This window comes from Arachis ipaensis, chromosome B1 (assembly GCF_059453495.1).
Source record: "Arachis ipaensis isolate K30076 ecotype BB chromosome B1, ASM5945349v1, whole genome shotgun sequence".
NCBI lineage: Eukaryota > Viridiplantae > Streptophyta > Magnoliopsida > Fabales > Fabaceae > Arachis > Arachis ipaensis.
The window spans coordinates 115,091,432-115,163,520 of NC_142436.1; the positions used below are offsets into that span (position 1 = coordinate 115,091,432).

The window sequence follows — 72,089 nt, forward strand, 5'->3', positions numbered from 1 at the left end:
ATTGTAGGTAGATTTTCATTTCATATTGATTTGTTTGTAAAGATTGGTTGTTAGTATGTTGTATTCATTAGTAGTAGATGAATAAATCCTAAAATCAAATTGCATTTTTGTGAATTGTTTGATATTTGATTGAATAAAGAAGAGTTTTGGACATTATAGGGAGCTCTTGGGCATTTTTTCTGCTTTTTGGGCAAAAAAAAAAAAAAAAGGGCATCGGCGCGCTAGCACGCTGTGCGCGCGCGCGCGGATTGCACTTCTGCAACTTCTAGTACAAAAACCAGAGAGTTGTGCGCGCTTTGTGCCAGCGTTATGCTGGGAGCACAAGCCCATCGACGCGTAAGCGCACTGTGCGCGCGCGCGCGGATCGTCCCTGCTGCATCCACGCGTGAGCGCGCTGTGCGCGCGCGCGCGGATTTGCACCCTGCTTTTCTCCTTCCTCCTTTCTCCTTCTTTCCTCTTTTCTTCTTCTTTCTTTCTCATTTTTTTTTCTTCCTCTCTTGAAAGATTTTTTTTCTTTTCTCTTTTAATAAAAAAAAAATTTTTTTTAATAATAAAAAAATATAATAATAAATACATAAATAAATAAAATACAAAAAAAAAATAAAAAAATAAAAATAGTTTGAAAAACAGAGCACCATCCACGCGTACGCGCACTACGTGCGTACGCGTGCATCAAGCGTTTTGGACCATCCACGCGAGCGCGGCATGCGCGCGTACACGCGGATTTCCTTCCTTCACCACATTTCTTTTCTTCTCCTCTTTCTATTTCTTTCCTTCTCCTTCCTCCTACCCCTCATCCAACACTTCCAAACACCATTGACAACCATTTATTTTAGTTAACAAATTAGTTAGTTAGTTAGTTGATTAGTTAGTTTTAGTTTAGTTTTCATTTTATTTTCTCTCTTTTCATCATAAGTGTTGGAGTATTGACTTTGTTTACTATACATTGCTATATCCCTTATTGCCTAAATGCTATTTTAGCATGAATGTTTTTAGATAAACTTTGTTGGATCCTATGATTGAGGTTATATTTTGTTACTTGGTTTTGAGTTCTTCATGCTTACCTTTTGAAAAAATACCAAGTGATGAGAATTGTCTTCGAGCTTATAACTCTTTTGAATTGCATGTTGTAGCTAGCCACCATGTGATTTGGATCCTTTTGCCTCGATTAGGCAACCTCTTGATGGATGATGTTGTGCATTTACCTTAATGCATTGTATTTCATGATTATATCCATCCATATGTTTGACTTGAATGCTTTCATGCTTCTCTAATGCTTGTCTTACCTTACAAGCTTACTTAAAGCATCTCAAGCACACTAGGATAAATGAAGTGCATGCTTCTTTTGTGACATAGCTTTTATGCTAATGTGTATTCTAAACCACGCAATTTAGAATTCACACACCTAATATTTCTTAATGTCACACTAATTCACTCACCTCATTCTAGTGATTTACCTCATTCCAACAATGTATGCTTCCTTGCTTTTATATCTTCTCATCTTATGGTGTTACATTTTTGTTTTCATAACGAATGCACCACAAGCAACCATGGAAGCGGAAGAAAGAACACATAGCAATCCGGAGAGTCGCCGTACCCCCTTGCTCATCTTTGAGTGCACCGAGGACGGTGCAAACTTTTAAGTGTGGGGAGGTCGTCCGACCGGTCGGCGATTTTGGGTGACAAATTTCTAATCCCAACACTTTTGCATTTCATTTTAGGTTTTTTGGATTTTTGTTGCATTTTCTTATTTTTGCATATATATACACAATAAGCTTAGTCAAAATAATGAAATTTTCCAAGGATTTCTATCTATAGGGCACCAATTGATTTGAGTGAAAACTTTTCATAGAACTTGCTTGAATTATATATTTTGTGGAACATGATTTATGAGCTAAGAACACAAGCTTGTGAGATTTGAGCCTAACGGTGTGGTTACATCTTATAACCACTTATTTTTCCTTCTTGTGTGCATTATTCTCTTTCTATGATTGTAATCTTTGATTTGTTTGATTCTTTATGTCCATTATTTTGTGTATTCATGCATTTATGTGATTGAGGCCATCATTTCATTTAGCTCACTTACCCAAATAGCCTACCTTTTATCTTCCTTTGTTAGCCAAATTTGAGCCTACGCTTAACCCATTTATTCTTTAATTTAGCACATTACTAGCCTTAAAGCGAAAAACAATAAATGTCCTTAATTTGGATCTTTGATTAGCTTAGGCTAGTGTGTGAGTATCATTCAAGTGTGGGAACCTTGGGACATTGGGTGAATAAAAGGGTAGTTTTGTAATGTTATTGGAAATATTGGGAATTGGGTACATACTCATGTATTGATCAAATGTAAAACCTTATGCATTGAGGTTCTTGTATATAAAAAGAAAAAAATAAGAAAAACAAAAGAAAAAGAAATAAAAGTGAAAAAGAAAAACAATATGGAAAAAAGAAAAAAAAATAGAAAAAGAAAGAAAAAAAAGAATAAAAATAATAAAAAGGGGACAAAATGCCCCAAGGTGAAGCTCAATAAGATCAATGCATAAGTGCTGTGAAATGAAAAGAAAAGGCATGAGTATGTGAAAAAGTGAGAAAATGGGTAGTTAGGTTAGAACTTAATTGTATAGGATGTCATAGGTTAGGTGGGAAGTTTAAGCTTATCAAAGATTCAAATTTCAAGCTCACTTGACCAAATATGCATCCTACCTTGACCCTAGCCCCATTACAACCAATGAAAAGACCTCATGATACTTGTATGCATGCATGAAATAAATGTTGATTGTTAGAAGAAAAACAAATCTTGGAAAGCATGAAATAGAGGAGAATTGAGTGAATCAACCCTAAACACTTGAGCGAATAGAGTGCAAACACATCCGGTGAGGGTTTGATGCTCAATTACATGTTTTCACCTATGATCATCATTCTTCATGCAAGTTTATAAAAATATTTAATAACTCAATTCAATTGTGAATTAGACTTGCTAGTCCTTAGCCCTTGTGCATATATGTTTCTTGGGAATTGATTTATTTTGACCAAGCACTTGCATTCATTTAGATAGTTGCATATAGGTAGATTGCATTTAGTTAGTTTCCATTGAATAAATGCCATACCCTTACTTCATTCTTGGTTTAAGCATGAGGACATGCTTGGTTTAAGTGTGGGGAGGTTGACAAACCCCAATTTGACGGTTTGTTTTGTATTGATTTTTGGGGATTTTATCACCTTTTACCCATATTTATTCAAGAAATAGCATGGTTTTGTATATTCTCCTTTAATTGTGCTTGAATGTGAAAACATGCTTTTTAGGACTCAAAATAGCTAAATTTAATTCACTTTGATTCTATTAGATGCCTTGATATGTTTGTTAAGTGATTTAAGGTTTAGGAGGCAAAGATTGGATCAAGGGAATGAAGAAAGAAAGCATGAAAAGTTGGAGAACTCATGAAGAAATGGAAGAACCGGAAAGCTGTCAAGCCGACCTCTTCGCACTTAATCGGCCATAACTTGAGCTACAGAGGTCCAAATGATGCGGTTCCAGTTGGGTTGGAAAGCTAACATCCGGGGCTTCGAAACTATATAAGATTTGCTATGGTTGAACCGCTCATGATGACGCGTACGCGCATAGTACGCGCACGCGCCGTTGCTGCCACTTGGTTCACTTAAAGCAAAACGTGGCCAGCGAATTCTGAAGCCTTGTGGGCCCAATCCAACTCATTTCTAATGCTATTTAAGCCAAGGATTGAAGGGGAATCAAGATAACTTTTAGATACTTTTCATACTTTAGAAGTTAGTTACCATTAGTTTAGTTTTAGCTTAGTTTTAGTAGTGAGAGTTAGTTTCTAGAGAGAGAGAAGCTCTCACTTCTCTCTAGAATTAGGATTAGGTTTAGTTCAATAATCTTAGATCTAGATTTTAATTCATGCTTTCATCTCCTTCTATCTCTCAATTCTTTGTTGCTACATTCATCTTCTTCTATTCTTTTGTTGTAATTTCCTTTATGTTGTTCTTATATTTTGTTGTAGATCTAGTATTGTTCCTTCTACTTTCTTCCAATTCAATAAGAGGTAATTCATAATAATTGTTCTTCTTTACTTTTCTATTGTTGATCTCTTGCCTTTGTAGTTGTAGATTCCTTTAATTCTTGCAATTAATAATGTTTACTTCTATTGCACTCTATGTGTTTGTTGAAATGCATCTTTTAGTTTTAGTGTAGATTTTGTTCCTCTTGGCCTAGGTAGAGTAATTAGTGACACTTGAGTTATCTAATTCCTTTGTTGATTGATAATTGGAGAGATTGCTAATTGGTTTGGAGTGCACTAAAGCTAGTCCTTCCCTTGGGAGTTGGCTAGGACTTGTGGCTAAAGTCAATTCATCCACTTGACTTTCCTTTAATTAGTAAGGGTTAACTAAGTGGTAGTAATGAACAATTCTCATCACAATTGAGAAGGATAACTAGGATAGGACTTCTAATTTTCATACCTTGCCAAGAGCCTTTTATAGTTGTTAGTTTATTTTCATTGCCATTTACTTTTCATGCTTCTTATCCAAAACCCCAAAATAACTCATAACCAGTAACAAGACACTTTATTGTAATTCCTAGGGAGAACGACCCGAGGTCCAATACTTCGGTTTATAAATTTTAGGGGTTTGTACTAGTGACAAACAACTTTTTGTATGAAAGGATTAGTGATTGGTTTAGAAACTATACTTGCAACGAGAATTCATTTGTGAAATTCTATACCATCAAAAATCCATTCATCACTATGGACAAAACCAATGGACATAAATCGAAGCACCCATATTTGATTTACCATGGGTATTATTCATACTACTAGTAAATCGATCCAGCCTCGTTCGATTTACCAGTAACATGGCTAAATCGATCTAACCTAATTCGATTTACATTAAGTTGTGTATGAAGACTTTCACGTAACATTTTTTATTTTAGGAGATTTACGTAAATTTCATTTTCATTTCATTTCTTTAGGTTATTTACCCCCAATTTTATTTTAGTAACAAAGAGAATAAATTACACATTTAAATAAAGTAAAAGCCAAAATTATTCAAATACAATATTTTCAAAAGTTATATTTTGGTTCTATAATCATTCTATATAAACTGCTATGGTCGGTAATGTTTTCAAAATTTAGATCTGGATATAAAATTTAAATATTCTCGTAAACTGTTATGATAGTATAGTAATTTACATATTACAGTTATTTTTTTTTATAAATTGTTACTGTCTGTAGTGATATATAATCTTAGTCAATTTTTTTTATTAATCTTATAGAATCAAAATATAACTATTTTAAAAATATTATATAAATTTTAAAAACATTACAGATTGATTGCAATCCCGTTTATATAAATTGATTACAGAAGCAAAATATAACTATTTTAAAATATTATATTTGTATAATTTTATCTTTTAGTTTATTTAAATGTACAATTTACCCTAACAAAGAAGACGTTTCCTGCATCAATATTAATGGATAATATGCACCTATTTTCTTTCATTATTTCTATATCCTAACTCGTAACCAACTGCTGTCGTATTTATTAGGAAATTAGAAACAATTCAGTTGTGCTAATTAAGATCAGGGTTTTGTTTTTTAAAATCTAATTTAAAAATTAAACTAAGTTAGGAGGTGGGAGCAGGGACTTTTTTTCACGGCGGAAGGATCCGTGGATTTGGACTAAGGAAGAATATCATCGCTTAGAAAGGGATTCTTTCACTGTCTTTGTGGATAATTTGCCGGAGGATATTTCTAGGAGGGAATTGTATCAGATGTTTTGCTGGACCGGGAGAATCAACGATATCTATTTCTGTAGAAAGCAGAAAACTGAAAAGGCGTACATATTCGCATTTGTTAGATATACGACGAAAGGTGGTGCCCTCAAAGCTATTATCGAAATGAACCAATACAGGCTACGCGGTAAAACTGTTGCTGTGGGGGAGGCTAAGTTTCGGAGGAATATGCAGGAGGAGGACCGGAGGGGGCTGGTGGGGACAAGAGGTCAGATGGAAGCGAGGCCAGAGAGAATTATTGTGCAGAATGAAGTGGTTCAGAATCCTGGGGAAGGAAACGTGCTAGCAGGGGACCAAGTTCATGTTCAGCAGGGCAATGGGTGTGCGAAAAGGATTGAAGTACCAGTTGTAGCAGCAAATATGGAATGGTTGGCTAGGAGCTTAGTAGGGTCCACACTGAAACCTATGGACGCCAGATCCTTGAAGAGGGTCATTCACACAAACGTGTCTCATGTGGAAGATGTTCGGGAGATCGGGGAGAATAAAGTATTATTGACGTTTGATACGGCGGAGCATTCTGCTGAGGCGTACACGTTTAAAATGGATTCTTTGCTACAAGTTTTTCATCGAGTCCGGCGATGGGAGGAAACAGAACGTGGTGGGTCTCGCAGAGTATGGCTGGAGTGTTACGGAATGCCGCTTCATGTATGGTCGTCAGACACATTCAAAATGGTTGGAAGCCTATGGGGAGACGTTCTCCACAGTGCTATTCCAACAGGAGCAGGGGCGTCACTTCGGGTAGGAAGGATTCAAGTAGATACGTACGTGTTTGATGAAATTAGGGAATGGGTACGGCTTGCTGTTGGGACGAAGGAGGTTACAATATTTGTGAAAGAGATGGGGTGGACGGATGGTGGGCCTGGGAAGTCCGAGGAGGAGAAGCAGGTCTACGAAGGGAGAGCTGTCGACAAGGATGGTGACCATAGCCTGAGGAAGGAGGAGGTGATGCGGGACCCGGCGGACCTAATTACCGGCAATGAACAGAGGGGGGACCAAGAGAAGGGCAGGATAGTAAATTCAGAAGTACTTTTGAATGATATAAACGTTGAATTTTTAAATTTCAAAAAGATTGGAGAAGCAACAGATTCGGTGAGTAGTACCCAAAATAATGGGGAGGGGGTTATGCAGAGATTTGGTGGAAGTGAGGAAGGAGATTCTGACAGAACGGTTACACAGGGGTTTAGTTATGGGGAAGAAAGGGTTAGTGGTGCTAACGGGCCATGTGCTGGACTAGTACAGAAGGACAAGCCATTTAGGGCTAAAGCTGGACGTTGCTTAGAGAGTTGTGGGTTGGGCCATGAAATCACAAGCCCAACATTAACTAAGCAAGGGAGTGGAGGATGGGAGGATGAGGGGCTGCAGGTAGAATGGGGGACACGGGGTGGGCCTATATTGGGCTGGACAGCAGCGGACCGGGTTGCCATAACCCGTTTGGAACCGGGGCGGACAGAGGATAGGGTTCAGCATGCTTCTGCGGCTGAGGATAGGCGTCTAGGGCGAACAGCAGAGACCACTCTTGTGTGTGTGGCGAGGGACGCAGTCCGGGACGGGCAACCTTTGCAGGGATGGGGGCCGGATGCTGTTGAGGAAGGCGCGATTGATTTGTTGGGTTATGTACACGAGAAGGCGGTGTGTGTAGAGGATAGGAGGGTGGCGCGAGGTTCTGTGACTGCGCCTGGCTGCGAAGGGCGAGATGTGGGGATGACAATCCATAGAGGGGCGGGGGACGACGGACGGGCCAAGCCGTTGGAGCAGAGACGGTGGCCGGCTATCCTGGAGGCAGGTGCGAATGCTTGGCAATGATGTGAGAAGGAAGCGCGACTGGGAGTGGGTGCGGAGGTCAGAGGAGAGACGGTGGGGAGGGTGGAGACTAGTGTCTGTTCTGAGGGCATGGTGTAGGTTCGTCCGGACAGGGAGGGGCTTCTCGATGGCAGTAGGGTGGAGGAGGATACACGGCTGCTCATGACAAAGGAAAATGTTGGAAATGTTGCATATGAAAACAGAGAAGATGTGGACGAACAAGGTTTGGGTGAGAATGCAGAAAACGCTGGAAACATGGATGCAAACATTGATGAAACTGGCAAAGAGCGACTCACAGAGGGAGAGGATGGCAGGATGTCTATGGAAGCACAGACCAAAGAGAATGAGGTTACATGGGCGCTGGCGGTGGAATCTGGCGCTGAGTTATATGATGAGGACGTGGATATCATGAGTATATTGCAAGTTCAGAATGAAGAAATAGCGAAAAAGTGGAAGTTGGCGAAACAAAAAGAAAAGGCAAGAAGGAGTCGTCCAAAGAACAAACATAAGGTGAGCAATAAATTGGTTAAATGATTGTGAGCTGTTGGAATATTAGGGGTTTAAGGGGGGATGGTAAGTTGAGCATGGTCAGAACGTTGAAGAAAAAATATAACTTAAACATGTTAGGTTTGCTAGAAACAAAAAGAGAGGGTATTTCAAAATATGATGTTAGCAGGATTTGGGAAAATAGTACTGTTGGTTGGGAGTTTGTGGAATCTGTTGGGGCTGCCGGGGGGCTTTTGTTGATGTGGGATGATAACATGTTTCAGAAAAGGAACTGTTATAAAGGGGAGAGGTGGTTGTGTATTGAAGGAGTGATAACACAGAATAATTTTCAGTGTGCTTACTGTTTGGTATACGGGGCACATGGGAGGGAGGCAAAGTGGGTGGTGTGGGAGGAGTTGAGTTATATTGCAGGCTTGTGCCAGGTTCCTTTCTGTTTGTTGGGGGACTTTAATGAGATTTTGCAAGTTGATGATCGAAAAGGGTTACAGAGTTTGCCGGGTTCAGCGGAAGACTTCAAGAGTTGGGTGCAAGATATGCAGCTGGTGGATCTCCCCCTCACGGATAGGAAGTACACTTGGTTCAGGGGTCAATCTTGTAGCAGAATTGACAGGGTGCTGGTTAGTGTTGAATGGGTGGAGGAATTTCCTGACATTAGGCTGAAAGGTGGTCCAAGGGGCTTGTCAGATCATTGCCCATTGATTGTGGAGGATACAAAAGTGAGAGGGGAGCCTAGACCGTTCAGGAGTCTGGATTCCTGGTTTACCCATGAGGGTTTTCTAAGGACGGTCAAAAATGAATGGCGGGCTTTAGGCGGAGGGCCGTTCCTTGGTAAACTGAAGGCCTTGACGACACCATTGAGGCAATGGCACAAGGATAACTTCAGTGATATGGATAACAGACTGCAAAAGTTTGAGGATGAGATCAGGAAGCTGGACGAGGAGGTTAGTGAAGGGATTTATGATGGTACAACGGAGGCTAGAAGGAAGGCGTTGGTGAGATTTTGTGAAAGGTGGTACATTAGGAAGGAAACTCATTGGAAGCAGATGTCTTGGTCTAAACATGTGAAGGACATGGACAGAAATACTCGGTACTTTCACTCTATTGCATCGGCTAGAAGGAGGAACAACAGGATTGATGCTCTGATGATCCATGGCCGGCTTGTGAGGAATCAGGCAAGAATAACGCATGCAATTAGGGGATTCTATAAGGAGTTGTATCATCAGGAGTATGCACCAAGTATAGGTATTCGGGATGGGTTGTTGAAGCAAATTGATAGAGCTGAGGCAGAAGCATTGGAGGTTTTTCCGTCTGCAGAGGAAATTAGGGAGGCAGTTTGGGATTGTGACTCGTCGAAGGCCCCAGGTAGTGATGGATACAATATGAATTTTATTAAGAAATGCTGGGACGAGATTGGTCAGGAGTTCACGGCAGCAGTAATGGATTTCTTTCAAAGGGTAACGTTACCAGCAGATGTGAATACAACATGGGTGACACTGGCCCCAAAATTCCTGGGTGCTAAGGAGATTAAAGATTTTCGGCCGATTAGCTTGGTAGGATGTGTGTACAAGGTGATCTCAAAGGTGCTGGTGAGAAGAATGAGGTCGGTTATGCCGAGATTGGTGGGTGAGACTCAGACTGCATTTGTGAAAGGTAGAAAAATTCATGATGGTGCTCTCATAGCTTGTGAGACAGTTCATTGGCTCAAGGCACGGAGGAGGAAAGAGGCGATCATTAAGCTGGATTTTCATAAAGCGTATGATAGAGTCAGATGGAGTTTTGTGGATATAGTGTTACAGAAAATGGGATTTGGACAGCGTTGGAGGAATTGGGTGAAGGAGTGTGTCAGCACGGCTACCATGTCTATTCTGGTAAATGGGTCACAATCTAAGCCATTCAAAATGGAAAGAGGTCTCAGGCAAGGGGATCCCCTTTCTCCATTTCTGTTTGTGTTAGTCGTAGATGTGTTAAATCGGATGGTGGGAGAAGCTGTCAGGAACGGGCACATTGAATCGCTATTGGTCGGGGGAGAGCATATCGAATTGTCGCACTTACAATTTGCGGATGATACGATATTGTTTTGCCCCCCGGTGACAGAGACAATAGTCAGTTATAGGAGACTGTTGAGGTGTTTTGAGTTGATGTCAGGGCTGAGCATTAATTTTGAGAAGTCAAGTTTGATATCGGTAAATTGTGAGCAGGAATGGATAAATCAAGCATGTGGGGAGCTGGGATGCAAGCAAGCGGTACTACCCGTGAGGTATCTCGGGATCTCTTTGGGTGCAAATCCTCGTTTGGTGAAGACTTGGAAACCAATAATTGACAAGGTGGAAGAGAAACTCAGTCTATGGAAAGCAAAGGTTCTAACCAAAGCGGGTAAGATTGTGCTTATTAAATCGGTGCTGAATAGCCTTCCTATTTACTACCTCAGTCTGTATAAGATGCCAAAAGCGGTTGCGGATAAGCTGATTGCCCTGCAAAGGCGATTTATGTGGTGTAAGGGAGATGGTAATGATGGTATTCCGTTAGTTAAGTGGGAGTTGGTTCAAGCACCGAAAAAGGCTGGGGGTTTGGGGGTGGGGAATGCGGTGATCCGGAACACAGCGCTCTTGTTCAAGTGGTGGTGGCGTTTTTCTAAAGAGGAATGCCCCTTTTGGAAAAGGATAGTATGCTCATGCAACAACCTGAATCCTGTTGTAATGCTAGTAAATCAGCAGTTACCGGTTAAAGGAGGACCTTGGAAAGACATATGTCAGTTGAACATTAGAGAGCAGAGGATAAAGGACAAAATGATTACGGGTATGGCGATGGAAGTAGGGAATGGGAGGAGTACCCGGTTTTGGAAAGATAACTGGCTGCAAGGTGGCCCATTGAAGGTGGCATTTCCAAGACTATACTCTATTTCGAATCAGCAAGGTTCGATGGTAAGGGATTGTGGATTTTGGTATGGGCTTGAGTGGATATGGAACTTCCAATGGCGGAGAGAGTTATTCCAATGGGAGCTGGAACTTGTCCACCAACTCCATGAGCGGCTAAGACAGGTGAAATTGACAGATGGAAAAGATGATAATATGGTATGGAAGTTTGATAGTAAAGGAGTATTCTCTACCAAGTCTGTTGTGCAGGTCCTACAGTTGGAGAATCTGTCAGATGAGATAACGAGTTACAGTTTCACAAGTTCTGTTTGGAGAGGAGTGGTACCGCCGAAGATCGAGCTGTTTGGGTGGTTTGTACTTATTGGCAGAGTGAGTACCAAAGAGAGATTGAGTAGAATAGGAATTATTAGGTCCAGTGATAATCTTTGTGTACTGTGCAAAAAGGAGATAGAGTCGGTGGAGCATTTATTTCTTCTATGTGAGATAACATGGCAGGTGTGGGATAGTTGGTTGAGGTCGTTTGGAGAGGTGTGGCCTATCTCTGGAACCATAAGGGAATTGTTTGAGAGATGGACCGGTAGGCATAAGCGGAAACAAGATCAGAAGAAATGGTTGCCGGATTTCTTTGCAGTTATTTGGAACATTTGGATGGAACGCAATGCTAGGATTTTTAATAATAAGGAAACAGGTGTGGACTTCGTAATAAGGAAGGCGAGTCTGAGTTACAACGAATGGACTAAGAGTGATCCTTTAGGTGGTTGAGGCATTGCAGAAAGCTTCAAAATTTATGTATTTTCTAAGTCTTTGTTGTTTCTTTCGTTGCTCCACATTAGTGTGTTGAGCTTATGTTGACTCAAAAAAAATATTATAAATTGACTCAATTTTTTTAATGATACTATATGTACAAGTTTTTTTTTAACTAAGTTTAATTAAGTTTGTATAAAATTTAGCACAAATATATATATATATATATATATATATATATATATATATATCACTTTTTTTTTTTGGATTTCCTGCAGTATACAAATTTTTATTTGAGAGCACAAAAAATTATTAATATAATACACAAATTTTCGAAGTATAGCACAATAAATTTCGCATATAACACAAATTTATCGATATAGTACAAATATTTTTACGCATAGTACACATATTTTTGTACATAGCACACAAATCTTTGTATGTAGCATAAATTTTTGCTACGAATATATTTTGCTAGTGAGTGAGTCAGTATTCTAGACATGTAGTTCTCCAAAAATTTCTATCGTGCACATAAAAAATTGTATGTTATTTAACAAGATTTTTGTGCTGTTCTCACAAATTCATGTGTTATACTATTTTATTAGTTGGATATCAATATTTTAGATATGTAATTTTAAAAACTTTTTGTACTGTATACTAAAATTTATGTGCTGTGTACTAAAATTTACGTGTTGTGCATCAAAATTTTTGTACTCTAATTTTTTGAATATTTATAAGAGAATAAAAAGATGAAGACTATGAGAATGATGATAATGATAATAAAAAAAGATTATGAGAGAAAAAAATTAACAATAACATTAAGAAAAAGAAAAAGCGAGAATGGTTAAAAAAGAGAAAATAATACTAATTTTTATTTTAAACAATTTAATTAAACTTAATTTTTTTAGTAACTGATTAAACTTAATTATGAAAAAACTTTAGGCACCTAGCATTTTTAATAAATATACTATTAAAAAATTCTCTTTTTTCAGCTAATAAGAGTTTTCTGAGATGAGTGTTGAGAGTGAGAACTCAAAAATTATGAAAAAGGACAAAATACGATGTAACTGAGAAAGAAATCTGGAAATTGAAAATTTCTTAGATTGGATATAACATATCCTATTGTATGATATGGTTCTCATATCTACGGTAAGTACTTTAGAGTAATTAGAACTTCACATTAACATGGGACTATGTCACCCTTATCCAAATATATTATAATTATAAATAAATTAAGAATTTAATTTAATGTACTCAAATAGTAAATTATTGTAGTCATTTAATTATATATATTCTTTTAAATAATTATTTATATCAATATTTGTTTTTATTAATATAATAATATACATGTAAATTTTTTTATTAAAATTAAATTTATAAATCAATACACATTTCACTTCTAAATTTTGATGAAATTATTATTTTGTTCGATTTGGCGAAAAATGTCTATCCTCAAATGATAGCTATAATTATTTCTTTGAAAAAAAATATATAAAACAACGGGTAAAAGTCAAAAGATGACAAATGAAAATTAATTATTGGATAAACTATTAAAAATACATTCTTAATAATTTTATTGTTAATAAAAATACATTTAAATTTTTTATTAATAAAAATATTTATAAATAATTTAAAAATACGATAAAAATATCCAATATTAAATATGTATTCTCAAAAAATATTTTAAAAATTAAATTTTGATACGAGTTTTTGCAAACATAATTAAAAAATAAAATATTTTTATTTTTAAAATTTAGTAATTTTTTGCTAAGTATATATTTTTTGTGATTTTTTTGTCAACAACCAATAATATTTTTAAAAAAATTCACAAAAAAAATATACTTAACAAAAACACCAAATTTTAAGAATAATAATATATCATTTTTTAATCATATTTGTAAAAAATTACGTCAAAATTCAATCTCTAAAATATTTTTTTAGAAATATATATTTAATATTAAATATTTTCATCACAATTTTAAATTATTTAAAAATATTTTTATCGATAACAAAATTTGAATACATTTTTATCAATAAAATTATTCAAATACATTTTTAATAATTTACCCTAAAAATTATCATTATCATCATTTTTTGTATATACCTTGATATTTTGCACTCCCTATTCTACTTTCCTTTAAAACTAGTAAAAATAAATTAAGAGAGCCAAAAACACCAGCACCACGACTTGGTTTGGTAAAGCTTTTCGAAGAGGTGCTTGTACTTTTTAAAAGCTTAAACTTCTCATTTTGTGTTTGGTAAATAAAAAAGATCATGTGCTTGTGCTTGCAGCTTTTAAAAGATCGGGGTACTTTTGAAAGCACCTAAGATAGAGCTTTTCAAAATTGGCTTATGCTTTTCAAAATTTAAAAGTCTAATATAACCTCATATGTTAACTAATTTTCAAATTTAATGCTTGTATTTATGTCTATTATAGTATTTTTAAATTTTAAAAGCTATTTTACCAAATGCAATTGTTGTTGCTTGTGATTATTAAAAGCAATTTTTAATTTGATTTACCAAACATAAATGTTACAACTTTTAAAAAGTCATCTTTTAAACATTAGCTTTTATAAACTACTTTTGAAAAGTAAAAGCTTTACCAAACTAAGACTACACATCTCACAATCCAATTCTCCATATAAGAGATATTGATTTTACTAGAAGAATAGACAAAAATACATATAAATTTTCATAAGCTAAGCAAATATATTTTTTAATTTTTTTATTGTTATATGTACACATGAATATCATACTCCATTGTTATTTATACTTTTTCATTGTTTGAGTAATTTTTCCAACAATAATTGTTAGATGCCTCTGTACATTGTATGACATGGCCCGTTTAATGACACAATAAAAAATAAAAATTAAATAATTAAATTTGTTAAATTAAAAAAAAAGAAATTTATAAGTGACAATGTATGTTTATTCTCTTTCCTTTTTTTTTTTAAATTTATTTCGAACAGAATTCTAGCATAAAGGAAACGAAAAATTTTTCGTTCTCTTCATTTTCTTTCTTCCAAGTGTTTGTTCTATGAGATTAAACAGAAATTTCCTTCCTAAACTTTCTTCACGTCTCTCTCGTAATAAAAATTTGCAAACCCTAAAATATTAAAATGTCACAATCTCAACGAAAAAAGAATATATTTTATGTTTGTGTGAATAGTTGTGGTGGCTCCTCTTCTACACTAAAAAATAAGAAGAAGAAATTCGACTACAAATACTTGTTTCTATTTTTTTTCTAGTAAAGTCCAGTTTAATAACGATTGATTGCTAATTCATAATAACCAACACTTGATTAACAATGAGATGAAAAGATGTTATAATTTGTAAAATTTTTTCTTTTTTTTCTCATTTAACAAATTCAATAATTTAACTCTTATTTTTTACTGTCATTAAAATGGCCATGGCACACAATAAAATACTACCTAGTAGTTACTATTGTCAAAAAAAATTATTCAGGTGACAAAAGAATAGAAATAACAACGAAACATAATATTATTATGTATATTTAATTCATTAAAAAATTAGAGTATACATCTGTTTACCTAATAAAAGTTTATATACACTTTTATCTATTTTTCTAATTTTATTATTTGTACATGTTCTCTTTATTACTCAAAAGCTTATATGTTCGCACGCTACTAAAAGAATTTGTAAGACTTAGAATATATATATAACAAATAATACAAAACATTATTTATTTTTGTTTTTTTGTATAAGTTTCAACATCCACACGGACCCGCTTAACCACCTATTTTAAATTGTGTCACCAATGCAATAAAACAGCATGTATAAAAGTTGCTAGATTTGGTTGAATTTGTAGGCAAATGACTTTGGATGATTAATTAGATAGATTTTAATTGGAAAAGGAGAAGCATGCAGTTGCAGGGGTCCATGACTCCATGGTGCCATGAATTTTGAAGGAAAATTCGTGACTTAGCCATAATCACTTGCGTGTTCTACCACCTAAGCAGTATTCATGTAGCCCTTGTCAGAGATGTAACTTGTTACCAGTCAAGGGGAACTGAAATATATCAATAAAAACTAAAAAAACCATCTGACCTTTTATTTTTATTTTTTAATACATTTAAAAAGCCAAGAATAAGGATGAAAAAAATAAAAAAGCCACAAAATAATGTTGGGAATAATACACCATTCCCCCTTGAGAAAACACCTTTGACAGAGAAATAAAATAGACACAATCACAACACAAGAATTTAACGTGGAAACTCCAATTACCGGAGAAAAAACCACGGCCGTTGTCAAATGACAACCAGAGAATATCACTATGTGAAAATTGTTACAACACATAGACTTCTTTCTCTCACCGGCACCCCAGTACACCCACACTCTCTCAAAGCAAATATCTAACTACACCTCACAACACTCTCTAATAAAGAGTACAGAGGAAAAGAAAAATCAGATACAAGCTTAAAGTGTTTCTGACTGGTGCAAAAATAAATGGAGAACTTAGCCTCATATTTATAGCCTAGGCCACCCACTCCATTTGCTATCCTGAGCAATGTGGGACTAATTCAACCAAATCCTAACAATCTCCACCTTGATTGAAATAGTCACACATCTTCAGCTTCCATTGTCAACACCGACAATTCTTTGCTGCCATTGTCTATACCGACAATCATAGTTCAGAGAACTATCATACTCCACCATGAAAGTATACTCACTTGGAATTAGACCACTCCAAGCATTTCACCTTGGTACAGATCGAAACCTTGCTGAAAATTCATGGTGCAACTTCCAAATTGGCTTTTCCTGGAAGTTCTTCAGCCATCGACCTAACTCCGCCACACACCTTGCATCTCAATGCCAACCAATGCCCGTGTGCAATTGTGGACCCGATTGCCACAACTCATCCTTATCCATGGCAGTGCGGTAATACCATGAGGATACTTCTTGTCTTCTAGAGAACATCATCTTCTCTCATAGAGAGAGCAACCAGAGATCTTCTCCTTCAACGCCTTGTGCAAACCTGATTGTATCAACACATCCTTGACTTGTATTTGCCACAAGCCAAAATTGATTCTTCCATCAAATTTCTCTATTTCAAGCTTCACAGCACTTGAATATCCTGACATTGTTGCAACCGTATACTGGAATAGTATAACTCAACCGTGCACTAGGAAGGGTCCCCAGGAAAGAGAGGTGGGTCACAATGGACACACTTAAATACCAAGTCTTTCCTTAGCCAGAACCTTTCCAAACAGCACTCTCACAGTGTCACACTGCCTTCCAGCAACAACAATAGCAACCAAAGATCAACCTCAAGCCACAGGACAAAATTCTTTTCTGATGTGGAAGGTCAGACTAGGCTGCAACCACAGAGCATACTAAGAATAAATCCCACCGAACCAAAGCTCTGATACCACTTGTTGGGAATAATACACCATTCCCCCTTGAGAAAACACCTTTGACAGAGAAATAAAATAGACACAATCACAACACAAGAATTTAACGTGGAAACTCCAATTACCGGAGAAAAAACCACGGCCGTTGTCAAATGACAACCAGAGAATATCACTATGTGAAAATTGTTACAACACATAGACTTCTTTCTCTCACCGGCACCCCAGTACACCCACACTCTCTCAAAGCAAATATCTAACTACACCTCACAACACTCTCTAATAAAGAGTACAGAGGAAAAGAAAAATCAGATACAAGCTTAAAGTGTTTCTGACTGGTGCAAAAATAAATGGAGAACTTAGCCTCATATTTATAGCCTAGGCCACCCACTCCATTTGCTATCCTGAGCAATGTGGGACTAATTCAACCAAATCCTAACAAATAATACAAGAGAAAATTTTTTATTTGAGAATAAAATATTTATGTTTTCTATGTTATATTTGAAAACTAACATCATCTTTTCAAATAATATTAGTGTCAACAATAAAAAAATATAAGATATTAAGATTCCTAATAAATCATAAGTATTTTAAACACAGCTAATTTTCATCTTTTCTCAAAAAAAAAATTAAGTATTGACTAACATTGATAAAAAAAAGTATTAACCTATAACATTTCTCCTATGTTCAAATGTACAAGAGTAATGTCACGGTAAATTTTAGAAGGTTAGATTTAACAGTGTTTGTATAGTTTTCTGGAGTGTTTGAGAATACTCTAGATGGTTTCGGAACGTTCTAGAGAGTTGTGGTAGGATAGATATTTTTAAAGAAGGTTCTGGATGATTAATCTGGACCGTTGATTAGATTTAATCCTAACCATCCATTGAGGAGGTGGATGGCTATAAATAGGGGTGAGAGTTAGAGTTTGGGTGTGTGTGAATCATTTGTAATCACACTTGAGTAATAAAGTGTTCTTTCCACCAAAGCTTCCTTTCTCTTGTGTTCTCTTGTATTCTTAGCTTTCTTGCTAAGTATTGAGGGTTAGGCTGACTTGGTCTTAACTCAAGAGGTTGAGTAAGTCCGAGTGCCGGCACGGTAGCGTTGGAGTGTGTCCAAGGCCGTGACAACTTGGTATCCGAGCAAGGTTCGAGAGGGAGCACAAGTGATTTGTGGGTATAGCTTCTAGTATCACCATGGAGCATATTGAGTCTCAAAGGAGAAGGAATGCTATTCCTTCTCAATGGAGAGGCAAGAAGGTCCGTTCTTCAAGTGAGCCTAGAGGTAAGGACTCTAACTTCCTAGAAGAGAGAGTTTCTGTGTTGGAGAATGTTCTATCCTCTATGGATGAGCGTTTCCAAAGGATAGAACATGATAAGGAGACCATCGAGGCTCACGTGTTAGGAGAACTAGATGCTTTCAAAAAAAGCATGCTCCAAATCGAAGAGAAGCTTGAGAATTCCTTAAAGCTATTTGAGGAAGTTCGAGTTTGGTTCGAGGAGGCAAAATCTCGACCAACCATTATAAGGGAGACGACAAAGATTGATCTCCCCAAGCCAAAGGAGTTCAAGGGCGTAAGGGATGCTTGCGAGGTGGAGAACTTCCTATGGCAAATGGAGAGGTACTTCGAAGGCCAAGGGGTGGTCGAAGAAGCAATAAAGGTACGCACTGCAGCTCTCTACCTTTCTGATAATGCTACTTTGTGGTGGAGGAGAAAGTGCGTAGATATAGAAAAGGGTACTTGCAACCTAGCCAGGGGAAGATTTCAAAAGGGAGTTGAAAAGACAATTCTTCCCTGAGAATGTGGTTTATGAAGCAAGGAAGAAGTTGAGAGAGTTGAAGCACAAGAGTACAATTAGCGACTACGTAAAGGAGTTCACTACTCTCACGCTTCAAATCCCCAACTTAGCATCAGAGGATGCATTGTTCTTCTTCATTGATGGACTCCAACCTTGGGCAAAGCAAGAACTACAAAGAAGGAATGTTAAGGATGTCGATGAGGCCATCGTGGTGGCTGAATCACTCATTGAGTATCATAGGGGAGACTCTAAACCTAAGTCATCCTCCAAGCCTAGTTCTACTAAAGGTGGGGGAGTGACGTTAGGATTTTTGCTAGTAAAGAATTTATAAAAATAGTTGCGTTGTAGATATAGTTTCTAAACCAACAGAAATCCCTTCGTATAAACGTTTTGGTTGTCACAAGTAACAAACCCCTAAATAAATTGATAACCGAAGTATTTAAATCTCAGGTCGTCTTCTCAAGGAATTGCAGGGAGGTATTCTTATTATTGATTATGAGTTTGTAAATTGGGGGTTTTTAATCTATAAGATAAAGAGCGAGAATAGTAAATGGCAAGAAAGTAAATTGTATTAAATTAAATAGATAATAAAACTCTTGGCAAGGTATGAAAACTGGAAGTCATATCCTGGTTATCCTTATCAATTGTAATGAGAATTGGATTTTTCTCCCACTTTGTTAACCTCTAATTATGAAGGTAAGTTAAGTGGATGAATTAATTCTGATTCCTCAAGTCCTAGTCTTTCCTTGGGAAAAGTTAGAGTTATTGGAACCCGAATTAATTCTTGAAGAATTCCAATTTTCAATCAATAATGAGTTTGATAACTCAAGTGTCTCCAATGACTCAACCAAAGCCAAAAGGGAAAAATTCAAATTATTTATATCATAAATAAAAGAGAGAACAATCATAAATCTGAAATACCTCAATTAGCACTAATAAAGATATCAAATGTAACATGGAAGAGTTCATAAATTAAATTAGAAAAATAAATAAAAGGAACATTGAACCTGTGATGAAGAAGAAATAATCCTAAATCCTAAAACTAAATCCTAAGAGAGAGGAGAGAACCTCTCTCTAAGAACTACATCTACTCCTAAAATTGTGAATGTGAAAGCTTGTATGTGTATGGATGCATTCTCTCACTTTATAGCCTCTAATCTGTATTTTCTGGGCCACAAACTGGGTCGAAAACAGCCCAGAAATCGCTGGAGAAGAAATCTGCCACGCTGGTTTTTCGCAACTGCGACACGTCCGTGTGGATCACGTGACCGCGTCACCTAGCGTCAGGGAAACTATGGCATATTATATATCAAATCAAAGCCCCGGACGTTAGCTTTCCAACGCAACTGAAACCGCATCGTTTGGACCTCTTTAGCTAAAGTTATAGTCATTTGAGTGCGAAGAGGTCAGGCTGGACAGCTTAGCAATTTCTCCAACTTCTTGTATTCCTTCCACTTTTGCATGCTTCCTTTCCATCCTCTGAGCCATTCCTATCCTATAAACTCTGAAATCACTTAACACACATATCAAGGTATCTAATGGTAATAAGAGAGGATTAAACATAGGGAACTTAAGGCCAAAGAAGCATGTTTTCAATCAAAGCACATAATTAGGAAGGCAAATGTAAAACCATGCAAATAGTATGAATAAGTGGGTAAAGAGTTGATAAAAACCACTCAATTGAGCATAAGATAAACCATGAAATAGTGGTTTATCAACCTCCCCACACTTAAACATTAGCATGTCCTCATGCTAAGTTCAAGAGAAGCTATAAAGATGAAGAGGAATGGTAGATTAATATGAAATGCAACCTATCTATATGAATGCAACTACATGCAAAATGTTTCTACCTACTTAGTTAAAAGTAAACAAATCCTTCAAGAAGAAATATGAACTGGATTTCACTAATTCAAATCATGAAAATGATGTACAAATAGACTTGCAAGAAGAAAATAGCTCATGAAAGCAGGGAACAAGGAATTAAGCATTGAACCCTCACTGGTAGTGTATACACTCTAATCACTCAAGTGTTTAAGGTTCAATTATCTCAATTCTCTACTAACCTTGCTTTCTAAGGCTTGCTCTTCATCTAACAATCAACAAAAATTTAATGCATAGATACACATATCAAAAGGTCTTTTAAGGGTTGTAATGGGTTTAGGGTCAAGGTAGGATTGTATTTGGCCAAGTGGACTAAAATCTGAATCCTTAATTAACTTAAACTTTCTACCTAACTTTAGACAATCCATGTAATCATAATACCACATCTAACTATCCATTAACCATGTTTTACACATATTCATGCATTCTAATTTCAAGTATAGTACATATGCATTGCTTTCATCATTTACTTTGGGGCATTTTGTCCCCTTTTTGCTTAATTGCTCTTTTTTTTCTTTTCTTTTTCTCACTTCTTTTTTTTATATATATTTTTTTCTTTTATTTTTCTCAATGCATATGATTAAATTATTGGATGCATGAATCATGTCCTAAACATTTTTTTTTCACATTTTCAGAAAATTCTAACATACTCAATTCTCAAACCAAATGTTTTCAATCCCAATTTCCCCACATTTAATTCATGAGCACTCTCACTAGTCTAAGCTAACCAAGGATTCAAATTAAGGGCATTATTGTCTTTCGCTTAGAGTTAATGATGTGCTAAAGTAAAGAATAAAAGGGGTAAAATAGGCTCAACATTGGTTTGCAAAGGATAATGAAAGGGTAAGGTCATATGGGTATGTAAGCTCAGTGAAACAAAGGCCTCAATCATATAAGTGCATGCATACATCAAACCATGGAAATATAGAATTAAGCAAGACAAAGATCACAATTTTAGAGAGAAAAACACACTAAAACAGAATATTGGTTGATAAAATGCAACCAATTCAAATAAGCTCAAAAATCTCACAGGTTTTGTGTGTTCGAGCTCTAAACCATGTTTCAGTATAATATTTCTTCAAACAAGTATAACATTAAATTTTATTCAAATTAGTGAAATGCTCTAAAAGGTTTCTTGAAAAAGAAAATATTACTTCAACCAAGTGGTAAAATATGCACAAAATCAACTACACATGCAATCTATTATGCAAATGCAACAACTAACAAGGAAAATAAACTATTGGTGTTGAGATAGAAGAGTAACTAACCCATGGAGATCGGTATCGACCTCCCCACACTTAAAGATTGCACCGTCCTCGGTGCATGCTGAGATGTGCAAGTGGATGGGGGGTTGTGGTTCCTTAGCTGGTGCTTTTACTATTCCTTTCCTTGCTATTGATTTGGGAGTAGCTTTCTCTTTACCCTTCTTGGTGGCCATCCTGAAAAGGGAAAAAGAAAGTAACTTGAATTCAAAGGGATAGAGCAAGGAAGAGAATAGGAAAGGTGGTAATTAATGCACATTAAAAGATAAATGATGTTGACACATGGTCATGACTACATGTGAAAAATCATAAACAGGAATATAGCAGTGCATATGAAGACAATTAAATGCAAGGTGTTTATTGGCATGCAGGCAAAGGCACGAGTAGCATAGATCAAGCATTTAATGTCCAATTTAAATTACCAAGTCTTTCATACTAACAACCTATTTGTAAGAACAATTATATTAATTTAATAAAATATAAAAAGGGAATTTGTGAAAAACAGACATCAAAATAGTAGAATGGAATAATCTAGAAAAATACATAATGCCATATGAGCTTTTTCACAAACACAGAGCATGCATGGTAAATAAGCTATTGAAAGTATTAAATTGAACATACAAGCAACCCTTTAAAAAATAATATATAATTTGTCAAACAATTTCATAATAACTCACAAGAAAATAATTACCCAATTAAATTTTTAACACCAATATAAAAATAACAAATTTAGAAAAGAGAATAAAAATATGCACAAAATAAAAAAAATACAATGAATGAAAATATGCAATTAAATTAAATAGAATAGAATGAAGGTGAAAAGGAATGAGAAGTGAAAGAAATAAAGTAAGAAAGAAAGAAGAAAGAATAAGAAAAGATAGAAAAATTAGGATTAGAGAAGAAAAGATAAGAAAATTGACTGATCTGGATATTCTGTGCGCTGCTTGTGATGCGGACGCGTGAGTGACGCGGTCGCGCGGATAGCGCTTCTATGAAATGACGCGGACGCGTCATCCACGCGGTTGCGTGGATCGATCTGTGCCATTAGCGCGAGGGCAGCCGCACGGTCGCGTAACTTTCTGTTTGAAGCTCATATTGCCAAATTTTAGGGTGACGCGGTCGCGTGGGGGACGCGATCGCGTGGTTGACCAATATTGGGATATGACGCGGACGCGTGGGGCACGCGTTCGCGTGGTAAGGTCTGTGCGTCTAGCGCCAGTCCAGCATCACTCCAGCTCATCTTTCGGCCATGCACCCTCTTTTACGTCGATTTTCAGGTCACGCGGCCGCGTGAGTGACGCGGACGCGTGGGAGGCCCTTTTCCCACATGACGCGGACGTGTCAGCGACGCGGTTGCGTGGGGTCAAATTATGCTAAAGGTGCACCTCCAGCCATTCTCTCGCGTGACTTTCTGTTCGTTTTCTTTTCTTCCCATTGCACTGGTGACGCGGACGCGTCAGCGACGCTGCCACGTCGCATGCGTGCTTTTTTTTTTTTTTAAATCTGAAAAAAATGCAGAATGCAGTGTTAATATGAATGTGATGCAAAACTCCAGGTTCAATATAATAAAATAAAATAAAACTCGAAAACAAATAAAACTAAATAAAAATGAAAAAAGGAACGATCATACCATGGTGGGTTGTCTCCCACCTATCACTTTTAGTTAGAGTCCTTAAGTTGGACATTTGAAGAGCTCCCCGTTATGGTGGCTTGTGCTTGAACTCATCCAGGAATCTCCACCAATGTTTGTAATTCCAGTAGCCTCCGGGATCCCAAACTAGGCACGTAAAGCCTTTGAGCCGCTTCAAACAGATTCTTAGGCTCCCGGGGTGTTGGATGTCAGAACAGATTCCAGGATCCCAAACCTTGCTATTGCACCCGTCTTCTTGTTGATCATTAGTGTTCCAACCGGGTAGTAAGCAATCTGAATTCTCACTAAAGCGGCCAAACAACTTTCTAGACCCACTCAGTTGAACTATACACCAACCTTTGCGTTTAAAGCTTCCAACCATAATGAACCTTGCAGAACAATTCTTACCACTGACCATCTTCCTCTTACTCTTTATGCCACAAAGAGCTCTAAGTTGACCATCCGTCTCCAGCAGCCCATATTCAAGTGGAATTAGAAAGCTAAGGGATATGAATTTTACCCACTTGAATGTTGTGAAGGATGATGGCAACTTAGGGGGAGGTATTTCTAACAAATTTGCAAGCTCCACTCCCTTGTGCTCCTCTCTGATAACTTCCACCTCTTTGCAAGTTTCTTCAATATTAACCTCTTCCTCTTGGTAGCTTTCTTCCAATTCAATCTCTTTTTCATTGCTCACCAAGGGCATGGAAGGAGGCTCTGTGACTGGACTTTCCAATGGAGGTACAGCATCTCTTAAGTCTGCAACCACTTCTTCCTTTTTAATAATTGCTGCTTTGTCCAGTTGTTTAAGTATAAAATCGTACTCATCCTCGATGATTTTCTTTCCATGACAACTCCTTTCAACTACTCTTTCACCTTCAAGGGTCTCTCCTACCTTTACCCGTAGGGCCTCCTCTAGCTCCTTATGAAGTATTTCGCGAAGATGATTCCTTCTTTCCTGTTCCATATCAATAGCATAATTGGGATCATCTTGCTCTTGGATTGATGGATGTGGGTGCTCTTCCATGGAGGGTGGTGATGGGATGAAAAGATCATTATGTGGTTGAAAAGGAAGTGCACTAGAGTTTGAGGGTTGAATATTGGAGGTAGAGGGTTGGTTCATGCGGGATATAAGATTTTGGAGTGTAGAGGTGAGACCAATGATGTTAGAGATGAGTGTATTGTTATCCAATGGAGGTTGGGGTGGATCTATGTATGGTTCATTTGGTTCATAGGGTGGTTGGTATGGTGGATGTGGGTTAGGGTCATATGGAGGTGAATGGTGGAAAGGGACTTGTGAGTATGGTGGTCCAATGTCATGTTGAGGAAAGGGTTCATAGGCATATGGTGGTGGTTGTTGATAGTCCATTGGAGGTGGTTGTCTCCAAGAGGGTTGATCAAATCCTTGTGGCTCCTCCCATCTTTGATTGTTCCAACCTTGATGCCTGTTCTCATTGTAATTTTCTCTTCCTGCAATATAATTATAACCAGACTCATAGCGATGGGGTGAAAGTTCATAGTAGCAAATAAAAATTCAAAAAAACGAAAATAAAAACAAATTAAAATTAAAAGGTTATTGAAATTTGAAAATTAAATTTTGAAATCTGAAATTTGAAATTTTTGAAATTTGAATTTTGAAATAAGATAAGATTTTGAAAAAGATATGATTTTTTTAAAAAAGATTTAAATTTTGAAATTTAAATTTTGAAATTTTAAATTTTGAAATTTGAGATTTGAATTTTAAATTTTGAAATTTGAATTTTGAAAATTAAAAATTGAAATTTGAAATTTGAGTTTTAAATTTTGAATTTTTGAATTTAATGAGAAAAGAGAAAAACAATAAAATGATACCAAACTAAAAATTTTTAGATCAAAATGAAGAAAACAACTAAGAACAACTTGAAGGTCAAGACGAACACGAAGAACAACTTGAAGATCAAGATGAACACCAAGAACAAATTTTTGAAAGAAAAAATTTTTTATAACTAAACAAAAAACCAATAACCTCTTAATTTATGAAAAAGCAAAAATAAAAACAAAAATAAAAACAAATAAACAAGCAAAAAGCAAATATTTACAATAACCAATAATAAGGCACACGTTTGCAATTCCCCGGCAACGGCGCCATTTTGACGTTAGGATTTTTGCTAGTAAAGAATTTATAAAAATAGTTGCGTTGTAGATATAGTTTCTAAACCAACAGAAATCCCTTCGTACAAACGTTTTGGTTGTCACAAGTAACAAACCCCTAAATAAATTGATAACCGAAGTATTTAAACCTCGGGTCGTCTTCTCAAGGAATTGCAGGGAGGTGTTCTTATTATTGATTATGAGTTTGTAAATTAGGGTTTTTAATGTATAAGATAAAAAGCGAGAATAGTAAATGGCAAGAAAGTAAATTGTATTAAATTAAATAGATAATAAAACTCTTGGCAAGGTATGAAAACTGGAAGTCCTATCTTGGTTATCCTTATCAATTGTAATGAGAATTGGATTTTTCCCCCACTTTGTTAACCTCTAATTATGAAGGTAAGTTAAGTGGATGAATTAATTCTAATTCCTCAAGTCCTAGTCTTTCCTTGGGAAAAGTTAGAGTTATTGGAACCCGAATTAATTCTTGAAGAATTCCAATTTTCAATCAACAATGAGTTTGATAACTCAAGTGTCTCCAATGACTCAACCAAAGCCAAAAGGGAAAAATTCAAATTATTTATATCATAAATAAAAGAGAGAACAATCATAAATCTGAAATACCTCAATTAGCACTAATAAAGATATCAAATGTAACATGGAAGAGTTCATAAATTAAATTAGAAAAATAAATAAAAGGAACATTGAACCTGTGATGAAGAAGAAATAATCCTAAATCATAAAACTAAATCCTAAGAGAGAGGAGAGAACCTCTCTCTCTAAGAACTACATCTACTCCTAAAATTGTGAATGTGAAAGCTTTTATGTGTATGGATGCATTCCCCCACTTTATAGCCTCTAATCTGTGTTTTTTGGGCCGCAAACTGGGTCGAAAACAGCCCAGAAATCGCTGGAGAAGAAATCTACCACGCTGGTTTTTCGCCACTGCGACGCGTCCACGTGGATCACGTGACCGCGTCACCTAGCGTCATGGCAACTATGGCATATTATATATCAAATTAAAGCCCCGAACGTTAGCTTTCCAACGCAACTAGAACCGCATCGTTTGGACCTCTGTAGCTAAAGTTATAGCTGTTTGAGTGCAAAGAAGTCAGGCTGGACAGCTTAGCAATTTCTCCAACTTCTTATATTCCTTCCACTTTTGCATACTTCCTTTCCATCCTCTGAGCCATTCCTGCCCTATAAATTCTGAAATCACTTAACACACATATCAAGACATCTAATGGTAATAAGATAGGATTAAACATAGGGAACTTAAGGCCAAAGAAGCATGTTTTCAATCAAAGCACATAATTAGGAAGGCAAATGTAAAACCATGCAAATAGTATAAATAAGTGGGTAAATAGTTGATAAAAACCACTCAATTGAGCATAAGATAAACCATGAAATAGTGGTTTATCAGGGAGACAAGGGAAAGAGTTTCTCAACCAAGAAGGAAGGAAAATACTCTTCAAAGAAAGAGTACGAAGAAAAGAAAAAGGCTTTCGTGCCCAAAGGAGGATGCTTCGTGTGCAAGGGACCACACCAAATGAAGGATTGTCCCAAGCTAGGAACTTTGGCATCTATCACCGAGGAACGAGAAACTCAAACTCAAGTAACTGAGTGTGTTGGATCTATCCAACACATGAATGTTGTGAAGGGCAAAGAGGCAAGCACTACAGAAAAGAAAGGCTTGATGTATGTCAAAGCCTTTATCAATGAAAAACCCGTCATGACTATGATCGACACTGGTGCTACACACAACTTCATCACGCCTGATGAAGCAAAGAGGCTTGGGTTGAAGATCACCGAAAAGAATGGCTGGTTCAAACCCGTGAATACCAAGGGTGAACCCCTTAAGGGAGTAGCAAAAGGGGTTGAGATGACTCTTGGTTCTTGGAAGGGCCTTGTGGATTTCTCAGTAGCACCCATGGACGATTTTAAAATAGTCATCGGACTCGATTTGCAAAGGAAAGCAAATATAATACCTATGACATACTACGACGTAGTATGCGTCATGGAGAAAGGGTCTCCATGCATGGTCCCTACAGTCTCTAAAGTTGGCGGACCACCGATACTGTCTGTCATGCAACTCAAGAAAGGGTTCAAGAAGGGAGAGACTACATATTTGGCTCTATTACAAGAGGAGTCAACATCCAAAAGAGAAGACGTTCCTCCCAAAATCAAGGAAGTCCTTGAAGAAAATAAGGATGTGATGTCTCCCGAGTTGCCAAAACAACTACCACCTAGGAGGAAGGTGGACCACAAGATTGAATTGGAGTTAGGAGCAAAGCCGCCCGCCTCAATACCTTATAGGATGGCACCGCCAGAACTCGATGAGTTGAAGAAGCAACTCAAGGATTTGCTAGATGCTGGGTTCATCCGTCCATCGAAGGCACCTTATGGCGCACCAGACTTGTTCCAAAAGAAGCATGATGGTTCATTGAGACTATCCATCGACTATCGAGCACTTAACAAGGTAATCATCAAGAACAAATACCCCATTCCTTTGATAGCCGATTTGTTTGATTAACTTGGTAGAGCTAAGTGGTTCTCAAAGCTAGATTTGAGGTCAGGATATCACCAAGTGAGAATTGCCGATGGTGATGAACCTAAGACCACGTGTGTCACGAGGTATGGATCGTATGAGTGGTTGGTGATGCCTTTTGGCTTGACCAATGCTCCTGCGACCTTCTGTACCTTGATGAACTAGATTTTTTGACCTTACCTTGATCGGTTTGTAGTGGTCTACTTGGATGACATTGTTGTCTATAGCAATACTTTGGAGGAACATGTAGAACACTTACGAACCGTGTTCAAGATCTTGCGAGAGAATAACCTATATGTGAAGAAGGAAAAGTGTTCCTTTGCAAGGGACGAAGTCCACTTCTTGGGACACATCATTAAAGATGGAACTCTCTGCATGGATCAAGGAAAAGTGAAGGCTATCAAAGAGTGGGAACCTCCAAACAAGGTATCTGAATTGAGGTCATTCCTTGGGTTGGCTAATTACTATCGGAGGTTTATCAAGGGATACTCCGCCAAGGCTGCACCATTAACTGATCTTCTCAAGAAGAACCACTCTTGGGAATGGTCAAAGGAGTGTCAAAAGGCTTTTGATGAGTTGAAGGCTGCTATCACAAAAGGACCAGTACTAGCACTACCCGACTACTCAAAGGTGTTTGAAGTCCACACTGATGCTTCTGACTATGCTATTGGAGGAGTTCTGATGCAAGAAGGACATCCTATTGCCTTTGAGAGTCGCAAGTTGAATGATACAGAGAGGCGATACACTGTCCAAGAGAAGGAGATGACCGCAGTGGTGCATTGTCTGAGAACTTGGCGTCACTACTTGCTTGGTTCACACTTCATCGTCAAGACAGACAATGTGGCTACAAGCTACTTCCAAACTCAAAAGAAGTTAAGCCCCAAACAAGCTAGGTGGCAAGACTTCTTGGCTGAGTTTGATTTCGAATTCGAATACAAGTCAGGCAAGACTAATGTGGTAGCAGATGCGCTGAGTCGCAAGGCTGAGTTAGCGGCCATTTCTATGGTTGAAGGAGATATTATGCATATCATCAAGGAAGGGTTGCATCACGATCCATTAGCCAAGAAGTTGGTGGAGTTGGCTAGAGAAGGTAAGACCAAAAGATTTTGGTTAGAAAACGACCTTCTCTACACTAAAAGGAGAAGACTATACGTCCCTAAATGGGAAAATCTAAGAAGAAAATTAGTGAAGGAATGCCACGACACCAAGTGGGCTGGTCACCAAGGTCAGCGAAGGACCTTGGCACTCATTGAATCTTCTTATTATTGGCCTCAAATGAGAGATGAAGTGGAGAGCTATGTGAAGACTTGTCTTGTGTGCCAACAAGATAAGATTGAAAACAAGACACCAAGTGAGTTGTTGGAACCTCTGCCTCCATCAGAGCGACCGAGGGAAAGTGTCTCTCTAGATTTCATCTCTGCCTTACCGAAGTCCGAGGGGAAACTCGCGAAGATCTGTGGCAATTCCAAGAACACCTAGAGCGCTATCATGAACAGAATGCGACGAGGATGTCTGCGCATTAGGTGGGGGAGAATGTCACGGTAAATTTTAGAAGGTTAGATTTAACAGTGTTTGTATAGTTTTCTGGAGTGTTTGAGAATATTCTAGATGGTTTCGGAACGTTCTAGAATGTCCTAGAAGGTCCCGGAATACCCTAGAAGGTTCTAGAAGACTCTAGAAGGTCATAGAGTATTCTAGAAGAGTGTAGATGTATATAGAAGTATAAAGAGTAGTTTGGAATAATCTAGAAACATTTAGAGATTTGTGGTAGGATAGATATTTTTAAAGAAGGTTCTGGATGATTAATCTGGACCGTTAATTAGATTTAATCCTAACCATCCATTGAGGAGGTGGATGGCTATAAATAGGGGTGAGAGTTAGAGTTTGGGTGTGTGTGAATCATTTGTAATCACACTTGAGTAATAAAGTGTTCTTTCCACCAAAGCTTCCTTTCTCTTGTGTTCTCTTGTATTCTTAGCTTTCTTGCTAAGTATTGAGGGTTAGGCTGACTTGGTCTTAGCTCAAGAGGTTGAGTAAATCTGAGTGCCGGCACGGTAGCGTTGGAATGTGTCCAAGACCGTGACAGTAAGAACTAGATATGAAATTTTATTATGAAAAATTCTATTAAAAAAATTAATTATAAGATTATATTGACCAAAACCAAAAAGTAAAGAGAGAATAATACATACTCTTTCCGGAAATAAAAAGTAAACTTTTTTGAATGGGTAAATTATATTTTTTATCCTTAATATTTGGAGTTTTTTTAAAAGAATAATGCTACATATTCAAATTTTTTTGTTAACCAAATTTAATCAAATTAGTCTAATATAATAAAATTCAGTTATAATTAGTATTATTCTAAGTATTATTGTTTAACTTAGTTGAACTTAGTTTATAAAAAGATTTGGATGTGTAATTTTACTCTTTTTAAAAATATCCATAACATTTAATTTTATTCAGTTTTGTCATTAACATTTTTTATTTGTGTCAAAATTATTCTTAGAAGTTTTTAATTTTATCCCTAACATTTTATATGGAGTTAACTTCTAAGAATAATTTTGACATAAATTAAAAATATTAAAAATAAAATTAAATATAGTTATATGTTAGAGATATTTAAAAAAAAAATCATAATTAAAAATAAAAATATAATTTATTTATTTTTTAAATGTTGAAGATTGGGTCATATATTTTTTAAGGAAAATGTCTGTCCTATAGGCTGATCGCCCAAACAATAACCAAACTAAAATATTTTTATGCTAATCCGAAAAGGTGGGAGAAAGAAGTTCCGAAAAAATACCTTAAAAAAAAACCTTTGATTTTTTTTTTAGGCAAAAAGAGCGGAATGAATCCTCTCAATTGTTTAAAAAAATTGAGAGTATAAAATGTAATCTCTAATCTTTTATGGATTATTCTCTACATACAAGTCATTTACACATACAAGTTCATACAAGTCATTTATATTGTATTGTTTAAGAATTTTTTATGTATGTGTATTGATAAGTTCTATATAATTCAAAATTCTTCCTCTCCTTCCTTGCATTATACAAGTGGATTTTATTCAATTAAGATTAACTTGTATAAACTTGTATGTCAAAAAGACTTGTATGTGTAGTAGGTCTCATCCTTTATTACTCTCTCTTATATTTATTCTTAGTCCCACTTATAAAATTAATGGTAAGAGATCACACTTTACTCTCTCAATTGTTAAAAAAGTTGAGAGGATTCATTTCCCAAAAAAAGTGATAAGAAAGCAAGAATTTACGAAGACTATATCTTTTTTCATTTATTTATTTATTTTTGTTTAACATGCTACAAAAGGGGAGTTGATCATCTCCAGTGAAAAAAACTGGATGGTGTGCAGTGTCTAATCTAACCATTCATTATTCTCTCTCTCATTTATTTTTAGTCCCACTTATAGAATTAAAGTTGAGAGATCACACTGGATTCTGTCAAGTGTTAAAAAAATTGGAGAGGATCCATTTTCCTAAAAAAGAGTTTTTAACTTAAATTCTTTAACGTGAGGTGGCATGCTATTTTTACATATTTTTTCTCTAAATAAAAGACCTTAATTATAGAAATAATTAAAAAGATAATTATAATAACAAAAATACATGATAATTAATTTAATAGTTTATTTTTAATATATTCCTAATATTTTTGAAGCAGAATATCAAAGGATTTCGTATTAGGTACTTGTATGTATTGCCTATTTCTCTGTTCTTCTACACATGTAACATAGTCATAAATGTCATTACATGTTGATTAAAGAAAAATAAAGAAGAGATTTTGTGTGCAGTCATGGAGACATGCTAAGGTTGCTATTCTTGATGGAGAAATTCAACTGACGGAGAACGATGAATTTGCATACCAACGAGGATCCCCGGATGCATCTTCATATCAACGATGGTAAAAACTTTAAGCTGTTTTTCTTTTACTAACTTGTAATGCAAGCAAACATCATAATCATATATACACCAAAATTTTATGTAGGCATTGCATTCATCAATTCAGTTCCGTAGGGACTTAGGATGTCATTATTTTGGATGCTTTCCAACCAATGGCTAAAAATTGTTAATGCTGCAAGTGTGAGAAGTAGTATATGAAATTAGTCGCACATAGAAGAAAGTAAAGAAGAGTGAGGAGTTTATAAGACGAGACCCCCATTAATTTACTACCATAAAGTTTTGAGTTAGATGTGGTATCTCCTCATCTTATGTTCTCTCACTTCGTTCCTTCTCAAAATCTTCCTAGTAGTGTCCTTATATATTCTCTTCTATTTTTGCCTTTTGTAAAAACAGATCCACGCTGCAACGTTTGTTTGATCCATGTTGTCAATCCTATTTAGTGGGATAGGCTTTATTGTTGTTGTTGAATTTTTTCTCTTAGCATTTGTTATTTATATTGTTTTTCATCATAGTTTTGGACCTCTGGGTGAAGAAAAGTTTGCCACAGAATTATTTACCCTAATACAAGGAGAAAGTAATGACCTGTTATACTCTTTACCCTTCACTAAACTTGATTATTGTAAGTATAAAGAGATGATACAAACATTGAGAGTTAAGAATCAAGTTTTAACAAATTGAATGACCATAGGAGTTATTCTACAGCAAGGACAACCTGAATTTTCCCTTCATATAAGTTCAGCCAAAATTTCATATACATATATTTGTCAAGACAAAAAGCTTTATTTGAAACAGTTTACAATTACATTTATACAAGCAATGAAATAACCCAGGTCAAAATACCCTGATTCTATCATTGACAAGAAATTTATGCTTCACCGGTTCTCTTGCAATGAGAGCAGTAGAAACTATTAAAGTGGAATTTGATTAGAGTCAAGCTCTTTTGGGTGCATTGACATGATACACAAAGCATAAGGCAGAAAGAAATATACAGCTAAGAACACAAGAACACCGAGATCAGCCTCTTCGCCAACGGCCGGCCGACGAGGACTGATACAGTATATCTGGATTGCACACCATAGGCAGTACAAGGAAGCTACTGACAGGATAAGTAGCATTGATTGGTATGACTTGTTCTTTATGGAGTTTGTGGCATTTGCTCTGCTTGGCAATTGAATACGGATAATATATGTTAAGACCATGCTATTTAAGCAAATTTTGGAAGTTAAGACAATAAAAAACAAAGATGGAGATATATAAATGTTTTTAGAGTGACGGTTAAAAATTATTCTGTTTCTTATTCTAACTAAAAGAAACCGTAATGGTACAAAGGAAAGTTGCAAAAGTGAGAACCTGTTGAGGTAGAAAAAGCCGCCAATTAAGGAAGCACATAAGATGGAGACTACAATAACTGCATCTGGGTAGTTTGGTGCCCTACTTTCCCACCAGCCAGTGCTCAAAATCCAAGTATAGGTTGTTGTTTTCCCATTTTCCTATATATGATTTTGAAGATAATTAATATAATAATATTTGTTCAATCTCAATCACCAAGGGGCATAAAGAGTAATTAATGTTTGAATTTTTCATGGTGGGCTTCTATTATTGATTGCTGGTTTTTATCATTGTCAAATAATTTTATATGCTTGTAAGCTCATGAAATAATTGAGTGATCTATTTTGAGTTTTAGATATCAATGTATCATTTGGCTTTGGAGCCTAATGATAAATGTACATAATCAGATAAAATAATCGTGTAGGATTCTTATGATTTGAGTTTTAATGGTTAAGACCTAATTGCTATATATACATATTATAAGGAAAAGATTTATACTATCATCTAATTTTTTTTGACAGCTAACAGATTAATCACATATCACCTCTGAAAAAAATTAGACAGGACATGTGTTTTCGAATACCAACCTTCGTACAAATATTTTTCTTTAACCACTTAGAATCATGATCTTTAGAGATATGTATATAGTTATCTTTTACAGTTTTATTTGGTGTTGTAAATATTTGATATTAAATCCGTATATCTATTAATTAATAATATGCATTATAACAATCGATTATGTCACCATTTCCTTTTAACTTTCCAAAGTGGTTCAATTTCTCAGTCACTTTTGGCCATCATCATGTACACTGATGACTAGTGTCTTGAAATATTTCTAAGCATGCTGTTGGAAACACTAAATGAAATAGTAGAAGAGTAGATGCTTGTAATGTTATGACATCCTTTAACATAAGGTGAAAACTCAGGTGCAGTCGACTTCATGTGAAGTTAATAACTGAGAGCCGTTAGATGATTTGACTGATTTGACTAAATTTTCATCTAATAGCTCTCGACTATCAACTCCACGTGAAGTGGACTGCATTAGACACATCTTGCTTCTACTTGGTACAAGATGCATGATCAATTTAGCATATGTCTCTTTCATATATGTAGAGATTAAATAATTACGCAATTTTGATATAGTATTGTTTCTGTATAATTTTTTTTAAGGGGGTTGTACCAAGTATTAGACTCACTTTCTTATTATATATCCTTGGCTTGTAATGTGATTTTGATTCAAGTAGAGAGAGAATATATGTTTTTCTTAATATATAGCTATGCATATGTTCTCATTTCAATAAAATTCCTACATTAATCGCTTTATGTAGCTGTCAAGGATCTAAGTAGTTAGAGACATCTTTTCGGGTGGAGGAGAGTGAACTAAAGAATAGGCCAAAGTTGAGTGACAATGGTATTCAACCCAGAAATAAAGCAATTCCTGCTATATATGACAGGCTTTATACCTCCGAAGCCTAAGCCAAAGCTTTGGGTCGAGATTTTCGTACAACTATCTCTTTTAAAAAGGTTAAGTTATATCGGTAATGTTAGGAAAATAATAAAAAATTAGTTCAAACAGTTCAAATTTACTTTTTTTAGCGACAATTAATAAACGCTAATAAGATAAGTTTGAGTTGCTTGGGCTGATTTTTTTGTCTCCCAAACATTAAAATATGGACAATTAAATTAAATAAAAGTAGAAACTGAAATAGCTAATAATTAATGATGTTTAGAGAAAAGAATAATTACCTCAAAGAGATGATCTAGGAAGAAGTGGGTGAAAGAGGCAGCTGAAATCAACAAAAAGCATTGCATCCTTGTGAGGGGAACCTGCTACAAAGTAACAAATTAACATCATCATAAACTCAAATCACTATTCACCTCATCACTTGGTAGAACTAGAGAGTGACTGACCCTTGAAACAGAATCAAGAAGGTGATTGTGAACAAGATAAGATGACACCCTGGAGTAGAGAACACAAAGAGGGAGTCCCAATATAACAACATAGAACAAAGGATGGTGGATGAGAGTGGCCATGGCAGATCCAGCAGCATCAGCAGGTCCACCAAAAAGTGACCCAAGCCACTCCGAGAAAGAACCGATGTCCGGTCCGAAGAAGGCGTTGATGGTGTATGTGAGTGTGTGGTGAGGGCTGAATCTTCCATTGGAGACAGTGGTTAGAGCCAAGCCAGAACCCATGGCATACATCATGTGAGCACCAGGGCCTGGCATCTCAACAACAACAAGAACAAAATTAGAAAATTAAACAGATCTATTTAGATCTCGATGTTAGTTAGGTACATACATAAGCTTGTTCTTTTGCTGTTTGCTGAATTGAGTAAAGTAGTTAATCTGAAAAGGGTAATCTAAACTACTGCGTCATCAGTTAATGTTGGATTGTTTACTGTTGTTATAACCGGTTTCAGTTGCTTGGAAATTTAGTTTCTACTTCCATGTAAGGCAAAAAATGATATTAGTTACTCCAAGTGTTTTTTTGTGAACCACCACATTATCCAAAAATAGAAATTAGTTCATGTATAAATTAAAAGAAAGATTGTCAACAACTCAGTTATTATCACACATTTTTCAATTTTTTTAATTCTTTCTAATGTACTTTTTTCTTTTAAATGAAAGAATAATTCAACAAGCAATTATTTAAAATATATTTTCAGGTTTCTGATTATAAAATTTGTTACGATTGTAAAATTGATAAATACTAATTAAATTCATTTTTTTTTTTGCTATTTAATTTTTAAAATAAGGATACCTAACTAATGTTTTGTTTCTTAATTAAAAAAATTAAAGTAAAAAATAATACTCTCAAATATTATAATATCCAATATTGTACCATTTAGTGTTTATAAAATTAAAATTATATTAGATAAACATATAATATTAAATTTTTTTAAAAATAACCAATTAATAAAATAAATTATGACAAACATTATATTTGGTTGGGTTAAAAGTTCCATTTGTGTTTGATCCCTATATTAGTGTAGCAGGCCCAAAAATCATTTGTGTAGCCTAAACTATAAAAAAATCAAGTGTTTGAATCATAGCTACTTGGACCAAACTCATAGTCCAACACATTGCCTTCATGAAAAAGGAAAAAAATCTTGTTGTTTGGTAAAACTTTATTAATTCGGGTAAAGTACAGAGAAAAAATAGGGAGTTTATCTTTCGATCAAACATCGAAGAAGAAAGAAGAAAAAGAAAAATTTTAGAGGTAATGTCAAATTAATGGAGGCAAAATCAAAATGCTTAAATCAAGTATAATCAGAAGAAAAAGGTAAAAGGTTTTCATTATCATGCAAGTTAATTACTTGTTGAATTCATCTTCTCTCTGCACATGCATTTCGAGTAACAAGAAGAAAGTGGAGGCTACTTTCTTTTGGTGCAAATCAATGGTTGACATTTAAATTTGGGGTCAAAACACAAGATTAAAGGTTTGGATTTAGCAAACTCATTGAGGAACCCAAATCAATGAAGCTGCTGCTGCTCATCTCTCTTCTGCGCTGTTTAACTCTGATCTTAATCCCTGATTTTCTGATCTGATTTATGAAAAAAAAGGAAAAGACTTCAGTCGGTTCAAGGTTCAATGTGTTGACTCAGTTCAATAAACCCTAGCCTTGGCAACCTTACTCCATATAAAAAGGAAAAATCAACTTCAGTTTGCTCGAGGAGAGAGAACCTAAATTCTGATTTCAGAGAATTCTCACAACTCAAAGTTTGAAGTCTTGGAAGCATTGCACCTACACTAAAAAAAGCATTTCGTCAAGATGAAAAGCTACATTTGAGAACTCAGAAACGGGTCAAGCTTATAGCTTTTGAGCTGTTCTACATCATCTCCTTCATAGTTTATCATTGAATATTCAGTTTCTATATTTCATCTTTCGATGTTTTATTTCAATGAAAAAGCCATATATGTGAGGCATAAAGAAAAAGTCATTGAGAGAAAAGGCAAAGAGAGGTAACCTGGAGAGAAAAGTCAAGATTTATGTCATATTTCTTTTGATTGTATTTTTGTTTTGTATCTTGTATTTAAGAGGGGTCCCTTGCTCAGTTGGGTGAGCACTTAGTGTGTTGTGAGTCTAGGGAGTGAACCTAGCCAAGTCAAGCTTAGGTAGAAGTTTGATATGTCCCTGATATAATTAGGTTGAATTTTTGGGTATTGGTGAATGTAAAATTGTGAAAAGATAGTAAAAATTCTGTCACTGTTGTGGTGGAGACTGAATGTAGGCAGTAGGCTATATTGCACAAGGTAGCTGAACCAAGATACATGGCTGCCTTTTTTTTTCTCCCTGCTCTATTTCTTTTTTCATTCGTTATAAGAAAAAATAAAATTGTTTCCTGCATAATCAATCTCGTAGTCTGAATAGAAGCACAGTTTTATTTTTTGGTTTGAGGATTAATTGATCAAGTTTAAAAGAAGGCCATAGATTCAACTCCCTTTCTCTAGGCCATAAAGAACCTTCAATTGGTATCAAGAGCTAGGTCTCAAGAATTAAGCTTCACAGCTTGAAAAAAAGATCCAATGACAAATAACATGGGTGCAAATACTGTAGCTTACACGCTCACTGAGGGTCATCCAATAATAGGCCACCTTTTTTAAATGGCAAGAACTACACCTACTGGAAGGAAAGGATGTGAATCTTTGTGTAATTCATTGACTATATATATGAAAGATCATTGTAAATGGTCCTCAAATTCCAACCAAGACAAGTGCTGAAGGAGTGGTGACTCCAAAAGAAGAAATCGAATGGAACGAAGAAGACAAAAAGAAAGTGGAGTTAAATGCCAAAGTCATCAATATGATGTACTGTGCTATTATCTTCGAGGAATATTGGAAGCTATCTAGATACAAGATGGAAAAAGAGATTTGAGATAAACTCCAAGTCACTCACGAAGGTACCAAACAAGTAAAAAAAACTAGGATAGATATGCTGCGAAAATAATATGAAATATTTTCCATGAAGGAAGGAGAAACCATTGATGAGATGTTCGAGATATTCTCGATCATCATAAATAGCTTGGATGCTATAGGAATGACCCACACTAAACAAATACTTTTGAAGAAAGTACTTAGAAGTCTCACAAAAGAGTGGAAACAAGGCAACTATGATAGCCGAGAGCAATAATCTGAGTCCACTAACATATGATGAGTTGAGAGAAAAATTACTTGCATATGAAACTACACACACCAACCAAGACACAAAAAGGAAAGGAGTGGTCCTAAAATCAAAAGTTGAGTCATTGTAAGATGATTCTAATGATAGTTTTTCAGATGATGAAATTGTATTTTTTGCTAGGAAGTTTAGAAGTCTAATGAGAGGCAAAGAAAAGAGCAAAGGTTCAAGTTCAAAGGAGCACAAAAGGGATTTCAGCAAGGTCATATGCCATCACTGCAACGAAGTTGGTCACTTCAAGTATGACTATCCTAAACTCAAGAAGGAGGACAAAAAAAAAAAGACAAGAAGCAGGTGCTAATAGCATCATGGAAAGATCTTGAGAATGACTTCGATGATGAAGAAAAATTTGAATACGATGCTCAAGTGTGCTTCATGGTCAACCAAGTATGATTGGAAGGGGTAAACTATTTTGATTTATCCAATGAAAAATTATATTTGATGATTGATGACTTAACTGCTCATGTTAAAAATATTTAAGAAAAATATAATAAATGCACAGCTAAAAATGATGCCTTAAGAACAGAAAATGATTTTCTAAAAGAAAAGGCGAAGGAAACCGAAAAGTGTTTCTGAGTTAGTTGAAGAAAACAGATTTTTTAAGTCTAAAATTGAAAAGTTTAAAGGTAAATGTTCGGTCAATGATTCACTTGATCTTATTGCAGAAAATGATAGATTACATAAGGTGATTAGAGGTTTAAATCATGATTTAGCTCAATTTGCTCAAAATTTCAGCAACTTAGACAAATTGCTAGCTAATCAAAAACCACTATTTGAAAAATCTAGTTTGGATTATGTTACCAAAATGATGTACTTTTTGAAAAATTATTTATTAAGACCAAGGCATCAACCTCAAGAACCAAACCCTCATTTGAAAAATCTGATTTGGGTTACTTTAATGAAAGTGATGTAGCTTTTGAAAGATCACTTGTTCAGACTGAAGCATCAACTTCAAGAACCAAAAAATTACAAACTTTAAATCACTATAAAAAAAATCTGCAAAAGAAAATCATTGTCACAATTACAAAAAAGATGGTCATTCATCTTATCAATGTTTTATTGTTGAAAGAAAAGTAGGAAACAAAGTATATAAAGTGGTAAATGACTTCAATGCACTTAGCCAATTAAGGTGGATTAACATCAAAAGATACAAATTTATTTGGATACCTAAGATCTCTTGAAGTTTTGTACAGATTTACCTTGCATCCAAGAAGAAAAAAGACATGTGGTATCTAGATAGTGGATGTTCAAAGCATATGACCGAAAGTCTACGCTCTTCATCAAAATCAACAAGTATGATGAAAGTTTTGTAACTTTCGGTGATGATGGAAAGGATAAGATTATTGCTATTGGAAAAGTGGGTAAGAATTTCTCTACTTTTATAGACAATATTTTCTTGGTTGATGGATTGAAATATAATCTTCTTAGTATTAGTCAATTGTGTAATTTGGAATATTAGCTCACTTCAAAAAGGCTGAATGCTTGATCATAAATAAAATTTTAGGTGATATTTTGTTTGTTACAAAAAAGGTACGATAATGTATATGCTCTCACTTTAGAGGAACTTAGAGATTAAAATGTAGCTTGCTTTATCTCTATAGATTCTAAAAAATACTTATGGCATAAGAGATTGGGACATGCAAGCATGGTTTAAATCTCCAAGCTTGTAAAAAAAATTAGTTAGAGGTCTTCCTAAAATTAAATTTGACAAAGACATTACTTGTGATACTTGTCAAATGGGTAAACAAACCAAATATTCTTTCAAGTTAAAGGAAGATATCTCAACTAAAAGACCTTTGAAGTTGCTACACATTGATCTTTTTTATTCCACTAGGACTCAAAGTCTAGGAGGAAAATACTATGGTTTGGTTGTGGTTGATGACTGGTATGCGAAATTGTTACTCAGGTTGTGAATTATTGTTCGAAATTGATTCCCTGGCGATGGCACCAAAAACGGATGCACAGAACCATGGTCTAAACATATCTTCACAACTTCGCATAACTAACCAGCAAGTGCACTGGGTCGTCCAAGTAATAAACCTTACGTGAGTAAGGGTCGATCCCACAGAGATTGTTGGTATGAAGCAAGCTATGGTCACCTTGTAAATCTCAGTCAGGCGGATATAAAATAGTTATGGAGTTTTCGAAATTAATACTAAAATAAGGATAGAAATACTTATGTAAATCATTGGTGAGAATTTCAGATAAGCGTATGGAGATGCATTCATTCCTCTGAACCTCTGCTTTCCTGCTGTCTTCATCCAATCCGTCTCACTCCTTTCTATGGCTGGCTTTATGTAAGGATGTCACCGGTGCCAATGGCTACTTTCAATCCTCTCGGGAAAATGGTCCAAATGCTCTGTCATAGCACAGCTAATCGTCTGGAGGCATCACCCTTGTCGTTGGTTGCATCCTATTCCTCTCTGTGAAAATGGTCCGATGCGCTGTCACTGCATGGCTAATCATCTTGGAGGTTCTCGATCATACTGGAATAGAATTTACTATCCTTTTGCGTCTGTCACTACGTCCAGCACTCGCGAGTTTAGAGTTCGTCACAATCATTCAATCCCAGAGTCCTACTCGGAATACCACGGACAAGGTTTAGACTTTCCGGACTCTCATGAATGCCGCCATCAATCTAGCTTATACCACGAAGATTCTGATTAAGAGATCTAAGAGATACTCATTCAATCTAATGTAGAACGGAAGTGGTTGTCAGGCATGCGTTCATAGGGAATGATGATGATTGTCACGTTCATCACATTCAGGTTGAAGTGCGAATGAAGATCTTAGAAGCAAAATAAGATGAATTGAATAGAAAACAGTAGTACTTTGCATTAATCTTTGAGGAACAGCAGAGCTCCACACCTTAATCTATGGAGTGCAGAAGCTCTACCGTTGAAAATACATAAGTGATAATGGAGTTCATTGGTCTCGGCCCCAGAGGGAAACCGGAGTAACCAAGACTACTATGATCTGAAGATAAAACTCAGGATGTCTAATACAATAGTAAAAAGTCCTATTTATACTAAACTAGTCACTAGGGTTTACAGAAGTAAGTAATTGAGGCATAAATCCACTTCCGGGGCCCACTTGGTGTGTGCTTGTGCTGAGCTTGAATTCTACACGTGGAGAGGTTATTCTTGGAGTTGAACGCCAGCTTTTGTGCCAGTTTGGGCGTTGAACTCCACTTTGCAACTTGTTTCTGGCGCTGGACGCCAGAATTGGGAAGAGAGCTGGCGTTGAACGCCAGTTTGCGTCGTCTAAACTTGGGCAAAGTATGGACTATTATATATTGCTGGAAAGCCCTGGATGTCTACTTTCCAATGCAATTGGAAGCGCGCCATTTTGAATTCTTTAGCTCCAGAAAATCCATTTTGAGTGCAGGGAGGTCAGAATCCAACAGCATCAGCAGTCCTTCTTCAACCTCTGAATCTGATTTTTGCTCAAGTCCCTCAATTTCAGCCAGAAAATACCTGAAATCACAGAAAAACACACAAACTCATAGTAAAGTCCAGAAATGTGAATTTAACATAAAAACTAATGAAAACATCCCTAAAAGTAACTAGATCCTACTAAAAACATACTAAAAACAATGCCAAAAAGCGTATAAATTATCCGCTCATCATAACACCAAACTTAAATTGTTGCTTGTCCCCAAGCAACTGAAAATCAAATAGGGTAAAAAGAAGAGAATATACTATAAATTCCAAACTATCAATGAAACATAGCTCCAATCAGATGAGCGGGACTTGTAGCTTTTTGCCTCTTGAATAGTTTTGGCATCTCACTTTATCCATTGAAGTTCAGAATGATTGGCATCTATAGGAACTCAGAGTTCAGATAGTGTTATTGATTCTCCTAGTTTAGTATGATGATTCTTGAACACAGCTATTTTATGAGTCTTGGCCGTGGCCCTAAGCACTTTGTTTTCCAGTATTACCACCGGATACATAAATGCCACAGACACATAATTGGGTGAACCCTTTCAGATTGTGACTCAGCTTTGCTAAAGTCCCCAATTAGAGGTGTCCAGGGTTCTTAAGTACACTCTTTTTTTTTGCTTTGGACCTTGACTTTAACTGCTCAGTCTCAAGTTTTCACTTGACACCTACACGCCACAAGCACATGGTTAGGGACAGCTTGGTTTAGCCGCTTAGACCAGGATTTTATTCCTGTAGGCCCTCCTATCCACTGATGCTCAAAGCCTTGGAATCCTCTTTATTTACCCTTGCCTTTTGGTTTTAAGGGTTATTGGCTTTTTGCTCTTGCCTCTTGGTTTTAAGAGCTTTTGGCTTTTTCTGCTTGCTTTTTCTTTCTATTTTTTTCGCCTATTTATTTATTTTTTTCTGCAAGCTTTGTTCTTTGCTGCTTTTTCTTGCTTCAAGAACCATTTTTATGATTTTTTAGATTATCAAATAACATGTCTCCTTGTCATCATTCTTTCAAGAGCCAACATATTTAACATTCTTAAACAACAACTTCAAAAGACATATGCACTGTTTAAGCATACATTCAGAAAACAAGAAGCATTGTCACCACATCAATATAATTAAACTAAGTTCAAGGATAAATTCAAAACTCATGTACTTCTTGTTCTTTTGAATTAAAACATTTTTCATTTAGGAGAGGTGATGGATTCATAGGACATTCATAACTTTTAAGACATGGTTACTAACTACTAATTATCATGTAATGAAGACACAAACATGGATAAGCACTTAACATAGAAAACGAAAAACAGAGAAAGTAAGAACAAGGAATGAGTCCACCTTAGTGATGGTGGCGTTTCCTTCTTGAGGAACCAATGATGTCCTTGAGCTCTTCTATGTCTCTTGTCTTTGTTGCTCCTCCCTCATTGCTTTTTGATCTTCTCTTATTTCATGAAGGATGATGGAGTGCTCTTGATGTTCCACCCTTAGTTGTCCCATGTTGGAACTTAATTCTCCTAGGGAGGTGTTGATTTGCTCCCAATAGTTTTGTGGAGGAAAATGCATATGAGGCATCTCTGGGATCTCATGGTGATGAGCTTCCTGCGCCTCTTGAGCTCCATGAATGGGCTCTCTTGCTTGCTCCATCTTTTTCTTAGTGATGGGCTTCTCTTACTCAATGTGAATGTCTCCTTCTATGGAAGCTCCAGCTGAGTAACATAGATGGCAGATAAGATGAGGAAAAGCTAGCCTTGCCCCAGGAGAGGGCTTTTCGGCTATTTTGTAGAGTTCAAGAGAGATGACTTCATGAACCTCTACTTCTTCTCCAATCATGATGCTATGGATCATGATGGCCTGATCCACAATAACTTCAGATCGGTTGCTAGTGGGGATGATGGAGCGTTGGATGAATTCCAACCATCCTCTAGCCACAGGCTTGAGGTCCAATCTTCTTAGTTGAACCGGCTTGCCTTTGGAGTCAATCTTCCATTGAGCTCCTTCCACACATATGTCCATGAGGACTTGGTCCAACCTTTGATTAAAGTTGACCCTTCTAGTGTAGGGGCGTTCATCTCCTTACATCATAGGCAAGTTAAACGCCAACCTCACATTTTCCGGACTAAAATCCAAGTATTTCCCCCGAACCATTGTAACATAGTTCTTTGGATCCGGGTTCTTACTTTGATCATGGTTCTTGGTGATCCATGCATTGGCATAGAACTCTTGAACCATTAGGATGCCGACTTGTTGGATGGAATTTGTTAGAACTTCCCAACCTCTTTTTTGAATTTCATGTCGGATTTTCGGATACTCATTTCTTTTGATTTTGAAAGGGACCTCGGGGATCACCTTCTTCTTGGCCACAATATCATAGAAGTGGTCTTGATGAGCTTTGGAGATGAATCTTTCCATCTCCCATGACTCGGAGGTGGAAGTTTTTGTCTTCCCTTTCCCTTTTCTAGAGGATTCTCTGGTCTTAGGTGCCATCAATGGTAATGGAAAAACAAAAAGCTTATGCTTTTACCACACCAAACTTAGAATATTGCTCGCCCTCGAGCAAGAAAATAAAGAATTAGATGAATAAGAAGAAGAAAAGATGGAGAAGAAGGGGGAGGTGTGTTTTCGGCCAAGAAGAGAAGAGAGGGTTGTGTTGTGTGAAAATGAGGAATAATGGAAGGCTTTATATAGGGAAGGGAGGGGGGTTAAGGTTCGGCCATATGGGTGGGTTTTGGTGGGAAATTGATTTGAATTTTGAAGGTAGGTGGAGTTTATTGGGTAGGTTTATGGGGAAGAGTGGGTGGATGTGAATGGTGAATGGTTAATAGGGAAGAGTGTTTATTAGGAGTAGAGGATGATTGAGAAGAGAGAAGAGAGTGAGTGGAGGTAGGTGGGGATCCTGTGGGGTCCACAGATCCTGAGATGATCCTGTGGGGTCCACAGATCCTGAGGTGTTCAAGGATTTACAACCTTGCACCAAATTAGGCATGTAAAATGCCCTTGCACACAACTCTGGGCGTTCAGCGCCAGGTTGGTGCCAATTTTGGGCGTTCAACGCCCATTTGTTGCCCATTTCTGGCGTTGAACGCCAGAACCATGCTTGTTCTGGGCGTTCAGTGCCAGCTCTTCTCCAAGGTGCAATTCTGGCGTTCAGCGCCCAGATGCTGCCCATTTTGGGCGTTCAGCGCCCAGATACTACCCATTTTGGGCGTTCAGCGCCAGAACCATGCTCTGTTCTGGCGTTGAACGCCAGACAGGTGCTTCCTCCAGGGTGTGATTTTTCTTCCGCTGTTTTTGATTCTGTTTCTAAATTTTTCGTTTATTTTGTGACTCCACATGATCATGAACCTAAGAAAACATGAAAAACAAAAATAAAATTAGATAAACAAACATTGGGTTGCCTCCCAACAAGCACTTCTTTAATGTCAATAGCTTGACAGTGGGCTCTCATGGAGCCTCACAGATGTGCAGAGCTTTGTTGAGACCTCCCAACACCAAACTTAGAGTTTGGATATGGGGGTTTGACACCAAACTTAGAGTTTGGTTGTGGCCTCCCAACACCAAACTTAGAGTTTGACTGTGGGGGCTTTGTTTGACTCTGCTTTGAGAGAAGCTTTTTATGCTTCCTCTCCATGGATGCAGAGAGAGATCCTTGAGTTGTAAACACAAGGTTGTCCTCATTTAATTGAAGGATCAATTCTCCTCTGTCCACATCAATCACAGCTCTTGCTGTGGCTAGGAAAGGTCTTCCTAGGATGATGGATTCATCCTCTTCCTTTCCAGTATCCAGGACTATGAAATCAGCAGGGATGTAAAGGCCTTCAACCTTTACTAACACGTCCTCTACTTGTCCATAAGCCTGTTTTCTTGAATTGTCTGCCATCTCTAATGAGATTTTAGCAGCTTGCACCCCATAGATTCCCAGTTTCTCTATTACAGAGAGGGGCATGAGGTTTATTCCAGAACCAAGGTCACACAGAGCCTTAAAGATCATGGTGCCTATGGTACAAGGTATTATAAACTTTCCAGGATCCTGTTTCTTCTGAGGCAATGTCAGTTGATCCAGATCACTTAGTTCATTGGTGAACAAGGGAGGTTCATCTTCCCAAGTCTCAATACCAAATAATTTGGCATTCAGCTTCATGATTGCACCAAGGTACTTGGTAACTTGCTCTTCAGTAACATCCTCATTCTCTTCAGAAGAGGAATACTCATCAGAGCTCATGAATGGCATAAGGAGGTTTAATGGAATCTCTATGGTCTCTAGGTGAGCCTTAGATTCCTTTGGTTCCTCAGAGGGAAACTCTTTATTGATCACTGGACGTCCCAGGAGGTCTTCCTCCTTGGGATTCACGTCCTCTCCTTCCCTTACAGGTTCGGCCATGGTTATTAATTCAATGGCCTTGCACTCTCCTTTTGGATTTTCTTCTGTATTGCTTGGGAGAGTACTAGGAGGGATTTCAGTGATCCTTTTACTCAGCTGGCCCACTTGTGCTTCCAAATTTCTAATGGAGGACCTTGTTTCATTCATGAAACTCACAGTGGCCTTAGATAGATCAGAGACTAAGTTTGCTAAATTAGAGGTATTTTGTTCAGAGTTCTCTGTCTGTTGCTGAGTGGATGATGGAAAAGGCTTGCTGTTGCTAAACCTGTATCTTCCACCATTATTAAAGCCTTGTTGAGGCTTTTGCTGATCCTTCCATGAGAGATTTGGATGATTTCTCCATGATGGATTATAGGTGTTTCCATAAGGTTCACCTAAGTAATTTACCTCTGCTATTTGATGAGCGGATAATTTATACGCTTTTTGGCATTGTTTTTAGTATGTTTTTAGTAGGATCTAGTTACTTTTAGGGATGTTTTCATTAGTTTTTATGTTAAATTCACATTTCTGGACTTTACTATGAGTTTGTGTGTTTTTCTGTGATTTCAGGTATTTTCTGACTGAAATTGAGGGACTTGAACAGAAATCAGATTCAGAAGTTGAAGAAGGACTGCTGATGCTGTTGGATTCTGACCTCCCTGCACTCAAAGTGGATTTTCTGGAGCTACAGAACTCGAAATGGCACGCTTCCAATTGCGTTTGAAAGTAGATATCCAGGGCTTTCCAGCAATATATAATAGTCCATACTTTGGCCAAGAATAGATGATGTAAATTGGCATTCAACGCCAGCTTTCTGCCCAAATCTGGCGTCCAGCGCCAGAAAAGGAGCCAAAACCAGAGTTGGACGCCCAAACTGGCACAAAAGCTGGCGTTCAACTCCAAGAAGGACCTCTACACGTGCAACACTCAAGCTCAGCCCAAGCACACACCAAGTGGGCCCCGGAAGTGGATTTATGCATCAATTACTTACTTCTGTAAACCCTAGTAGCTAGTTTATTATAAATAGGACCTTTTACTATTGTATTAGACATCTTTGATCAGTTGTATGCTATCTTAGATCACGTTTGAGGGCTGGCCTCTCGGCCATGCCTGGACTTTCACTTATGTATTTTTAACGGTAGAGTTTCTACACTCCATAGATTAAGGTGTGGAGCTCTGCTGTTCCTCAAAGATTAATGCAAAGTACTACTGTTTTCTATTCAATTCATCTTGTTTTGCTTCTAAGATATTCATTCATACTTCAATCTGAATGTGATGAAAGTGACAATCATCATCATTCCCTATGAACGCGTGTCTGACAACCACTTCCGTTCTACCTTAGACTGAATGAGTATCTCTTAGATCTCCTAATCAGAATCTTCGTGGTGTAAGCTAGAATGATGGCGGCATTCAAGAGAATCCGGAAAGTATAAACCTTGTCTGTGGTATTCCGAGTAGGATTCAATGAATGAATGACTGTGACGAGCTCCAAAATCGCGATTGCGGGGCGTTAGTGACAGACGCAAAAGGATAGTAAATCCTATTCCAGCATGATCGAGAACCGACAGATGAATAGCCGTGCCGTGACAGGGTGCATTGACCATTTTCACTGAGAGGATAAGATGAAGCCATTGACAAGGGTGATGCCTCCAGACGATTAGCCGTGCCGTGACAGGGCATTTGGATCATTTTCCTGAGAGAAGACCGAAAGTAGCCATTGACAATGCTGATGTATCACATAAAGCCAGCCATGGAAAGGAGTAAGACTGATTGGATGAAGATAGCAGGAAAGCAGAGGTTCAGAGGAACGAAGAGCATCTCCATTCGCTTATCTGAAATTCCTACCAATGATTTACATAAGTACCTCTATCCCTATTCTATTATTTATTTTCGAAAACCCATTACTGCTTTATATCCGCCTGACTAAGATTTACAAGGTGACCATAGCTTGCTTCATACCGACAATCTCCGTGGGATTCGACCCTTACTCACGTAAGGTATTACTTGGACGACCCAGTGCACTTGCTGGTTAGTTATGCGAAGTTGTGAAGATATGTTTAGACTATGGTTCTGTGCATCCGTTTTTGGTGCCATTGCCAGGGAATCAATTTCGAACAACAATTCACAACCTGAGTAGCAATTTCGCATACCACTATTGCAGGGTTATCAGGATCATAAGCTTCTTCTTCAGAAGATGCCTCTTGAGTACTGTTGGATGCAGCTTGCATTCCATTCAGACTCTGAGAGATCATATTGACTTGCTGAGTCAATATTTTGTTTTGAACCAATATGGCATTCAGAGTATCAATTTCAAGAACTCCCTTTTTCATAGGCGTCCCATTACTCACAGGATTCCTCTCAGAAGTGTACATAAACTGATTATTAGCAAACATGTCAATGAGTTCTTGAGCTTCTGCAGGCGTTTTCTTTAGGTGAATGGATCCACCTACAGAAGTATCCAATGACATCTTTGATAGCTCATATAAACCATCATAGAATATATCCAGGATGGTCCATTCTGAAAGCATGTCAGAAGGACACTTTTTGGTCAGCTGCTTGTATCTTTCCCAAGCTTCATAGAGGGATTCACCTTCTTTCTGTCTGAAGGTTTGAACATCAGCTCTAAGCTTGCTCATCTTTTGAGGAGGAAAGAACTTGGCTAAGAAAGCCATGACCAACTTATCCCAAGAGTTCAGGCTGTCTTTGGGTTGAGAGTCCAACCATATTCTAGCTCTGTCTCTTACAGCAAAAGGGAAAAGCATGAGCCTGTAGACTTTAGGATCTACTCCATTAGTCTTAACAGTATCACAGATCTGCAAGAATTCAGTTAAGAATTAAAAAGGATCTTCAGATGGAAGTCCATGAAACTTGCAGTTCTACTGCATCAGAGAAACTAGCTGAGGTTTCAGCTCAAAATTGTTTGCTCCAATGGTAGGAATGGAGATGCTTCTTCCATGTAAATTGGAATTAGGTGCAGTAAAGTCACCAAGCATTCTCCTTGCATTATTGTTGTTGGGTTCGGCTGCCATCTCCTTTACTTGTTCGAAATTTTCAATAAGGTTGTCTCTGGATTGTTGTAATTTAGCTTCTCTTAGTTTTCTCTTCAGAGTCCTTTCAGGTTCTGGATCAGCTTCAACAAGAATGCCTTTTTCTTTGTCCCTGCTCATAAGAAAGAGAAGAGAGAAAAAGAAAAGAAGAGGAATCCTCTATGTCACAGTAAAAAGGTTCCTTATTGTTAGTAGAAGAAGAAAAGGAATAGGGGTGAAGAAGAATGAAGAATCCAAACACAAAGGTGATGATAGGAGCAGAGATGTGAGATGAAGAGAAGTGTTAGTAGATGAATAAATAAATAGAAGGGGATGAGAGGAGGAGAGAATTTTCGAAAATAATTTTTGAAAAAGAGTTAGTGATTTTCGAAAATAGTTTTTGAAAAAGGTTAGTAGTTTTTCGAAAATTCAAATAAAAAATAAAATAATTAGTCTAATTAAAAAGAAATTTTGAAAAAGAGGGAAGATTTTTTCGAAAATTAGAGAGAGAGAGTTAGTTAGGTAGTTTTGAAAAAGGTAAGAAACAAATAAAAAGTTAGTTAGTTAGTTGAAACAAATTTTGAAAAGATAAGAAGTTAGGAAGTTAGAAAAGATATTTTGCAATCACTTTTTTGAAAAAGGTAAGATAAGAAGATATTTTTGAAAAGATATGATAGAAATTAGTTTTTGAAAAAGATTTGATTTTTAAAATCTCAATTAATGACTTGATTCACAAGAAATCACAAGATATGATTCTAGAGTTTAAAGTTTGAATCTTTCTTAACAAGTAAGTAACAAACTTGAAATTTTTGAATCAAAACATTAATTGATGATGTTATTTTCGAAAATATGATGTAAAATTAAGAAAAAGATTTTTGAAAAATATTTTTGAAATTTTCGAAAATAACTAAAAAAATTGAAAAAAGATTTGATTTTTGAAAAAGATTTTGAAAAAGATAAGATTTTTTTTTTAATTAAAAATTTGATTTGACTCATAAAAACAACTAGATTTTAAAAATTTTTGAAAAAGTCAAATCTAATTTTCGAAATTTTAAGAGAGAAAAAGGGAAAGATATTTTTTTTATTTTTGAATTTTTATGATGAGAGAGAAAAACAAGAAAAATGATGCAATGCATGAAAGTTATGGATCAAAACAATGAATGCATGCAAGAATACTATGAATGTCAAGATGAACACCAAGAACACTATGAAGATCATGATGAACATCAAGAACACATTTTTAAAAAATTTTTAATGCAAAGAAAACATGCAAGACACCAAACTTAGAATTCTTTAATGCTTAGACATAAAGAATTCAGGAATGCATATGAAAAACAAGAAAAGACACAAAACATGCAAATGCAAAGATCAAACAAGAAGACTTACCAAGAACAACTTGAAGATCATAAAGAACACTATGAATGCATGAATTTTTTCGAAAAATGCAAGATGAACATGCAATTGACACCAAACTTATAACATGACTCAAGACTCAAACAAGAAACACAAAAATATTTTTGATTTTTATGATTTTCTGATTTTTTTTTTCGAAAATTATTTGAAAAACAAAAATAAGGATTCCAAAATTTTTAATATGAATTCCAGGAATCTAGCATTCTTAGTCTAAAGCTCCAATCTGAGGGTTAGGCATGGCTTAATAGCCAGCCAAGCTTTAGCATATAACATCAGAGAATATATTGCTCATTACTTATCAAAGTAACTTGCCTCTATGCTGATGGTTTGGAAGCCTCAGTCCAAAAGAATTTAGACATGGCTTTATAGCTAGTCAGGCTTCAACATGCTTCATGAAACACTAGAATTCATTCTTAAAAATTCTGAAGAAAAATATATTTTTGAAAACATTTTTATTTTAAAAATTTTTTTTTCGAAAACAAAGGAGAAATTTTTGAAAGATTTTTGAAAACTTTTTGAAAAGAAAACAAAAAGAAAGTTACCTAATCTGAGCAACAAGATAAACCGTCAGTTGTCCAAACTCGAACAATCCCCGGCAACGGCGCCAAAAACTTGGTATGCGAAATTGTTACTCAGGTTGTGAATTATTGTTCGAAATTGATTCCCTGGCGATGGCACCAAAAACGGATGCACAGAACCATGGTCTAAACATATCTTCACAACTTCGCATAACTAACCAGCAAGTGCACTGGGTCGTCCAAGTAATAAACCTTACGTGAGTAAGGATCGATCCCACGGAGATTGTTGGTATGAAGCAAGCTATGGTCACCTTGTAAATCTCAGTCAGGCGGATATAAAATAGTTATGGAGTTTTCGAAATTAATACTAAAATAAGGATAGAAATACTTATGTAAATCATTGGTGAGAATTTCAGATAAGCGTATGGAGATGCATTCATTCCTCTGAACCTCTGCTTTCCTGCTGTCTTCATCCAATCCGTCTCACTCCTTTCTATGGCTGGCTTTATGTAAGGATGTCACCGGTGCCAATGGCTACTTTCAATCCTCTCGGAAAAATGGTCCAAATGCTCTGTCACAGCACGGCTAATCGTCTGGAGGCATCACCCTTGTCGTTGGTTGCATCCTATTCCTCTCTGTGAAAATGGTCCGATGCGCTGTCACTGCATGGCTAATCATCTTGGAGGTTCTCGATCATACTGGAATAGAATTTACTATCCTTTTGCGTCTGTCACTACGCCCAGCACTCGCGAGTTTGGAGTTCGTCACAGTCATTCAATCCCAGAGTCCTACTCGGAATACCACGGACAAGGTTTAGACTTTCCGGACTCTCATGAATGCCGCCATCAATCTAGCTTATACCACGAAGATTCTGATTAAGAGATCTAAGAGATACTCATTCAATCTAATGTAGAACGGAAGTGGTTGTCAGGCACGCGTTCATAGGGAATGATGATGATTGTCACGTTCATCACATTCAGGTTGAAGTGTGAATGAAGATCTTAGAAGCGAAATAAGATGAATTGAATAGAAAACAGTAGTACTTTGCAGTAATCTTTGAGGAACAGCAGAGCACCACACCTTAATCTATGGAGTGCAGAAGCTCTACCGTTGAAAATACATAAGTGATAAAGGAGTTCATTGGTCTCGGCCCTAGAGGGGAACCGGAGTAACCAAGACTACTATGATCCGAAGATAAAACTCAGGATGTCTAATACAATAGTAAAAAGTCCTATTTATACTAAACTAGTCACTAGAGTTTACAGAAGTAAGTAATTGATGCATAAATCCACTTCCGGGGCCCACTTGGTGTGTGCTTGGGCTGAGCTTGAAGTCTACACGTGGAGAGGTCATTCTTGGAGTTGAACGCCAGCTTTTGTGCCAGTTTGGGCGTTGAACTCCACTTTGCAACTTGTTTTTGGCGTTGGACGCCAGAATTGGGCAGAGAGCTGGCGTTGAACGCCAGTTTGCATCGTCTAAAATTGGACAAAGTATAAACTATTATATATTTCTGGAAAGCCCTGGATGTCTACTTTCCAATGCAATTGGAAGCGCGCCATTTTGAGTTTTGTAGCTCCAGAAAATCCATTTTGAGTACAGGGAGGTCAGAATCCAACAGCATCAGCAGTCCTTCTTCAACCTCTGAATCTGATTTTTGCTCAAGTCCCTCAATTTCAGCCAGAAAATACCTGAAATCACAAAAAAACACACAAACTCATAGTAAAGTCCAGAAATGTGAATTTAACATAAAAACTAATGAAAACATCCCTAAAAGTAACTAGATCCTACTAAAAACATACTAAAAATAATGCCAAAAAGCGTATAAATTATCCGCTCATCAATGACTATACTAGATTTGGTTGGGTGTTCTTTCTAACTCACAAGAATGATGCTTTTTCAGCTCTAGTATTTTCTGCAAAAAGGTTCAAAATGAAAAAAATTTAAGAATTAATTCTATTAAAAGTGATCATGGTAAAGAATTTGAAAATCAACTTTTTGAATTATTTTATGATGAATTAGGTATATCACATAATTTCTCTTATCCTATAATCCCAGAACAAAATGTTGTTATTGAAAGAAGAAATAGAAGCCTTCAAAAAATGGCTAGAGCAATGATTTGTGAAAGTAATGTAACTAAATTCTTATAGGCTGAAGCTGTGAGCACAGCAAGTTACATTCTAAATATAATAATAATTAGAAAGTTTTTGAAGAAAACCCCTTATGAGCTTTGGAAATGAACCCCTCCAAATCTTAAATACTTTCATGTCTTTGGATGTAAGTGCTTTGTATTAAATAGAAAAAATAATTTGAAAAAGTTTGATTCAAAGTCGTATGAATGTATTTTTGTTGGATACTCAACTTCTAGCAAAGCTTCTAGAGTGTTCCACAAAGACTCTAGGTCTGTTGAGGAAACCATACACGTTACATTTTGTGATTCTAATTCTGTTCTAAATGTTCTAAAAGATGGCGATGTATGTAACCAAGTGGAAGGCAACATGAGTGAAGCCCAAGATCAAGAAAAATATAAATCTGTACATCCTATCCCTGAATCTACTATTGTAGATAACTCTGCTGGGGACAATTTCATTTTATCTCCTGCAACTGCTGAATTTCTTGGGAATACCAGTATTAATGAATTAACCATGTTCAAATCTGTTCCTAAATCTCCAAGACCCTAAGAGTGGATATTTCTATAAAATTATCCTCAAGAGTTCATCATAGGGACCCCTAACAAGGTATCACTACTAGATCTTCTTCTAGAAGAGTAACAGAGGAAAATAATTTGTCATTTCTTTCTCAAATTGAGTCCCAAAATGTAAATGAAGCTCTTGATGATCCTTCTTGGATCAACGTCATAGAAGAATAGTTACAATAATTTGAGAAGAATCAAGTGTGAACACTTGTACCTGATCCAATTGGAAAAAAAGTGACGGGCACTAAGTGGATTTTTAAGAACAAATTGGGTGAAGACGGAAGCATAGCTAGAAACAAGGCAAGATTGGTGGCTCAAGGATATGATGAAGAGGAAGGAATAGATTTTGATGACTCCTTTGCACCAATGGCCCTAATGGAAGCTATAAGGCTTCTCCTTACATATGTTGTCCATTGTGGTTTTAAACTTTTTTAAATGGATGTGAAATATTCATTCTTGAATGGTATCATAGATATAGAAGTGTATGTGGCACAGCCTCCTGATTTTAAAAATAAAGAATTTTCAAACCATATTTTCAGGCTTTCAAAAGCACTTTATGGTTTAAGACAAGTTCCAAGAGTTTAGTATAAAAGACTTAGCTCTTTTCTTTTGAAAAATAGTTTTCAAAGAGACACCACCGATACTACTCTCTTCATTAAAAATTCTAATGATTTTTCATTCTAGTGCAAATTTATGTTGATGATATAATTTTTTGTTCAGCCGATGAGTCCATTTGTGCTGATTTTAGTAAACTAATGACAAGTGAATTTTCCATGAGCATGATGGGTGAACTTACCTTTTTTCTTGAACTTTAAATTAAACAGATTTCAAATGGAATTTTCGTACATAAAGAGAAGTATGACAAGAAATTAGTTAAGAAATTTGGATTGGAGAATGCCAAGCTCATGAGCACTCTAATGCATCCGAACTCATGGTTAGAAAAGGATAAAACTGGAAAAAATATTGATGAAACTAGGTATAGAGAAATGATAAGTCTTCTCATATTTCTTACATCCTCTAGATTCGATATTGTACAAAGCGTTGGAGTTTGTTCAAGATTCCAATCACGACCAAAAGAGTCACATCTTTCTACAGTTAAAAGAATCATTAGATATGTTCATGGTACATCCAACTTTGGTTTATGGTATCCTATGTCTGATGATTTTTCTATAGTTGGGTATTGTGATGCAGATTTTATTAGAGATAGAGTAGATAGGAGAAGCACTTCAGGAATTTTTTGTTTTCTTGGCAAGTCTCTAAATGTGTGGTTAAACAAGAAGCAGTCCACCGTAGCCCTATTCACTGCCGAAGCCGAATACATTGCTGCCTCATCTTATTGTTCCCAATTGTTATGGTTGAAAAACTCAATTAGCCGATTACAAATTGAAAGTAGAAAATATTTCTTTGTTTTGTGATAACATGAATGCCATTAATATTTCTAAAAATTTTATTTTGCACTCAAAAACAAAACATATTGAAGTGAGATTTCAATCAATAAGGGAACATATTCAAAAGAGGAATATTGATATCCAATTTGTTAATTCGGAGGAACAACTGGTTGATATATTCACAAAATCTTTAGTTGAAGACAGGTTCTGCAAATTAAGAACAAATTTAGGCATACTCTATTATGAATCTTTGTTTTAATTTTGCTGATGAAGTTTGTGAAGTTTTTGTCTCACAGGTCGAAATGAGATATTTCTGGGCAAATGAAGAGCTCTCAATATGGAACGTTGATTCTGGATTCTAATTTTGAAATAATTTCAAGTGGGTCAAATATTCTTTTCTAATCTCAAGTGGTCCTATGTGTTTCCTTAAACACAATCCGTCTTGGGTCCAATATGAGTTTGTATGTATATGAGTAGGCCTCATTAGTTTTGTCATACATTAAAATCTTTTTCATTTTCTGTCTTTTCTACACTTTAAATCATTATTTTAAAAATATAACTTTTTTTAACCTTGGATCAAATCCTTTTCAAATTAACTCTTCATTGGGTTCTGAACTTCTCCTTTTTCAAGAACACTCTTTAACTTGCTGCAATTGCAAATCTCTTTATATATCTTGCATGTATCTTCACATTTCTCATTATCATCATTTCATTTTTTGAAAAACTACAATGCCCCTGTGTCATTAAGATGAGGAAGAAAACTGCTACATGAAAAGGCACGTTCTCTCATAAACTCCCCAGAATCCCTGAAAGTTCTCGTACACCATCCCACACTCACATCCTCATTCATTTTCATACTCCTTCTCTATCTCCTTCTCCTCCTCACATTGAACCGATGGCTCGCTCTAAGACAACCATCCGTCATCCTTCCTCCTCTCAGGCAGCCGAACCATCTAATGCACCTCCTTGCCCCAGTGCTTCGAAGGGAAAATGTCCTATGACCAAAGAAGAGCTTCATGATTTCTCCCGATCTAAACCTAAGTCTACTCCTCATCGTCCTTAGAGAGGTAACCATCGCATCCTTTTTTGTTCAGTCAAAGAACCCCCTAATCATGACCCATTTTCTTTCAAATCTCACTTTCCAAACTTACCTCACTCTCACTACAACCTTCTTCATTTTTCATCCGCTATGAACTTCGAGCTTTATAGGATAGTTGTTGTAAATCGTCCTCTGTGCTCTTCTTATCTCGCTGATCTTCCTGCTTTAGTAAAAAAAAGTCTCGACTTTGTGAAAAATATTGAATTTCTGGATTGGAATTATCTTTTTAATATCAAAAAGCCTGTTTACCCAGACCTTGTCCATGAATTCTATGCTAAAATTATCTATCACAATGAAAATGTTCACTCATATGTTAAAGGGCGTGAATTAAATCTGAACAGTGAAACTATTAGTGAATCTCTAGGCTATTCTGATGTTGGTGTTAACACATATACTTCAGAAAAATGGGATGAAGACTTAGTTCTTTCATACCAAAAATCCCTAGCCTTTGTCTGGGAAAATATCTCTCTCATTGATGGTCTCACTCCAACCCATAAAGCTATAGGTCCTGTTCATGCACAACTCCATCGCATTATAAATCACGTGATCCTCCATCAAAGTGGTTCCTATCAAAGGATTTCATTTTGTGACACACTGGTATTTTATACCATTTTTATGAAAATTGAAATTTCATTTGCTTATTTGATGATGAGGCATATGTATAACTGCATAAAGAGTGATAAGAATCTATCGCTTTCCTCTGGCATCTTTTTAACTTTTTTTTTTTGAATTTTTTAGTGTTGACCTGCCCAATGAGTCACTTGAAAACATAAACTCTTACCTAAAGGGGGGGTAGTGCAGTGAAACAACAAAATAAATCACCTATTAGATCCAAAAGAGTGGTCATTGATGAAGAAGAAGAAGAAGAAGAAGAGCTTGATGACACTCCTCCTCACTCCACTGTTAGAACATCAGCCTCTACTAGACACAAATCTCTTCTGTATAGGGTTGCAAAGGATGTTCTGCATGAATTTGTTAACTTGTCCAATCATCTCATATCTTCAAGTCAACAAGAGAGAAAGCTTGCTGTTCAAAATAAAAATGCTTTGCGCAAGTCAATGGATAGAGTTGCAGTACTTCTGAAGTATGCAAACAACATTTATGAAGATGTCACCATGGCAATTGATCAAGAGGAGCCACTGGATACTAAAAAAAAAGCTCGGATGCCTAGGGATGTCTCATGCTGAAGACTTTAAATTCTGTTGAACTTAGATTTATGAGACAATTTGGTTTTAGCTACTGTTTCTTTCTTCTTCTTCTTCTTCTTTTTTTCCTTTCTGGATAACTGTAGCTCTTAACTAAACCTTTGCTATTTTTCTGATTATGTTATCTTTGGCATCTAACCTATCTCTTGCAAGTCTGAACTGGTAACGCTTTTTCTTCCTTGATGATAAAAAAGGGAGTAGTGTCATGAATAGGATAGATTGATAGATTGTCAAATGATGATTTGCTTATTAGTTTGCTTATGATTAATGATGTTCTCTTATATGTGCTGCTAAAAATTCTGCATACTAGTATAACATGTGTGTTGTTTGTGGAGAAGCCCACATTAAAGGGGAGTATCTCTTATGAGAGAAAGGGAGAGCAGATCAACATTTGAAATGATATCATCAAATGGAATTCTCTAATCTAAATCTTGTATTTCATTCCCTTTATTTCTATTTTTGAATGATGTTTGTCATCAAGGAAAAGATTGTTGTATTTAGTAAAAAATAAAATAAATAATGATGATAAACATTATATTTGGTTGGGTTAAAACTCCCAATGTGTGTTTGATTCCTGTGTCAATGTAGTAGGTTCAAAAATCATTTGTGCAGCTCAAACAATAGAACCAAGTGTCTAAATCACAGCTACTAGGACTAAACTCATAGTCTAGCCCATTGCTTTCATGAAAAAAAAAAAGAATTTTATTACTGGTGGAGCTTTGTTAATACGGGTGAAGCATAGAGAAGAAAAAAGGAGTTGATCTTTCAATCGAACATCAAAGAAGAAAGAAGGAAAAGCAAAATTTTGGAGGTATTGTCAAATCAATAGAGCCAAAATCAAAATGCTTAAATCAAGCATAATCAGAAGAAAAAGGTAAAATGTTTCTATTATCATGCAAGTCAATTACTTGTTGAATTCACCTTCTCTGCACATACATTTTGGATAACAAGAAGAAAGTGGAGGCTACTTTCTTTTGTTGTAAATCAATGATTGATATTGAAATTTAGGGCCAAAGCACAAGATTAAGGGTTTGGATTTGGCAAACTCATCGAGGAACCCAAATCAATGAAGCTACTGCTGTTCATCTCTCTTCTGCGCTGCTTAACTCTGATCTTAATCCCTGGTTTTTTTTTGTTTTATTTATGAAAAAAAGGGGGAACACTTCAGCCGGTTCAAGATTCAATGTATTGACTTAGTTCAACAAATGCTAGCCTTGGCAACCTTACTCCTTATAAAAAGAAAAAATTAACTTCAGTTTGCTTGAGGAGAGAGAACCCAAATTCTAATTTCAGAGAATTCTCACAACTTAAAGTTTGAAGTCTTGGAAGCATTGCACCTATACTAAAAGGAGCATTCCGCCAAGTTGAAAAGCTACATTTGAGAACTCAGAAACGGGGTCAAGCATATAGCTTTTGAGCTACTCTACATCATCTCCTTCATAGTTTATCTTTGAATTCAATTTCTATGTTTTATCTTTCATTATTTTACTTCAATGAAAAAGGCATATATGTAAGGCATAAAGAAAAAGCCATTGAGAGAAAAGACAAAAAGAGGTAATTTAGAGAGAAAAGTCAATTATTATGTCATATCTCTTTTGATTGTTTTTCTATTTTGTATTTTGTATTTAAGAGGTGTCCTTTGCTAAGTTAGGTGAGCACTTAGTGTGTTATGAGCCTAGGAAGTGAATTTAGCCAAGTCAAGCTTAGGTAGAAGTTTGATTTGCCTCTGATTGGATTAGGTTGAATCTTTGGGTATTGGTGAATATAAAATTTTAAAAAGATAGTGAAAATTCTACCACTGGATGTAGGCTATATTGCACAAGGTAGCTGAACTAGGATACATGTCTGTGTCTTTTTCTCCTCCCTGCTCTGTTTTTATTTTCGTTCGTGACAAAATAAAATTGTCTCATGCATAATCAATTTTACAGTCTAAACAGAAGCACAATTTCATTTTCTGGCTTAAGAATTAATTGATCAAGCTTAAAACAAAGCCATAAATTCAACCCGTTTTTCTAAGCCATAAGAACCTTCAGACACATTTTTATGGTGAGTTCTACCTAACCCCCTCTAAATCAACATGTAAATTACACCTTGTGACGTGGCATGTTTTAATTGGATGTTTAGTTTTAGTTTGAGTTAATTTAACTCAATAAGAGTTAATATCTTAACTAAAGTAGGGCAACTTTGTAATTAAATATTTTTATAAGAGGGAGGAATATATCATTTCTGTAAACATTAAAAATTAAAGTTATATTTCTTATCATTGTTCAGAAGCTCAATGCCCTTTTGCCCCATTCCTCTCTGAAATTGAAAGAAAAAATAACTCAACCTATACCCACCCATTGACCCAGCCCCGCCGCCCGCAGCCCGCAGCCAGCAGCCACGCCAACCACTACAGCCACCTCAACCCTGTAGCTCCATCACATGTACAGGCATCACGTGGGAAAGGTCGGCGCCGTCGCAGGAGCTTGAAGTCATCTCCTCTGTTCGAGAGCGCTCTCTCTGTGTTCACCGTGCCTCCGTCACCGTCACTGTAACCGTCACTGTCAAGAACTTCTTCTCGCTTCCCTCGCCACCTGACATCTCTGTTCGTTCTGTCTTCATCCGTTAGCTGGAACCTTCCCTCGCCGCTGACATCTCTGTTCGCTCTGTTCGTGCTTCAGGTAGGTCTTTTCCTTTTCTCCATTTTGTAGTATTCATTTATTTGTGTATTCTAGCCTGAGTTTTGCGCTGTCCATTCTTGTGATTACTGATTCTGAAATTTCTATGTTGTTCATGATTTTTAGTTCTGAATATCTTATCTTCTGTGACTAGGAAATAGGAGTCATTTATTTTGGTTAATTACTTAATTTTGTTCATAATTTTTGTTAGCTAGATTTTGAATTTTGTTTGCCGTGACTTTGAATCATTTTATAGTATTTATTTGTGTATTCTAGCATGAGTTTTGCGTTGTTCATTCTTGTGATTACTGTTCTGAAATTTCTGATTTGTTCATGATTTTTGGTTTTGAATATCTTATATTCTGTGACTAGAAATTATTTAATTTGGTTAATTACTTAATTTTATTCCTGATTTGTGTTAGTTGGATTTTGAATTTTGTTTGCTGTGACTTAGAATCATTTTGTTTGAAATAAAAAACCCCAAGCCTTAGAGGGTAGAGAAGGAAGAAGAGGAATTGAAGGAGAGATACGTTGAATCAATCAAAATGAGATGATTCTGTTATGACATGAGGTGAAAGCTAAGTGAATTACAATGAGAAAGGAAATTACTATTATAAACTAACTAACAAAAGTTGTTAGCATGTACTCCTTCTTACTAATCTCTAGCTATAACTAAGCTAATCATAACTAATTTGTGCTGACTCATTACTAATTATAATTAAGTAAGTCCTTACTAATGTATATACATATCATAACTCCTATCATTATCTCTAATTTTCTTATTTTTTTTAAGTGGTTTCTTTTTTCTTTGATCTTCATCATCTCTAAATTATGCTTTCTTGAAGACTGCTGTTGCTATGTTGATTTACCTTGATCACTAATGCTAAGTTTGTCTCTGAAGTGTATAAAGTTTTATGAGTGTATAACCTTTGTGAAAATATCAGCCACTTGCACAATTTTTAGGATGTGGTTTATTCCGATTTCTTTGTTATTTACATGATTTCTAAAAAAAGACAAGTATATCTTAAAATATTTAGACTTAGAATGTAAAATAGGATTGACAGCTAATAATACTGCACTGAAGTTATCATGGTATATCATTGGAACTTCTATTAAAGAGAATTTTAACTCACTCATCATAGTTTTTAATCAGATCAATTTTTTTACTAGATCTACTATACTCCTATAGTATCCTTTTATACTTGACCTAGTCACAGTCATTAATTTGTTGATGCCTAAGACACCACATTCGAATCAAGAAATACACATTATTCACTAATATACTTTTTATCATTAAGATCCTTAACCTAATTTGAATCACAATAAAAAATAACTGCTATAAAATTATTTCTTTTTAAATATAAATCATAGCTTATTGTACCATTTAAGTATTTCAATACCCGTTTCAACAATTTTTAATAAGAATCTAAATTAAAGGAAGTTGGATAAATTGAGAAAACTTGTACACACTATAAAAGATTTTAGGTTTGGTCACTATTAGATATTGTAAGCTACCAATTACATATCTAAATAGTTTTGGATCACCAAAGCTTGAATTTCCAAAAGCCGTGTTAACATTAGACCTCCATCAACATTAGTGTAAATCTCCCATATTCTTCATAGCAAACTTAGCATTCAGTTTCTCTCTGACATCTCTATTCATTCTGTCTTCATCTGTTAGCTAAAACCTTCCCTCGCCGCTGACATCTCTGTTCGTTCTATTCGTGCTTCAGGTAGGTCTTCTCCTTTTCTCCATGTTGTAGTATTTATTTATTTGTGTATTCTAGCCTGAATTTTGCGCTGTTCATTCTTGTAATTACTGATTCTGAAATTTCTAAGTTCATGATTTTTAGTTCTGAATATCTTATCTTCTGTGACTGGGAAATAAGAATCATTTATTTTGGTTAATTACTTAATTTTGTTCATGATTTTTGTTAGCTGGAATTTGAATTTTGTTTGCTGTGACTTGGAATCATTTTGTAGTATTTATTTGTGTATTCTAGCCTGAGTTTTGTGCTGTTCATTGTTTGCTTGATGTCCCTTATTTTTTTTCTGAACTGAGTTAATTGGAATTGAAGTAGGTAATTGGAATAAGAGTAAATTTAATTTTGATCAGAAACACCTTGGATGTTGTTGTGTTATTTTTTCGAATCTTTCATCTTGTTACAGTTGCTGATGTTGTATTGTTATTGGTGTTTTGTTTTGTTTTTTTAATTTATCTTCTTGCAATTAATTAGTGATTGAAAGAGTAAGCGTGGTGTACCAAATATTTAAAGATGATTATATGGGATTATGGAGAGCATTTGTTAGGGAGTGGCTGAATAGAAAAAAGAAAAGTAGGTAAATTAATTCAAAATAGCCATTTTTTGCATTTGTTTTTGGTTAATTAATTCAAAATAGCCAACATACCCCCCTTCAGAGAAATTGTCACTGGAGTTAATGTTACATTCGGTCCTGCTGCATTTTGGCCTTCTTGAAAGAGATAACCTCCATGTTTAATTTCCTAAACAATTATAGGCTTCTGTCTTTCCCTCATTTTTTATTCATTGTCTGTTTGATTGTAGCCTCTGCTTCTCAAATGTCAATTCCTATTGTATATTTATTATTCTTTTTTTATTTATACTAGCGGCTCAACAGGCACTGTTCAGCCGCTTTTGTATTGAGTTAAAAAATATTTTTATATTTTTATTTCTAAAATTATAAATTTAATATTAATAATTAAAAATAAAAAATAAAATATTTTAAATTATTTAATATATATAAAAAATATAAAATAAATAAATTTAAATTAAAAAATTAAGAAAGGAATTTTGTTATTATTATGTGTAACAAAATAAAGATAAAAATTTATTAACATTATTTATAAATTAATTATTTATATATTAAATTTATTTATTTTCTCAATTCTATTTAATTTGAAATAAATTTAAAAATTTATATTCATATTCAAAACATTCTTTTTCTTATACATAATTCTAATAGATAAAAATTATTTCTGTAATTTTATATTGAACATCTTTAATTATATTTAATTTTATTATTATTTTAAAATTATTAATTTTTATTTTGATTATATCATCTCATCATATTATACACTATTATTTTCTCTTATTATTTTTTTTCCTTATTTTATTCTCCCTTTTTGTTTTTTTCTTCTATTAACCCCAACCGCAATCAATTACCACCATATCATATTACCATTATCACAGCTCTCATTTTTGTTTGTCACTTCGATTCATACATATCTATTGTGTTAACTTTTCAGTTGTTAAAGATTTGTTAAAAGAATTATTTTTTTTGTTTGATTTAGATATCTAGATGTATAACTATTATAAAGATACTTATTTTTCATACTTAATTGTTAAGTCATATTTTATCATTTTAAAAAAAAAATTAAGATAACGAGCATTCAAAAATTTTGTATAGAATAATTAAATAAAAAATAAAAAATTTTATTAGTTATTTAATTTATTTAATATATAGAATAATTGAATTTAAATTAATTTAGGTATAATACTAAAATTATTATGTTATTACTATGTGTAACAATGAAGATACAAATTTATAAATATTTATAAATTTATTTATTTCTCAATTATATTTAATTTGAAGCAGATATAAAAATTTATATTTAAATCAATCTTTCTCTCGTATAATTTTAATAGCTAAAAAAATTTTATTTTTTATAATTTTATATTCAATATTTTAAATTATCTTTAGTCTTATTATTCTTTTAGAATTTTTAATTTTTGTTTATATTATTCTTTTTTCTTATCATTATCTATCTACATATGCCTCACTACCACTCTTATATTAGCTTGTTCTCTCTTCCTTTCTCGATTTTTATTCTCTTTCTATCTTCTCTTCAATCGCAATTAGTTGCCAACATATATTAGTTCATAATGATTACATTCAGAAGTGAGTACTACTTTAAAAATAAAAGTTCAAAAAAAATATGGTAACTCTTATGTGAATCATCTACACTCCTATAAATGTAACGAATGAGTAAATTTAACTTTTTTTTATTATGAGTTTTTTTTATTATTTAATACATTCAAAGTCACATATTTTTATTTATGATAAAATTAAAAATTAAAGTTAAATGATATTAGTAATTTTTGGTTTAATGAAATTAAAATAAAGTACAAAAATAAGGATAAAAACTAAAAAAATAGATGGCCCTAGAAAAGAATAATGTTAAATTTTATGTCATTATGTATGAGAACGGTCATTTATTTTATTATATTATTTTTTGTACCAAATAACAAAAAATTAAATTTTATGTCCGTTTTTTATTACTTATGTTACTTTTCTATAGTTATTTAAATTATACTCTATAGCCATTGAGTCATGTTTTATTCCAATAAAAAATAGTTATGAAGTCATCTTCATTTTTTTATAGGAATACATCCATTATATCATGATTTTAATAATTAATGTAAAAGTTAAAAAATTAAATAAATGTATATTTATTTTGATTACATTCAAGAGTGAATTATATATATTCTTATAGTCAAGAAATAGACTTAACTTATTAACTTATTCTATAAGAAATAGTTTTTTAATCATCAAATTTATAAGAAAGATCCCATCTTTTTATTTATCCTAAAAATTAACATTAAAACTAATGTTAATACTTTTTTATTAATAGAACTAAAATAAAACATAAAAATAAAGCTTGAATAAGAATAAAAATACAAAATTCTGAAACCCAAAATATAAAATGGTTATAAAATAAAAAATTACTTAAATATAATTTTTATAAGGTACTCCATGAATGAACTTAGATGAATAAATATTATATGTAAAATGAATCTTGATATATTGGTACAAAAATTATTCTGTATAAATTTTTTTAAAAAATATTGTCCTATTAAACTATTTTACTTTTATTCTTTTAAAATAATATCCATAATAAAAAAAATTTGCATGAATAATTTACATCCAATAGAAAACTCTTGATAAAGTTGTTGTAAAAAATATGTGAAAATTTTTTTTATTCAACGTAACTAACAGATGTATAGGAGAAATTTTTTTAATAATAAACTTCTTTAGGATAATATTGAAACTTAAATTTTGGACGCCAATTGACATTATATATTGGGTAGGTACCTAGAGTATTTTAGAAGAGTATGATAAGAGAAAAATTATTCTGTATAAATTTATTTTTTTAAAAATTATCCCTATTGAACTATTTTATTTTTATTCTTTAAAAATATATCCAAATAAAAAAAATTGCATCAATAATTTATATCCAATACAAAAATCTTAATCAGATTACTGTGAAAAAATGGATAGAAAATTTTTTATTTAACGTAACTGATGAAAAAAATTTTTAATAATAAATTATTTTTAGGAGCAATATTGAAACTTAAATTTAGACACAAATTATCCTTATATTAGGTTTTATGTTATATCTAAGTAAAGTGAGAAGGATGCAAGAGAAGATGAATAAGAAAAGAAAAAAGTTTTTCTATTATGCATAAACAGTAATCTGAGATGATAGATAGTAAGAGATGAAAGAGATAATTATAGAAGTTCCATGATTGTGAATTATTGAGATAAGAGAGAACGTGAATGTATGTGATAAGAGAGAGGATGAGGTAGTTGAAGTTTTTTAATATGGAATAACTGACATATAGTGGGATAGATTATTAGGAAGGGTAAAATTGAAAAAGAATTTTAGACACCAAACCCATGTATTGGCATTATATATTGTTATAGATATTAGGTTTTATGTTATATCTAAGTAAAGTGAGAAGGATGCAAGAGAAGATGAATAAGAAAAGAAAAAAGTTTTTCTATTATGCATAAACAGTAATCTGAGATGATAGATAGTAAGAGAGGAAAGAGATAATTATAGAAGTTCCATGATTGTGAATTAATGAGATAAGAGAGAACGTGAATGTATGTGATAAGAGAGAGAATGAGGTAGTGGAATTTTAATATGGAATAACTGACATATAGTGGGATAGATTATTAGGAAGGGTAAAATTGGAAAAGAATTTTGGACACCAAACCCATGTATTGGCATTATATATTGTTATAAATTGTCAAAATTTTGGGTTCTGCTGATTCTATTTTGAACTAAGATGCACAGGCATTAGTATATTGAATCCAATTTTATTGCCTAATACTGGAAGTTAGGAAAAAATATATTTTTAAATGTTAAGTTTATTATTAAAACCTCCCTTTTTCATTAGTCACAAAAAAAAAAACCTCCCTTTTCATTCCTAAAACTTTTAATTGCTTTGATCTTTTCTTGTTGTTGTAGTTATCTTTTTTTGGGTGACTTTACTAATTTGATTTTATAATTTTGCTCTTTCCGTTTACCCTGGAAATTTCAACATCATTCTTAGAGAAAATACTAACACATACTCTAAATACACAGTTATATACTCTTTTTTTTCTTTTATATAGTATGGCACAAAAAGGAGGACAATTTATTGCATTACTTCACAACCTATGTAATGTAAATTAACCTTTTAATAGGATCAATTTTAGAAAGAACATGCCAACTATTTTATAGCTTTTTTAGAGTTATATCTTCTATTAGTTAGGCCCTCATGCTTTTTTGTATAGTTGGAGAAGAAATGAAATTATAGGCACTTTTCTATGTCAAGATCAATAAGCTAATTAGTCAAAGTCTTATGATATATTACCTTTTATTATGTTTATAGTTATATCATTGTTTGATGTGCATTTAGTTTATTAGCACGCACCAAGTGCAATTGTGCATTCTCCAAGTTATTACTATATTTGGTTTGAAAAATTTGAAATAATATACACCAAGAGTAAGTTCTTTTAACATATGCATGCATAACCTGAAGTTAATTCTTTTTTATTCTAGTACTGGTTATTGATGGCTCTTTTACAACTAAGATTCTTAGAACTAAATTGACTACTTTATTGTTCATGTCTATGTATTTGCATAATCTACTTTAACAAACTTGATGGATACTACTTAGCAATTGAAGAAAAACAACAATATGAAAATATGTTGCAAGTAGAAGCATGTTCCAAGTAAGAATAAGAATGTATATTTAGGTCTTTAAGATACAAAGAAGCTAATCAACCAAATGGGAAGCATAAAAGTAAATACAATTCAATGGATTGTATTAAAATCTTTTAGTTCTTTAATAATAATCTTAGTTCTGCCTTCAATATATTTGGCATGCTTTGGGCCTTTTGGAGTTAAATTCCTGCCTACACTGTCTGTATTTTGTTTTCTAATTTTAGATTTTTGTGAATAAAACAATGAATAACATATTTTTTAATTATTAAATCTTAAAAAAAGGAAAGAGAAAAAAAACAACCAAAACATAAATTAAAAATATAAAAATTTCAAAACAAAATAGGACTTTATTTATCTTACCAATTAGATACTTGCTTTGTGTCTTCATTTCTTCTTACACAAGTATAGACACCTTTAAAACATGATATAAATTGATGGATTAATTTATCTACACTTATGGGAATCATTATATATTTTTATTAGTATTTTAAATTCAAAGGAAAGGATATAATCATGTAGATAAGTGAAGGTGTGACTTGTTTACTCAAATTATTACTCTAATCTGATGAAGAGATGGGTAAGATTGAAAAAAAAAACTTGCATGGATGTGGATTATGCAGTTTATTTGCATATGGCTATGTATACTAAAAGTATAAATATGTAATGATTTTGTTTAATAAAACTCCATTATGTATATATGTATAAATGATTTGGATCTGGATATGGACGAGCCTGATTGGAAATATGAGATTATAAAAATGTGTTATGTATGTTATTTAGAGGCATAGATACTCAACCCCAAAGGTGACCCTTTTTCTTCTTGAATGAAAATTTAAATTTTCATTTAGAAAAAATTAGTGAGACTTTTCCACAAAATAGGTAATATTCAAGATGGTATTTCTTTATTTGTAATGCTAGATCAGTTTATGTTTAATTTGTTTATAACTGTTAGTAGTTTTTGGTTCCCTGTCTCTGTTCATTTAGTTTTTTATCATTGATCACTTGAGTAGTAAAAGTGGATTTGCTTTTCTCTTTATATCAGATTTACAATTTATTTTTTTCTTGTTTTTAATGGTTTCTATTGTATTAATAAGCTACTAGACTAACTTGATTAAATTTGTTTACTAAAAATAACGAGTATTTTTTGCCACAAGGATTTTTCTCTATTTTGTCAATTCATATATTATTTATATCAGATGATATTATGTCTCTTGTATGGGAAAATATATTGCTTGTCCTTCAAAATTGATACCTCTGGAAAACTTTGCTTTATAAGACTAATGACTGGGCTCATTAGTTATGGAAATTTGCTTATCTATTTAGAGCGAGCATCTCAACAAATACAAGACTTGAATTGGTAGTTTCAATGTTTCGCCTTGAAGAAAGCTATTGGAATTTTCCACTTTAGGATGGATTTGAATCTTAACAAAGTGGAGGGTGCATTCAGTTATCAATTGAAGGTATATGATTGTGTAGGTAGAATGGTGGATTGTCCAATGTCATTCTAAATCCAATTTTAATGTGGAACAGTAGAGAATTGGGATGGATGTCTAGATCCTATCCTCCATTCAAAAGTTTCATCAAATTTGGGTCTTGCCATCTTTATACACCCAAACAGAACTTTTGAAAAACAAATGTAATGGTGGCATTTTGTCCTTATTAAATATAAGTTGGTTTGGTAAATGAGAAAGTGATTTCTACCAGATTGAAGAAATCATACCGTCCATTTATTTTTATTTTATCCTCATTGGTTATTTACATTTATATATTTTTCTTCTTATGTGGTAATTTATCACTATATCTCAATTTAACCATGCAAGGCATCTACTAAAATAAGCCACTAATATAAAATGCACATTAAAATAATTATTACTTCTGTAATTAGGTTTTTGTTATATCTTTTTCTTTGCTTTATGCCTTTTAATTTTGTTCTGAGTTAATTGGAATTGAAATAGGTAATTAGAATAAGAGTAGCTTTAATTTTGATCATAAACACCTTGGATGTTGTCGTATTTTTCTGAACCTTTTATCTTGTTATAGTTGCTGATGTTGTGTTGTTGTTGGTGTTGTGTTTTGATTTTTTAATTTATCTTCTTGCATTGTCCCTGTTTGCTGGTATTCTTCTGTTACACACAATGCCCCTTTCACTATCACTTTCATATGGAAGAGGATGCTTTCTGCTTTAGATTTGGTGTATAATCTCCTAAAAGTATTTACTTAATCTGAATTATTTCTATTTTATTTAATTGTGCTGCTTACTTTCTAAACTAATTTTCACTTTGCTCATTTCCTTCGAAAGAAGTGAAGTAGAAGTTATGAAGTAGAGAATGCCTTAACAAATTGTATGATATTAATTATGTATATCTATTGAATGATTATGAAGCAAATAAAAATGGGTAGCAGCCAGCCAGAAATAAAAAGAAGCTGAATGCTTTTTCTTGTGCATGCTCTCATGATTCCTGAACATTAGATTAAAATGCATCCAACTCAGTGTTGTCTTCCTTTATACGACTCATTTGAATCAATTTTTAATATTTATTATCTATATTGTTTCTATGAACATAACGTGCCACTACCACATGTTTTCATTGTTACATACATTTCCTTCATTTTATCTTTGGTGAGAATGTCATTTCTACTTTGTACAGAACATGATAATTGAAATTCTAAAGTGAGAAATCATTGATGCTCATTTTAAAAAAAAATTAATCTAAATATATGTTGTTCTGCTTAGGTCTTTAAGATACAAAGAAGCTAGTCAACCAAATGGGGGACATAAAAGTAAATACAATTGGATGGATTGTATTAAAATCTTTTAGTTCTTTAAATGTGTTGCTATATTTTATGTGAATTAGTGGTAATTTTTCTAGTCTACATATCTGTGAAATGTTAATTGTGTAGTGATGTGTTTGTTTTTTTATAAATTGCAGGTATATGTTGATTTTTGGGAGATGGAGCCGTCGGATAGCGATTTTTTTAGAACAGACTCCGATGAGGAGTTCCCAAGAGAAGACGATCTAGATTTCTTAGACGACGATTCGGAGGCTGATGAAGTAGACCTCAAGATAAAAGAATAGTAGAGCTGTCACGAGAAGATATCATGCAACTTTAGTTTACAGATGAGGAAGCTGTTTATCGATTCTACAAGACATATGCAATGATGCACGGTTTCGCTGTGAGGTTGGATGAAGTCAGACGCGATAGCGATGGTTGCGTAATTATGCGCCAAATTGTTTGCAATCGGGCGGGCTCAAGAAAGGAAGAGGTTGAAAAGGACGAAAGAATCAGGGACCACCGACCCCTAACTCAAAGTTGTTGCCGGGCGAGAATTCGTGCAAGACTAGATAGAAAAATTCATAAATGGAAGGTTGTTTCGTTCTACGAAGAGCACTCTCATGGATTAGTTGATCCACTCGATGTTAGCATGATGCTTGAGTATCGCACATTCAGTGTCTCGGATAAAGCTCAGGCGAAGAATTTGCACGACATAGGCATCAGGACCTGTCACATTTTGGGATACTTGGCTGCTCAAAAAGGTGGATATGCAAACTTGTCATTCAACCAAAAAGATATGTACAACCTCATTACTCAACATAGGAAGGAAAAGGTGCAGGGTGGTGATGCAAATGCTGTAATAAGCTACCTGAGAGGTAAAGATGGGAATGATTCTTATTTCTTTGGCAAGTACACATTAAGTAATGAGAATCAATTGGAAAATTTGTTTTGGGCTGATGGGACTAGCCGTATTGATTATGAGTGCTTTAGGGATGTCTTGACATTTGATTCGACTTACAATAGGAACGTCTAAAATAAACCACTTGTGATATTTTCTAGTAGCAATCATCATGGACAGACCGTCATATTTGGATGTGGTCTTCTTGATAATGAGGATATTGGTTCATACAAGTGGCTCTTGGAAACTTTTTTGGAAGCAATGGGGAATAAACACCCTATGGCAGTTGTCACCGACGGAGATCTTTCAATGAGAGAAGCCATTTAACAGGTCTTTCCTTATGCAACACATCGACTATGTGCATGGCACTTACATAGGAATGCATGCGAGAAGGTTAAGAACAGTGAATTTTTAAATGACTTCAAGAAATTGATTTATGCTAATGTGAGTGTTGAAGAGTTTCAGGTCATGTGGGGAGACATGGTGGCGAGGTATAACTTATCAAGCAACTCTTGGGTCGACCAAACTTATAAGTTGAGGAATTTATGGGCTCTTGGATATTTGAGGGACCAATTTTTTGGGCGAATTAGGACAACATCCCAGTGTGAAGGGATTAACTCTCTGATAAAAGCATATGTGAGAAAGAAAGATACCCTTCTAGAATTCATCAATAACATGGAGACCGTTGTTAGCCATTACAAGAACAATGAAAGAGTTGCAGAGTTCAATAGTAAATATACCGATCCAGTACTTGTGACTTCTTTGCCGACACTTGAAGATTTTGCTGCAAAGACTTTCACTCGTAACATGTTCCGGGAGGTCAGGAAGGAAATTGAGGGTGCT

At 35.0% G+C, this 72,089-nt stretch overlaps 3 protein-coding genes, 1 long non-coding RNA gene and 1 other non-coding gene across 6 annotated transcripts in view; 4 read left to right on the forward strand and 1 right to left on the reverse strand.

Annotated features, from left to right (window-relative positions):
- The first annotated feature begins 30,253 nt into the window (after nt 1-30,253).
- LOC148578016 (uncharacterized) lies at nt 30,254-32,504 on the forward strand. The gene is made up of 3 exons (XR_015902402.1): nt 30,254-30,431; nt 32,146-32,255; nt 32,340-32,504. It is a non-coding gene; the product is annotated as an uncharacterized LOC148578016 (long non-coding RNA).
- A 510-nt stretch (nt 32,505-33,014) lies between these two features.
- LOC107632354 (uncharacterized) lies at nt 33,015-36,124 on the reverse strand. Of its 2 annotated transcripts, XM_088501618.1 has the most exons (5): nt 35,886-36,124; nt 35,495-35,805; nt 35,330-35,410; nt 33,605-33,744; nt 33,015-33,412 (listed from the first exon to the last, which is right to left on the reverse strand). In XM_088501618.1, the coding sequence occupies exons 2-5, from the start codon at nt 35,789-35,791 to the stop codon at nt 33,163-33,165; spliced, it is 768 nt and encodes a 255-aa protein (XP_088357744.1). In that variant the 5' UTR covers nt 35,792-35,805; nt 35,886-36,124; the 3' UTR covers nt 33,015-33,162. The 2 variants fall into 2 exon arrangements, with proteins under 2 accessions (XP_088357744.1, XP_088357743.1); XM_088501617.1 differs by lacking the exon at nt 35,886-36,124 and having other exon boundaries at nt 35,495-35,879.
- Nucleotides 36,125-49,079: 12,955 nt separating this feature from the next.
- On the forward strand, nt 49,080-49,187 carry LOC148578017 (small nucleolar RNA R71). The gene has a single exon (XR_015903563.1). It is a non-coding gene; the product is annotated as a small nucleolar RNA R71 (small nucleolar RNA).
- A 19,795-nt stretch (nt 49,188-68,982) lies between these two features.
- LOC107609760 (protein FAR1-RELATED SEQUENCE 5-like) lies at nt 68,983-71,381 on the forward strand. Its single transcript, XM_016311785.1, has 3 exons — nt 68,983-69,033; nt 70,504-70,626; nt 70,686-71,381. The coding sequence occupies exons 1-3, from the start codon at nt 68,983-68,985 to the stop codon at nt 71,379-71,381; spliced, it is 870 nt and encodes a 289-aa protein (XP_016167271.1).
- Nucleotides 71,382-71,726: 345 nt separating this feature from the next.
- The window catches only part of LOC107609771 (protein FAR1-RELATED SEQUENCE 9-like), a 1,268-nt gene continuing 905 nt past the window's right edge, over nt 71,727-72,089 (forward strand). The window contains exon 1 of the mRNA XM_016311797.1: nt 71,727-72,089. This exon is cut by the window's right edge and continues 425 nt beyond it. Coding sequence (XP_016167283.1) covers nt 71,727-72,089 — 363 coding nt within the window.

Excerpts from the sequence above, each read along its gene's own strand:
- LOC107632354 (XM_088501617.1), bottom strand. The coding sequence starts at position 35,812 with ATGCCAGGCCCTGGTGCTCACATGATGTATGCCATGGGTTCTGGCTTG. Across the intron at positions 35,411-35,494 it reads TTCTTGATTCTGTTTCAAGG|GTTCCCCTCACAAGGATGCA; the intron begins GTCAGTCACTCT and ends ACTTTGTAGCAG. Across the intron at positions 33,413-33,604 it reads GGCTTTTTCTACCTCAACAG|AGCAAATGCCACAAACTCCA; the intron begins GTTCTCACTTTT and ends ATTGCCAAGCAG.
- LOC107609760 (XM_016311785.1), top strand. The coding sequence starts at position 68,983 with ATGGATTTGAATCTTAACAAAGTGGAGGGTGCATTCAGTTATCAATTG. Across the intron at positions 69,034-70,503 it reads CATTCAGTTATCAATTGAAG|GTATATGTTGATTTTTGGGA; the intron begins GTATATGATTGT and ends TATAAATTGCAG. Across the intron at positions 70,627-70,685 it reads ACGATTCGGAGGCTGATGAA|TTTACAGATGAGGAAGCTGT; the intron begins GTAGACCTCAAG and ends ATGCAACTTTAG.